Raw genomic sequence first — 72,089 nt, 5'->3', positions numbered from 1 at the left:
TTTGAACTGCTATATGGACACCCAGTGCGAGGGCCGCTCAGTCTCGTCAAAGAAGGCTGGGAGATGCCTCCGTTAAAGAACCCTCCAGATGTCTTCCGGTACCTCCTCACCCTCCGCAACCAGACCAGGCGGGTCAGAGAACTAGCGAAGGCCAACCTAGAGGCCAGTCAAGAGGACATGAAAAAATGGTATGACCAGAATGCCTCATCCATTGAATTCGAACCTGGCCAACAGGTATGGGTGATGTCCCCCACTGAGCCATGCGCCCTACAAGACAAATGGACGGGGCCCTTCAAAGTAATAGAGCGCAAGGGTCCTGCCACTTATCTCATCAACATGGAATCCTCCCGGAACCCTCTCCGGGTCCTCCACGCTAACAGACTAAAGCCCCACTTTGTGCGAACAGAGCTCAGCCTCCTGATGGCCACAGACACTGGGGTTGAAGAGGACTCCGAGCCTCTCCCTGACCTCCTACGGACTCAAGAGCAAGACGGCTCCGTGGATGGGGTCCGGCTCTCAGAGGCCCTCACCAGAGAACAACGCCAAGAGTGTCAAGCCCTCCTATCGCAGTTCGCCAGCCTGTTCTCCCTCACCCCGGGTGTCACTTCCTGGTGTGTGCACGATGTGGACACCGGGGACAGCCCCCCTATCCGCCACCGGGCCTACCGCGTGCCAGACCGGGTACGGGCCTGCATCCAGGAAGAAATAGCCAAGATGCTCACGCTCGGGGTCATCGAGCCCTCAGACAGTCCCTGGGCCAGCCCTGTCGTACTGGTCCCCAAAGCAGCTGCCCCCGGCACCACACCAGAACTCCGGTTCTGCGTCGACTACCGGGGCTTGAATGCGGTCACCAGAACAGACGCGCATCCCATCCCCCGGGCAGATGAACTAGTCGACCGAATGGGAGCTGCCCGCTACCTCAGCATCTTCGACCTGACAGCAGGCTATTGGCAGATCGGCCTCACACCCCGGGCGCAAGAACGTTCTGCCTTCTCCACCCCCGATGGCCATTACCATTTCACGGTCATGCCCTTCGGCATGAAGAATGCCCCAGCAACATTCCAACGGCTCGTCAATCAGGTCCTGGCGGGGCTCGAAGGATTCAGCGCCGCCTACCTAGACGACATCGCTGTATACAGCCACCATTGGACCGAGCACCTCCACCACCTCCGAGCAGTGCTGCAAGCCCTTCAGCGAGCTGGCCTCACGATCAAGGCCAGCAAGTGTCAAATTGGGCAAGGGTCTGTAACCTACCTCGGACACCAGGTGGGAAGCGGCCTAGTGGCCCCTCTACAGCTGAAAATTGCCGCCATCCAGGCCTGGCAGCCCCCCATCACCCAAACCGAGGTACGAGCCTTCCTGGGCCTCACGGGCTACTACCGAAGGTTCGTGAAAGACTATGGTACCATAGTGGGGCCCCTCACAGAACTCACGTCAAAGAACCAGCCCAAGAAAGTCACCTGGACCCCAGAGTGTCAAACTGCATTTGAACAATTGAAGGCCGCCATGTGTTCCGCCCCTGTGCTCCAGGCCCCAGACTACAGCCGGGAGTTCGTCGTCCAGACGGACGCCTCCGACCAGGGCATTGGGGCAGTCCTGTCTCAAGTGAACACCGAAGGCCTTGATCAACCGGTGGCCTTCATCAGCCGGAGACTCCTACCACGGGAGCAACGCTGGAGCACCATAGAGAGGGAAGCCTTCGCTGTGGTATGGGCCCTCAAGAAGCTCCGGCCCTACCTTTTCGGCACCCACTTTCGGGTGCAGACCGACCACCGACCCCTGCAATGGCTGATGCATATGCGGGGGGAGAACCCAAAGTTGCTACGCTGGTCCATCTCCTTGCAAGGTATGGACTTCACAGTCGAACACCGGCCTGGGCCAGATCACGCCAACGCGGATGGCCTGTCCCGGTTTTTCCGCCTCGACGAGGAGAGTCCCCAAGAGGATGGGTAACTCTCCCCGCCTTCAGCTGGGGGGGACGCATGTTGGACAGGCCACATGAAGGGCCGCTCTCCCCCGGCCCAACCAGGCCTGAGTCCAGTCCCGCAAGTACCACACACCACCATTGCACGTCCTCCGTCCCCTCAGGGACCCCTGCCCTCGAGCCTGTCGACCTCGTGGGTCCGATCCACTGCCGGCCCACGCGCCCAGCCTGGGGCGCCATCTTGGACACTCCACCACGAGGCCGCCTGGCCCCCGATCGACCTCAACCCTGGGCCTGGCCCGGCCTCAGACATTCCGGCACCACCCTCCACCCAGGAGGTGAGCGGGCTACTTGGCAAGTCAATGGGAGAAAGAGGTGCCGATGGCTCTCCCCCACCAAGTGCCGCTCGCCCATCGCCTCCCCGGGCGCTGGCTCCACCCCCCTGCTGGGTGTCTGGACTCCCTCATCCCGGACCTCCCGACCTCCAAGTGCGAGGGTCCGGACATCAAAGCACGCCAGCCCTATAACTGGGGCAGCTCCAGAGCAGGAAGGCAGTTGTATCTTGGAGTCGAGAGACGTAAAGAGGAACTCATCCTGGACGGACTACTGGCGCTGCCGTAGCTCTGTCTTGTGCACCATCGTCCTGCCTGTTGGCGCTGCCACAACCGTCGTAATCTTCATCACCTTCATCGTCGTCGGGACCTGCTGGCGTGGCCGCGGACCGTTGTAACCGTCATCTTCACCGGGACCTGCAGGCTCCGCCGCGGACCGTCGTTTTCCTTCGTCCATCTCGGGACCTGCCTGGCTCCGCCGCGGCCCGATCATCCAGAACGCCGAGCTCGAGGATTGAGAGCTATTTTCCACTAGTTGGTAACAAAGACTGTCCCGCTACCCCTTTCCTAAACCAGAGACTAGAACCGAGGGGACCCCTGAGTCCAGACCTCCTTGTAACCATCATCGTAACCTAAGAATTGCATATAAAGTCTCGTTAACCTTCAACCTTGTGTGGTGTCCGTCTGTGGGGGGGAAGTTACTTATCTGTACAGTCGTTGGAGACGGCTCTCCCTGGAGACCTCTCCCCGTAACCTCGGCCGACCCTCCCGGTCCCCTGCTCCTGGTCTGACCATTTTTTAATCTCCTTCTCCCTTGCCTTAGCCCCAGCGGCCAAACCTCCCCTTCCCAAGAACACCTGGGTTAGAAAATGGGGTAAGGCAGACATGCCATCCCTCTGCTCATCCCTAGCCAATTCCTGCCCGACCTTTCCGGCCTCGCCGCCCCGGTCCAAATGTCCACTATCGATGGCTGGCTGACCCAGGCAGGCGACGATTTTGCCCCCTTGAGGCGGATCGCGGTCAAGCGAGCCCATGCTGCTAACCGCTGGTTCACCCCTGTCCTCAAGGAGAAGAAACTGGCCGCACGCAGAGCAGAGCGCGCATGGAGAAGAGAATACTGCCCCGCCAAAAAAACCATTTACCTCTCCGTGCTCAAGGCATACAAGCAAGGCATCCTCGATGCCAAGACCTTGTTCTATTCAAACAGGATACTGGCAGCAGAATCCCAAACCAAGGAAATCTTTGCTACAGTACATGAGCTTGCCTCATCTAACAGATCCACGGCCTCGATCCCCCCCTCCCAACCGCTCTGCGACTCGCTCAACGATTTCTTCGTTGATAAGGTCGCAAAGATCAAGGCCAACATCCCCCTCCCTTCCCCCGCATTCACCAACCCCTCCCCTCCCGCTGTCACTTCCAAACTCACTTCCATCCCCCCCCTGACTAAGGCCACGCTCCTCCACCTGCTCCAAAAGGTAAAGTCAGGCTCCCCCCTAGACTTTGCCCCTGCTCACATCCTGAGAGAAATCTTCCTAAACTGCCCTACTCCTCCCCTCACACTTCTGAACGACTCACTCAGCAATGGAGTGGTCCCCACTGCTCATAAATTTGCGGCTGTTATCCCCATCTTAAAAAAGCCCAGTGCCGACCCTTCATCACCTTCTAATTACCGTCCCATCTCCCTTCTGCCTTACCTGGGCAAGGTTCTAGAAACCCATGTAACCAGCACCCTGAGCACCTATGTGGAAACTAATCACTGCCTCTCCCCCCGGCAGGCGGGCTTTCGCCCAGTCCACTCCACGGAGAAGGTGGTGACCTCAGTGATGGACAGCCTACGCGAGGGCATTGACACCAACCTCCCGCAGACCCTCATTCTTTTAGACCTGTCCGCCGCTTTTGACACGGTGGACCATTCCATCCTCCTCACCCGTGTCAGGGCGGCGGGCATAGAGGGCCTGGCCTTCGCCTGGCTTGAGTCCTTCCTGAGTGATAGGGCTCAGGCGGTCCACCTAGCTGGTTTCACTGCTGCCTCCCGTAAGGTTGTATGTGGAGTCCCCCAAAGTTCCTCACTTTCCCCTCTTTTGTTTAATTTATACATCGTCATCTACCCTCTTATTTTTATGTTACAGCAGCTTGAGGTCACGGTGTTCAACTACGCCGATGACCTCCAGCTAATTTGTAACCTTTCCCACTCTTCCTCATCTAACCCAGAACGTCCAATCCGTCATGTTGTTCATCCAGGATTGGATGAACTGCAATCACCTCAAACTCAACCCGGACAAGACGGAGTTAGTCCTGACCGGAGGTGGTTGCAATCCCTGGTCTTCTTCCCACTGGCCTCCTTCACTTGGTGTTCCCCCGCTTCCTGTCCCCAAGGTCAAAACCCTTGGTATCTTCCTCAATTCTTCACTTTCGTTCACTCACAAGTCAATTCGGTTGTTTCCTCCTGTTTTCTTCCCTCAGAACCATCAGGAAGATCTCTCGCTTTTTCTCTCTACCTGCCCTAAAGATCATAGTGATGGCTATGGTGCTCTCGCGCCTTGACTATGGTAACATCATTTACAATGGCGCCCCAGCCTACGCCATTCACCGTCTGCAACTAGTGCAGAACCAGGCCGCCCGCCTGATCCACGGCCTGCCCAAATTCCACCGTGCTACTCCCTTACTGCAGGCACTGCACTGGCTGCCGGTGAAAGAGCGAGCCTTGTTCAAACTTGGCTGTACCACCTTTCAGGCCAAAATGGGCACCGCCCCGGAGTTCATCTGCTCCGCCATCAAGCCCTATACTCCGGGCAGAGAGCTTCGATCCACCCACCAGGCACTGCTAACCACCCCCCGTTTCAGAAAGAAAAAGGCGGGCGGAACAAAGTTTGCAGTTCTCGCTCCTGCGTTCTGGAACTCCCTTCCGACGGAACTCCGCATGATATCTTCTTACATCGAGTTCCGGAAAGGTCTTAAAACTCTGCTCTTCTCCCGTGCCTACAATGCCTAGATTCCCTCCACTCCTGCTGTCTCCTCGCAATCCAAAAGCGCCAAGAAACCGCGTGGTAGAAGCGCGCTATACAAATGTTTTTAAATTCAAATTATGCTGGTCGTGGCATAATGTGGTAATTCTTGGCATACTAGGGGGAATCCATGGCAGGATGGTGCCTCTCCTTATATAATGAAGGCACAGGCAAATTGGGTGGTAATTTCTGGAGTACTGTGGGCACCCATGGCATGATGATGCAAGCCCTTGACTCAAAGCAGCGGCTGGCCCTGCATAATGGGGTTCGTTTTTGTCATTTCATGGGCACCCATTGTAGATGATTTCAGCTTCTGCTTTAATGCTGGCCCTGAATAAATATTAGATTCGTTTGGTATATGGTCGTCATTCACATAGGTCAATACGCGAAAGTCGTCCCGAATGAGGCAACCAGTGGAAAACCATGAGACTTTCTTAAAAAATTTCACTACTGCAAGAGCACATGGCTTGACATTAGATACAGTGCTAGGTGTTGACTCCCAAGTTAAGGCAGTGCTGTGTTCCAGCTAAGACACTGACACAAAATCCAACCTTTTTAGGTCTCGCCTGTCAATGCGCATGCACATTGAGCTTGCGAGACTATGGGGGCTTAAACAGACTTTAACCAACTTGCGATTCCATGGCGCATTGACATTAAAAGCGCGTGCACATGAAAGCGACAAGGCTCCCTCCCACGGCAATCTCCACCCCCAGCCGCCAGCACCTCCCCTCTCTCTCCCCGCACACAGCCAGGCTCGCATTTCTCCTCCCCCTCCCCAGCCGCCAGCACCTCCCCTCTCTCTCCCAGCACACAGCCAGGCTGGCATTTCTCCACAGCCAGGCTGGCATTTCTCCTCCCCCTCCCCTCCTCCACTCTCTCTCCCTGCAGTTTCACGGCCGTGTCTCGTCTTAAACCCTTAAACATGCACAACTCATTTTTTACACACTGAAACAGACTATTTTTTAAACAAAATTCGGCAGCCTTCGACATCTGTTCCCCAGCCCCCAGCCGCCAGCACCTCCCCTCTCTCTCCCCGGACACAGCCAGACTCGCAATTCTCCTCCCCCTCCCCAGATGCCAGCACCTCCCCTCTCTCTCCCTGCACACAGCAGCCTTCGACATCTGTTCCCCAGCCGCCAGCACCTCCCCTCTCTCTCCCCGGACACAGCCAGGCTCGCAATTCTCCTCCCCCTCCCCAGACGCCAGCACCGCCCCTCTCTCTCCCTGCACACAGCAGCCTTCGACATCTGTTCCCCAGCCGCCAGCACCTCCCCTCTCTCTCCCCGGACACAGCGAGTCTCGCAATTCTCCTCCTCCTCCCCAGACGCCAGCACCGCCCCTCTCTCTCCCTGCACACAGCCAGGCTCACATTTCTCCTTCACCCTCCCCATCCGCCAGCACCTCCCCTCTCTCTCCCTGCAGTATCACGGCCGTGTCTCGTCTTAAACCCGCATTTGACATCTTCGCATTGAATACTACAACATGTTGGAAGAATCATGTTCTTAAAATAGTTTGTATTAACTAACACACATTAATTAGCCTTGTACTGAAAACAAAAAAGACACTATCTAGATGTGTGGTAGTGAACGGCAGCGTTCAAATGCTGGTTGCAAGTTGCAGCCCGTTCCTTTCTGCTGCTACTCCATTTGTATCGAGTGCCTAGGCTGCGCACTTAAGACCAGGGCTTCAAACTGAGCCTGCAAAGGGAAGCCGCATTGAAAGCACCCTCAGCCCCCCACCCCATCAAGGCACACGAAACAGATATTGTGCTGCCATTGTATTTTGATTTTGTTGGGCTCACCAGCATTTCAACGCTAGCTATTGGCATTGTAATTACTTGTTAATTATCTAAATAGATATGTTACCCTCATCCCCTCACCCTCAATCACCCACTCACACACCCTCACACCCCCTAACTCACCTTCACAGACCCTCACCCTCACACCGTAACACACCCACACACACACACTCCCTCAATCACCATCAAACACACTCACTCACGCTCACACACCCTCACACACCGTCACACACCCTCAGCTTCACACACGCTCACACACCCTCACACACACACACTCACACCCACTCACCCTCAAAACACCTCACACACCCTCGCTCCCCACACACCCTCACATCCCTCACAAGACTCTCACACGCAATATACCGCACACCCTCACCCTCACACACTCACCCCCCTCACCCTCTCTCACCATCAACACCCCTCAGACTCACACACCCGTACCCTCATCCACTCACCCTCACACACCCACAGTCACCCTCACACACTCACGCTCAAACACCCTAACTCTCACCCTCACCCACTCACACGCCCTCACCCTCACACACCCTCGCTCCACTCACATCCCTCACAACACTCTCACACTCACTACACCTCACACACTCTCAGCCGCACACCCCCTCACTACACCTCACTCACTCACCCTCAAACACACTCAGCCACACTCAGCCTCGCTACCTCTCACCATCAACACCCCTCACCCTCACACACCCTTACCCTCATCACCTCACCCTCATTCACCCTCACTCAGCCTCACACCCCCTAACTCTCAGACTCACCCACTCACACACCCTCACACTCCCTAACTCACCCTCACACATCCTCACCCTCACAACATCACACCCCCACACACTCACACTCCCTCACTCAACATCAAACACCCTCACTCACCCTCACACACCCTCACCATCACACACCATCACACACACTCAACTTCACAACACCTCACTCAACCTCACCATCACACACACTCACACCCCATGACCCTCACATCCACTCACAATCACACCGTCCAACTCCACCCTCCAACTCCACCCTCCAACTCCACCCTCCAATATGACTGCGCATCACAACAACTCACACTCACACCCACTCACACCCTCACCCACCCTCTCCCTCACCCTCACACACCCTCACTCATCCTCAGCCTCCCTCATACACCATCACTCACCAACACACCCTCACCCACAACCTCAACACCCTCACACACACTCAATCACCCTCACCCACTCACCATCACACACCATCACTCAACAACACCCCCTCACCCTCCCACCCCCTCACACCCCCTCACCCTCACACACCCTCACCCTCACCCACAGTCACACACTCAACCTTCAAACTCGCACACCCTCACTCACCTTCACATCCTCACAACACTCACCCTCACTCACCCTCAAACTCTCACCTTCACTCACCCACACCTATCATCACACACTCTCACATCCCATTACCCTCATCTTCACACACCCTCACACCATCACCCTCACACCCACCCTCATACTCACACCATCACCCTCACTCACCCTCACACACCATCACACACCCTCACACCCCCTGAACCTCACATCCAATCACCCTCACACCGCCCAAGTCCACCCTCACAACCCTCACTCATACTCACACCGTCACCCTCACTCACCCTCACACACCATCACACACCCTCACACCCCCTGACCCTCACATCCACTCACCCTCACACTCACACCGTCCAAGTCCACCCTCCAAATCCACCCTACAACACCACCCTACAACTCCACCCTCCAAAATGACTGCGCATCTATGTTAATGCAAGCAAAGCTTTTGCAGTGAGGCTTGATGTGTACCTTACAAAAAAAATGAAAACATTTTGCATGTATAATATAAAAAAAAATACTGATGTCTTTGTTTTTGGATTCAGCGCTAACAACAGCATCAATCAACATTACATAGGTCTCTTAGCTTCAGAAACAACGCTTCACAACATTAATACATTTGAAGTGTACAATATTCACGGAGAAAAAATAAACACTTATAGCCATCATCACAACAACTCTCACTCACACCCACTCACACTCTCACCCACCCTCACCCTCAGCCTCACACACCCTCAGCCTCACACACCCTCACTCATCCTCAAACTCACTCACACACCATCACTCACCAACACACCCTTACCCTCAACACCCTCACCCTCACACACCCTCACTCACCCTCACCCACCCACCCTCACACACCATCACTCAACATCACCCCCTCACCCTCACACCCCCTCACACACCCTCACCCACCCTCACCCACAGTCACACACTCAACCTTAAAACTCGCACACCCTCACTCACCTTCACACACTCACACCCTCACAACACTCGCCCTCACTCACCCACACCTAGCATCACACACACTCACACCCCATTACCCTCACCCCCTCATCTTCAGACACCCTCACCCCCTCACCCTCACAACCCTCACACCCTCACTCATACTCACACAGTCACCCTCACTCGCCCTTACACACCATCACACACCGTCACACCCCCTGACCATCACATCCACTCACCCTCACACTCACACCGTCCAAGTCCACCCTCCAACTCAACCCTACAACACCACCCTACAACTCCACCCTACAACTCCACCCTACAACTACTACTCCACCCTCCAACTACTAATCCACCCTCCAACTCCAAACGTAAATAGCATTAGGCAACATTTAATTCAATAACAAAACATCGGATTACACACTTGTAGGTATTCAAAAATGAAAACTTAATGCATCGCGAGGACAGTGCACCAATTAATACATAAAAACGCAGAAAAGGGTTGTTAAATATAACATTTTTAACGAAAATAAATAAATCCAAAGAAAAAAGGGAAACATCTGAATACACAGCGAGTAATACATCAATTTAAAAGGGGAAAAAGACATCTAAAGGACACAAATTCACAACATAAAGCAGTTACTAAAGTAAGGGGAAATAAATAAACCATTAAACAATGGTGGAAAGAATCCACAAAACAAAGAGAGTGCGTAATCACAAGAGCACGAGACCTCACATCCTAATTGCAATTCTTCCATAAGTACAATAAAGTATTCCACTCAAACTACACAATAAAAACAATACAATTTTTAAAGGTGGCTTCATACTTATACTTTGCCACAATTGATGCGCATCTGTAGTCGGAAATTTAAAAAGAGGTAAACATTGTCTCTAATGAGCAAACACAGACAAAATCACTGCGCATCTATGTTAATGCAAGCCAAGCTTTTGCAGTGCGAATTGATGTGTACCTTACAAAAAAATGATAACTTTTTACATGCATTATATAAAAAACGTTACTGATGTGTTTGTTTTTTGATTCAGCGTTAACAGCATCAATCAGCATTACATAGGTCTTGATTAGCTTCTAAAACAACGCTTCACAACATTAATACATATGAAGTGTACAATATTCACGGAGAAAAAATGATCACTTATAGGCATCATCACAACCACTCACACCCTCACCCTCAGCCTCACACACCCTCACTCATCCTCACCCTACATCACAGACTCACACTCTCACACTCTCACAACCTCACACCCTCAATCACACTCATACCCTCACACACCATCACTCACCAACACACGCTCAGCCTCACTCACAACCTCAAACCCCAGACACTCACATCCACTCACCCTCACACTCACACCGTCCAAGTCCACCCTCCAACTACACCCTAAAACTACAATACCACACTACAACTCTACCCTCCAACTACAACTCCACCCTGCAACTCCACACATAAATAGCGTTAGGCAACATTTACCCTCACCCCCTCATCCTCACACACACACTCACAACACTCACACCCTCACTCATACTAAAACAGTCACCCTCAATCACCCTCACACACCTTCACACACCCTCAAACACCCAAACACTCACATCCACTCACCTTCACACTCACACCGTCCAAGTCCACCCTCCAACTCAACCCTACAACACCACCCTACAACTCCACCCTACAACTCCACCCTACAACTCCACCCTACAAATACTACTCCACCCTCCAACTACTAATCCACCCTCCAACTCCAAACATAAATAGCATTAGGCAACATTTAATTCAATAACAAAAGTACAATAAAGTATTCCACTCAAACTACACAATAAAAACAATACAATTTTTAAAGGTGGCTTCATACTTATACTTTGCAACAATTGATGCGCATCTGTAGTCGTAAATTTAAAAGGAGGTAAACATTGTCTCTAATGAGCAAACACAGACAAAATCACTGCGCATCTATGTTAATGCAAGCCAAGCTTTTGCAGTGCGAATTGATGTGTACCTTACAAAAAAATGATAACTTTTTACATGCATTATATAAAAAACGTTACTGATGTGTTTGTTTTTTGATTCAGCGGTAACAGCATCAATCAGCATTACATAGGTCTTGATTAGCTTCTAAAACAACGCTTCACAACATTAATACATATGAAGTGTACAATATTCACGGAGAAAAAATGATCACTTATAGGCATCATCACAACCACTCACACCCTCACCCACCCTCACCCTCAGTCTCACACACCCTCACTCATCCTCACCCTACATCACAGACTCACACTCTCACACTCTCACAACCTCACACCCTCAATCACACTCATACCCTCACACACCATCACTCACCAACACACGCTCAGCCTCACTCACAACCTCACACCCCAGACACTCACATCCACTCACCCTCACACTCACACCGTCCAAGTCCACCCTCCAACTACACCCTAAAACTGCAATACCACACTACAACTCTACCCTCCAACTACAACTCCACCCTGCAACTCCACGCATAAATAGCGTTAGGCAACATTTACCCTTACCCCCTCATCCTCACACACACACTCACAACACTCACACCCTCACTCATACTAAAACAGTCACCCTCAATCACTCTCACACACCTTCACACACCCTCAAACACCCACTCACATCCACTCACCTTCACACTCACACCGTCCAAGTCCACCCTCCAACTACACCCTATAACTACTATACCACCCTACAACTCTACCCTCCAACTACAACTCCACCCTCCAACTCCACACATAAACGTTACGTTAGGCAAGATTTATTTTAATACGTAAAAATCGGATTACACACTTGTAGCTATTCAAAAATTAAAACTTAATGCAACGCAAGGAAAGTGCAGCAATTAATACACAAAAATGAAAAAAGGGATTGTAAAATAAAACATTTCTTTCACAAAGATCATAAATGCACACAAAATAGGCAAACATCTGAATACACAGCAAATAATACAACAATTTACAAGTGGACAAAGCGAGCTAAAGGAAACAAATTCACAACATAAAGCACTTACTAAAGTAAGGGAAAATAAACCATTAAACAATGCCAGAAAAAATAAAAAATGCAAACAAAGTGCGTAATCACAAAAGCACGAGACTCTGGTGTTGCTCTGACTCATGCTGCTGTTGCATGAAGTGTTTTGGTGGTGCTAAGTGCACAACCGCAGGAACACCGTACACCAAAACAGCATCAAACAGCATCAAAAGAGCACAACTCAACAACACAACAGCACTACTAACCACCACCCCAACACCACGAATCAACACAACATTATCACTCAGCAACAACACATTAACACAATGCACCTACACAACAACACTCAGCACATTAACATTGTCACACTGCAACACTACAACATCGCTCAGCAACACCAGAACAACACCCAATAACACCACAACATCACTCTCAAGGACCACATCATCACTCGCAAACACCACATTAACACTACACAGCACCACACCAACACTCCAAAATACAACAGTACTCAGCACCATCACAACACCACTCTGCATCACCACATGGACAAAAGAACAACACCACAATGATACTATTGTTTAATAATTAATGCGGCTGTGTTGGTAAGTGTTGCTAGGCTGCTGGAAAGTGATGCTGCATGTGTTGTTAGCTATCGCCCTCAATATACCTATCTAACTATCTATATAGATCACAAATTAACAACAACATCTATACAATAGAGATTTCGTTCCCATATTCATGTATTGAGTATTAAAAAATAAACTTGCCTGTCAAACGACGCGTCAACAAGACAAGGAGAACAACGCCCCTTGCCCACGCAGCTGTTCACAAACATCTAGGGAAGTACAGAAAATACAAAAACATCCAAAGACGTCTCCCCTTATGCCCATAAATTGGAAGCAACACCCTTATTCTCACTGTTGCATACATCAAAGATAGTTCACATACACATTCTGATCTAACACATAGAAAGCTAAAAAACACAAAACACGTTTGGGAAAGAAAATAGACTGCATACACTACTACAAAGTCACACATACTGTGGCAAACTCCAAAATGCTCACATGCACTCACCCTCACACTGTCAAAGTCCAGCCTCCAACTACACCCTATAACTACAATACCACTCTACAACTCTACCCTCCAAATACAACTCCAGCCTCCAACTGTACACATAAATAGCGTTAAGCAACTATTTGATATTTACGTAAAACGCGGATTACACACTTGCAGCTATTCCAAAATGCAAACTTAAAGCAACGCAAGGAGAGTGCAGCTATTAATACACAAATATGCAAACAGGGATTGGAAAATAAAACATTTCTTTCACAAAACGCATAAAATACACACATTACATCACTGTGCATCCTCTTAATACATTGATAGCGAAAATAAATTCAGCAAATACAAAAAGTTTCCTTTAATACATCGATTAGCTCAATAACATATAATCCGGTTACTTCAGCATCACAGGAAAAAAACCATGCAAACACAACATACATAAATATAATAGAAACTAAATAGCACTTCAAAGTTCAAACAACAGCTCTTGTACGTCAAATAACAAACACCAGCTAAAAATACATTACATTACAGTTTTAGAAAACATATACATTACATATCGACGATTTAAAACAAGACTTTAATTTACATTACATAATAAACATTTACAAATATTACGAACGAAAACAAACAATGTCAACAGTTATAAAAATACACTCCTATTCATTTGTTAAGTTAAACATACTATAGATACTACATTACATAAAAAAACACTTTGGAATAAATTCTTACCTGTCAAACGACGCAGCAACAACACAGGAACAAGAACACGCCTTCCGCGCACCAACATTCTCGATGTTCTGGGGAATTCCACCGTTGACGTAAGCAAATCGGAACGCAACGTCAAAAACGTCGCGCTCCGATTGGCTACAAATAAACATCAAGGAAACGTAAACACTCACAACACAAAAAAAAACTAGAACGCTAACGTAGGGAACGTCAAGGTGACACATTGCGTCGGCCATTTTGAAAATTAATACAATTAATACGGGACTCCACAGACACCAAAAACACACATAACACCACACATTAATTAAAACACACACACAGTTGCATTACATAAAAAAATACACATAAGGCAGGACAATTACAAAGGGAAGCTCTGTCACATTTTTTTTACACGACACATATAATAAAAAAAATTATTAACATACACACACTTATAACATCACCCTCACACCCCAAAACTCTCACACTTTCACACACCCTCAATCACCCTCACACAACATCACCCTCACACACCATCACACACCTTCAGCCTCACACCCACTCACTCACCCTCACACACACTCACACTCACACCCCCTCACACTCACACACACTCACACACCCTCACTCCCCTCAAAAACTCACCCCCTCACAACAATCTCACACTCACTACACCAGACAGCCTCACCCTCACACACTCACCCCCTCACACTCTATCACCATCAACACCCCTCAGCCTCACACACCCTTACCCTCATCCCCTCACCCTCACATACCCTCAATCACCCTCACACCATCACCCTCACACACCCTAACTCTCACCCTCAACCGCTCACACACACTCACACTCCCTCGCTCACCCTCACCCTCACACACACTCACACCCCCTCACCCTCACAACCCATCACCCTCACACACCCTCACTCCCCTCACCACCTCACACCCCTCACAACACTCTCACACTCACTACACCTCACACACTCACCCTCAAACACCCTCACACACACTCACCCACCCTCAGCCTTGCAAAATCTCAACATCAACACCCCTCACCCTCACACACCCTTACCCTCATCCCCTCAACCACATTCACCCTCAGTCACCCTCAAACACCCTAACTCTCAAACTCACCCACTCACACACCCTCACACTCCATAACTCACCCTCGCACACCCTCACCCTCACACCATCACACACCCACACACTCACACTCAATCATTCACCATCAAACACACACACTCACCCTCACACACCGTCACACAACCTCATCCTCACACCACCTCACTCACCCTCACCCACACTCACACCCCCTCACCCTCACACCCCCTCACACATCCTCGCTACACTCACAACCTCACACCCCTCACAACACTCTCACACTCACTACACCGCACACCCTCACCCTCACAGAATCACCCCACTCACCCTCTCTCAACATCAACCCCCTCAGACTCACACACCCTTACACTCATTCTGTCACCCTCACACACCCTCAGTCACCCTCACACCCTCACCCTCACACACCCTCACTCCCACCGTCGCCCACTCACACAACCTCACACTCCCTCACTGACCCTCAGACACACTCACACTCACACAACGTCACACAACCACACCCTCTCACCCCCTCACTCACACTCACTCACAATGACTCACACTTACCCTCACACACCCTCACCCTCACACACCCTCTGACTAACAACACCTCTCGCACCCTTACTCACCCTCACACACACTCACACACCGTCACACACCCGAAGCCTCACACCCCCTCACTCACCCTCACACTCACACACACACACCCTCACCCTCAAACACCTTACACTCACACACCCATGCTCCCCTCACACCCATCACAACACTCTCACACTCACTACACCTCACACACTCTCAGCCACAAACAACCTCACTCACCCTCACCCTCACACACACTCACACCCCCTCACCCTCACACCCCATCACCCTCACACCCCATCACCCTCACACACGCTCACTCCCCTCACACCCTCACACGCCTCACAACACTCTCACACTCAATACACCTCACACCCTCACCATCAAACACCCTCCCACACACTCACCCACCCTCAGCCTTGCAACTTGTCACAATCAACACGCCTCACCCTCATACACCCTTACCATCATCCCCTCACCCTCATTCACACTCAATCAACATCATAACACCTAACTCTCAGACTCACCCACTCACACACAATCACACTCCCTAACTCACCCTCACACACCCTCACCCCGTCACACACCCACACACTCACACTCCCTCAATCAACATCAAACACCATCACTCACCCTCACACACCCTCACCAACACACACCGTCACACACACTCAGCCTCACAAACACTCACTCAACTTCACCATCACACACACTCACACCCCCTCACACTCACACTCCCTCACACTCACAACCCTCACGCTCACACCCCTCACCCTCACATCCCTTACTCTCACACCCCTCACACTCACACCACTCAAGCCACATATGGGTATGCGATGGGAGGACGCTCAGCTTGCAGGCCTGTGCTTCTATCCCCTGCTGCACTCTCCTGCTCTCTAGAAACGTGGCATAACAACAAAAGCTGCCATCAAAGTCACGTCAATACAGGTGGCATTCCAAATGCTATAGGTGTCACATTCACAAAAATTTAAACTATTGGCATTGTAAATGACAAATCTATCAATGTAGCTATTTGGAAAAACTACACACAAAAAAAAATCATTTACAAGACCAATAGCTCCTACTTTTCTAATGCGAGACCTATTGCATTTCCAATGCTTGTTTTGAATGTGGATATTGAACTAACAGTAGAAGCCACGCTTGCCACAGTGAATTGAATATGAAACGTCCTTACTCACCGGTGTACCAGAAAATGCAACTAGCAACACTTAAAATGGTATTAAATTCCGCCGCCTGCCTTGTCTCAAGTTTGATCACATCACCTTTGTCCTGGAATTGCTCAAACGGTTGTCCCTTGCAAAACAAAGCACTTGAATGAATGAATGAATGAATGAATGAATGAATGAATGAATGAATAAGGTATTTATAGAGCGCACGGTGGCCAAGCGGCTTCCTGGCGCTGAGCTCTACTGGACAGAACAAACAGGGCCAAGGAAGTTAAGCGGGGTAGGCCTGGGCAAACAAGAATGTTTTAAGCGCTTTACGGAAGTGTGAAAAGATGGGGATAGAACGCAAGGAGAGAGGGAGGGAATTCCAGAAGCGGGGGGCAAGAACAGAGAATCTGGTTCCACCAGTGCGGGATTTGCGGAAACGGGGAACAGTGAGGAGGGCCAAAGAAGAAGAGCGGAGGGTACGAACAGGGGTGTGAAAGGAAATCAGGGAAGTGATGAACGCCGGGGCAGAGCGATCAACAGCCCGGAAGACTAGGCAACCTAGTTTAAACAAAGAGCGTTGCAAAACGGGGAGCCAGTGAAGGGATTTGAGAACAGGGGTGATATGGTGAGTTTTGGGAAGGTGAAAGATGAGTCGAGCAGCCTGATTTTGGATTGCTTGAAGGCGACGGGTTTCATAGGCAGGGATACCCACGAACAAGCTGTTTCCATAATCAAGGCGGGAAGTGATGAGGGCCAAAATAATAATTTTAAGAGAATCAAGGGAAAAGAAACGGGAAATTTTCCAAATGAGACGGAGGGAAAGAAAACAAGAGGACACAACAGAACTGACCTGGCCATGCATTGACAGGTCATGGCTGACCTTAATGCCCAGCGTTTTGACAGAGGGGACAGGGGTGGGAGGGGGACCAAAGATAGGGGGCCAAAAAGCAGAGGACCAAGGGCTGGACGAGCCGCCGGTCAAGACAAGCTCAGTCTTGTCTGGATTGAGCTTGAGGTGATTGGCGCCCATCCACCCCGAGATGAAAACCAGAGTAGAACGAAAAAAAGATAGAGAATGAGAAGAAGAGGAGAGATCGAAAACGAGCTGGAGGTCATCTGCGTAGTTGTACACAGAGACCCCCAGATCGAGAAGAGAAACAATAAGAGGACGAATGTAAAGATTAAAAAGAAGAGGGGAAAGGGAGGAACCTTGGGGAACCCCACAGGACACCGGAAGGGGGGGGCAGAAAATCCAGGGAGGTGGACAGCTTGTGAGCGTCCTGTGAGAAAGGACGTAATCCAAGAGAGAGCGGGCCCCCGAATGCCCGCTGCGCTGACACGGTCAAGAAGGATGGTATGATCGACCGTGTCAAACGCAGCGGACTTACAAAAGAATCTGTATTCTTTGTTATGCACAAATACCTTCAACTATCAGCCACAAAAACTAAGCATCTCTGGAGGAAGTAGAGTTCTAAGAAGCAAATCACTTCTGCATCCAAGTACCACATTTTCAGAAAGAAAATCCCTCCAGACCTCCATTAGTCTGGAATGCCCGTGCAGCAAGAATTCGTTATCCTGCTAGAATAAGTAAATGTAAGTAATAAAGAAACTTAGTAACTACACATAGTACCAATGCGCATCTGTCCATTCTATAAGTCCCATGATGAGAAAACTTATATTAGTGCTGTGTCCATCTTAAGGGGCCCGTTGGGCTTTGCAATGCCAGCCCACCGATGAAGCATGCCACCTTTGGGTGGGTGAGGGCAATTGCTCCTACAAGCTAATGCCTCTGGTGATCGCAAACATTTAGAGCCTGGTTAATTGATTTCTGAATAGTATATCCTATTGTTATTTTCATGGTCTAACTTCCTCCTACAAACCTTTGCTATCATTGTCACCAAATAGCCTGCAAGTAGCAAAATAATTAAATGCACTTATGGCTAAAATGGGTAGATACGGAGTGGTGGCTGGGAAAATGCTAACCTCTGCACATAAAGCATTTTGTTAGTCTATTGCAAGAACACACCGGTGCAGCTGGAACTTCAGGGCCCAATTTGCAAAACCATTTATGTGTGTAAGAATTAGTTCTACAGCAACATTCTTTTACATACTCTTACATGCTTTTGTGATTTATTTATTTTTTGCATGTTTACATAGCGCAAACTCGACCCAACGGTATTGGAGCGTTTTACATGAGCACCGGTTACCTTACACAAGGACACATCCATTGTTGATAGCCACAGGGAGATTAAGTAATTTGCCCCGAATAACAGGATGTTGAGCTGACGCTGAGACTCGAAGCTGCCTCCCCAGCTCCAAAGTCGGCAGCTCTGGCCGTTAGGCAACATCCTCTTCCTCATCGGTTTCAAAACTTCCAACTCCCTATTAGTAAAAGTGCAGAGCATAGTCCTTTCCATTTGTACTAGATGTTTTAAGATTTTCCTGAATACTATTATTTTCTTCCCATTTTAGATGTTTTGGGCCTAATTCAAAGAAGAATGTACAGGTACATAGGAGATTACTGCAGGAGTACTCCACTTTGTGAATAGACCCTATCTGTTTCAGCAATCAAATCCATAAGATAAGAACGTTATCCTATACTGTCCTCTTGTGGCCACTTTGAGGAATGGGCCGGTCAAATGACTGCTAATGCATTTGCATATCCTTTTAATAGAACATACATGTATAAAAGTGAGAAAGAACCTATTGATTGGTTTATTGGTTAATTAATCAATTGAATGATCGCAAAATCTCAAAAAGGTAAAAACATGGAGAAGTACCCTGTCTGCCAAACTCCTGGTCTGCCCACTATATTTAAAGGAGGAGTAACGGAAAGGGGAACCACAGTATACATTTTTTTTTTTAATATCTCACATCTGTTCTGACTTGAAATAATTGACTCTCGTGTGACGTTTTCATTGGCATATCCTTACTGTGAAAGCACTCCCAACCCTCCCTCTTCCTCTACTTACTCAGAGGAAAGGTCTTTCAATCCCGCTTTCAAGTTTTTGGCTTTTTTTTCCAAAATATTGAAAAATGTACATAATAATTGTGAGAAAGTATGATTATATTGCTTTGTGGGATAACTAAATTGTTTTAGTCAAGGTGGGGCAGTTCATCGTGAATAAAATTGAAGACTTCTGAAGGAATAAATAATAATAATAATAAATAATTATACAGTTCCAGTTTCACAAAGCGACCACAGAAGGGGCAAAGGAGAGGCCTCAGATGCCATGTTGGTAGTTAATGTTCTTGCCTGTCATAACCAAGAAAGAGAGCCAGTGTTAAATACTTACATTTGAGATTTTAAAAGAATGCTGCCTCTATTTGCAAAGTGATCCACTGGAATCAGTGACTCGCCATTAACATTGTACAATTAAATTGCCATCTTTTTAAAGAGGAAGGGTCCAATTCACAAAGGTGTGGGTCCCGTACTCATGGTGGGACATCTGTACTGCAATTACCCATCGGGGAGGTCCTACAATGAGTACCCCCCATAGCATCCCAGTTACCCATCTATAAATCACTAGTGGGGGTGAGGAAGTCTTCTGGGATTTGATGATGAAGGGGGAGCCACATGGTATGCTCAGGCAGCCGAAGGGGCAACAGAAAGCAAATTTGAGGGCAAATCCCTACCAAGATCAGCGCATAGCTCAGAACAAAGGAGACAACTTAGGTGGGAGTTAGAGGAGAGGCGTGAATTAAGGACAGAGAAAGAGCTCTCACTCTGGAAGCACAACGAGAGAGCAGCACTCTGTCCACCTGAGGAGAGCAGGGGTAAGTACAGAGCACTGCTCGGGGAAGAGTCCAAAATGGAACTAGACGGGAGGCTCTTGTCTGGGAACTGAGCCTCACCAGATCGTCAGCATAGGAGAGGGGCCGATCAGGTAATAGGAGTAGGCTTGTGTAAACTCATTGAAGATGCACGAGAAACAACATGGCACCTTTGCATGTGACAAGGAGAGCAGCAACGAAGACATCCACTACTCCCTCTGAACGCGCAGGATTGACAAACTCTCCCCAAAAGGAGATAGTGACCAGAGAGTAAGGTGAGATCTTCACAAGACCATTTAGTCACCTGCGAGTCCGATAGACCAAAAGGGAGGGCCGAAACGAGAGACCCTAGCCGGGAGAGGGAGCCTTTGATCCAGAAGACACGGTCGTTGTGGAAGACTGTATCCGGCAAGTAAAAGGAGATCCTAAGTGAAACTTCCCTTACATGTGGGATTGCCTAAGAAGATGGGAGCACTATGTTGGAGAGAAACCAGCGGAGCTACCTCAAACCAAAATGTGCCCGCTGTTACAGAAGGGCACATCAGGGACCATCTATGTGCCATGGGCCCAGATGATTAAAGAAGGGCTCAGGACCAGATTGCTGCCATTGTTGGATGGGGCGGGGAAATGGATCTCATGTTTACAGACTAGCACCGCAGGAATAAACCTAACAATAGGTGATGTCAAAAGTCTGCTAAGCAGTCTCATTGGGGAGCAGACCAACACCGAGCATGACGGGCCGCAAGCAATTAGTGCAGGCACCAGATATGGATGTAACACACGAAAAAGGAGACCAGGTCAATTTATGGTGTGCTGTCCTAAATGGTGTGTAGGAATCACAAGGATACCCATGTGGATAGATGTGTTGGGTTTCACTGGGCTGAAAAAGTCCCATCAGACCACCCTCTTGGCGGTATATCATCATTTGGGGATGGCAGTTATTCCATAACCCGCCTATGTAACAGTGCGGGGAAGGAAATCAACCGTATTCTGCCACCGTAGTGCCCAAAATGAGAGTGTGTAACAAAGGAAAGCAGTGCTGTGAAATAAGTGATGCTTAAAAATGACTACCTAGACTGCGGGGATAGCTTGACAGCAAAAGTGTAGGTGTCATAATTAAAAACACGCGTAGTAGCGAAAGAGTAGAGCTACATTATGGCGCTGCGTGGAATGGTCGACTAGTTTCAGCTGTATAGAGTAGTGCTCCAGCTTTCATCAGGACCTTTAGTAAAGTGCGCTACTGCCAGATTAACTAAAGGGTGTACAAGTATAAGGAAGCACAGGATGCATCAAAATACTATATAAATGGAAAAGTATCACCCGGACTTGGAAACTCTGTGTCCTCTGCAGACAGGAAAGAAATGTTCCACCCAGCTTTGTGTGGGTGATAACCTCACCTTACCCGGCAACCGCTCGGGAAATTGAGGCCCGCTCTATCCGTCGGTGCCTCGGCTCGAAGTCGAGCGGAAGTGATGACCCTGAGGGAAATATTCCCTGGCTGCCCAGATGTAGGAGGATTGATGGCAGAAAGCATGAAACCTGGGGAGACCATAGCTGATATCTTGGACAGAATGAAGGAACAATGGGGGCAAGATAAAGGACAACCATGGACTGATACGGACCAGCAGCTTGCATTTTTCTATAACATCCTCAACAAGCATTTACAATGCAATGGTTTTGCCTTTGTTAAAGTTAGAGCTATTGGCATTGCTCTTGACACTCTGCACTCTGAAGCTCCACTCTGAAGCTCCACTCTGAAGCTCCACTCTGAAGCTCCACTCTGAAGCTCCACTCTGCTATAGAACATAGAATGAGTGCATTTGTTGTATTTTTGTTAAACTAAATTTGCATAGTAACATTTATGTTGTTTGTAAATAATAATGCAAAGACAAGATAAGGTTTAACTTTTTTATTTAAGTAAATATATTTATTATTGTAGGTAAGCAAATTAAACTGTACTGAAAATACTTTTACATTTTGTATGAAACGTAATTTAGTTATGTTTTTTTAGTTCCATTTACAGTAAAGTTTTGTGTACTTTTTTTCAACTTATGGAAATATATTTTGTACAAGCCACTTTTAGATGGATGCAGGCAGCTGCTTCGAAACTTCTTTAAACAACATATACAATGATGTGAAGGTCTTAGAATGCTATTGCATGTATTGTTGGAAAACATCAATAAGGCACTTGAGGATGTCACACCGAACCATGCATAAGTACAATATTGCACAGTGACTTTACTAGTTTGAAAAAACCATAACTTCTGAAGAATCTGAAGATTGATGTATAAAATGTTGCATGGATGAATGATGGATGTGTGAAAAGGTGTGTGGATGTGTAAAGGATGGATGGATGTATGGAAGGATGAAAGTGTGGATGGATGCAGGATGGATTGTTGAAAGTGTGAATGGATGAAATGTTGGACGGAAGGACGGATAAAAGAAAATGTAGTTGTATGGATGTATAAAATGTTGCATGGATGAATGATGTATGGATGTGTGAAAAGGTGGTGTGATGAATGATGGGTGGATGGATGAAAGTGTGGGTGAATTGATGTATAGATGAAATGATGGATGTATGAAGGATGTATGAAGGATGGGTGGAAGAATGAAAGGATGGATAGTTAAAGTTGCATGGATGTATGATGCATGTGTGAAAAGCTAGGTGGATAAATAATGTATGGCTGGATGGATGTGTTGATGTGTGTATAGATTGTGGAATGAAATTTTAAGATGAATGTAGAAAATAAAGCATGGATGAATTATTGATGGATAGTTGTGAAAGTTGTTGGACAAATGATGAGTGAATGGATAGAAGGGTGGATGTGTAAATGATGTATGGATGGAAAGCTGAAAGTGTGGATGGATGTATTGTTAGTAGAATGAAATGGTAGATGAATGTGATGGATGGATGTGTTGAAATTTATGTGGCTGTATGATGGGTGTATGGATTGAAGGGTGGATGAGTAAAGGATGGATGTATGGAAATGTGGAAGTGTGGCTGGATGAAGGATGGATGAATAAAAGTGTGTATGAAAGGATGCATGGAAGGATAAAAGGGTGGTCGGAAGGACGGATGTAAGAAAAGGTGGATGTATGGATGTATAAAATGTTGCATGGATGAATGATGTATTGATGTATGAAAATGTGTTGTGATGAATGATGGGTGGGTGGATGAAAGTGTGGGTGGATGGATGTATAGATGAAATGTAGGATGGATGGTAGAGTGAAAGTATGAATAGTTAAAATGTTGCATGGATGTATGATGTATGTGTGAAAATGTAGGATGCTAAATGATGTGTTGCTGGATGGATGTGTTGATGTGTATATACATTGGAGATTGAAATTTCCAGATGGATGTTGAATCTGTTGCATGGATGAATGATGTATTGTTGAAAAGGTGGGTGGCCGAATGATGAGTGGATGGATGGGAGGGTGGATGTTTCAAGGATGGATGTATGGATGTAAAGCTGAAAGTGTGTGAATCTATTGTTATTAGAATGAAATGTTAGATAGATGTATTAATAAAAATGTTGCATGAATGATGAATGGATGTGTGAAATTGTAGGTGGCTGTATGATGGTTGGATGTATTGAAGTGTCGCTGAGAAAGTATGGATGGAAAGATGCAAGTGTGGATGGATGAATGAAAGTGTGGATGAAAGGATGTCTTGTAGGATAATAGGGTGGATGAATGGAATAAAACGTGGCTGGATGTATGGTTGGATAAAATATTGCATGGATGAATGATGTATGAAAAGGTGGTGGGATGAATGATGGGTGGCTGGATGTAAGTGTGGGCGTATGAGCATTATCATGTGAGTAGCAGTTCTAATGAATGTGGGATATGTTTTTATTTTCCCATTCTTTAAAAAGGAATAAGACAGATGAATTTGCTACAGAACATAGAATGATTGCATGTTCCAGCTTCTTTAAAAAAAAGAATATTGTGCACAGTAACATTTTGTGCATTTTCCTCAATTTGCTATAGAACATAGAATGAGTGCATTTGTTATCGTTTCTTTCAACTAAATTTGCACAGTAACATATTTTATGAGTTTTGTAACTAATAATGCATAGACAAGAAAAGAAAATGTTATTTAAGTAAATATATTTACTATTATTGTATGAAAGCCAAATAAAATTTAATAAATACTGTTTCATTTTTTATGAACCCTAATTTGAATATTTTTTGTTTTTACTTCCATTTACAGTAAAGTATTGTGTCCTTTTTTTCAACTTATGAAAATATATTTTGGACAAGGCACTGTTAGATGGATGCAGGCAGTTGCTTAGAAACTTCTTTAAACAACATATACAATGAAGTCAAGGTCTTAGAAAGTGATTTCACGTTTTGTTGTAAAACATCAATAAGGCATTTTAGGATGCCACAGAACTATGCATAGGAACTATATTGCATAGTGACTTTACTAGTTTGAACAATCCCATAACTTTCGAATAATTTGAAGATTGATGTATAAAATGTTGCATGGATGAATGATGGATGTGTGAAAAGGTGTGTGGATGTGTAAAGGATGGATGTATGGATGGAAGGATGAAAGTGTGGTTGGATGCAGGATGTATTGTTGAAAGTGTGAATGGATGAAAGGATGCGTGGAATGATGAAAGGGTGGACGGAAGAAGGACGGATGTAATAAAAGGTGGATGTATGGATGTATAAAATGTTGAATGGATGAATGATGTATGGAGGTGTGAAAAGGTGGTGTGATGAATGATGGGTGGATGGATGAAAGTGTGTGTGTATTGATGTATAGATGAAACATTGAATGGATGAAGCATGTAGGATGGATGGATGGAAAAATGAAAGGATGGATAGTTAAAATGTTGCATGGATGTATGATGTATGAGTGAAAATGTAGGTGGATAAGTATTGTGTGGCTGGATGGATGCGTTGATGTGTGTATAGATTGGGGAATTAATTTTTAAGATAGATGTGAAAAATGTTGCATGGACGAATGATTGATGGATCGGTGAAAATGCTGTTGGACAAATGATGAGTGGATGGATAGAAGTGTGTATGTGTAAAGATGGATGTATGGATGGGAAACTGAAAGTGTGGATGGATGTATTGTTAGTATAATAAATGGTAGATGGATGTATTAATAAAAATGTTGCATGAATGATGGATGTGTGCAAATGTAGGTGGGTGTATGAATTGAAGGGTGGATGTGAAAAGGATGGATGTATGGATAGAAAGATGCAAGTGTGGATGGATGAATAAAAGTGTGGATGAAAGGATGCATGAAAGGATAAAAGGGTGGACGGATGAAGTATGGATGGAAGAAAACATGGCTGGATGTATGGATGGCTAAAACTTGCATGTATGAATGATGTATGTATGTGTGAAAAGGTGCTGTGGTGAATGATGGGTGGATGCGATGAATGATGTGTGGATGGAGAAAGGGTGGGCGTATGGATGTATAGATGATAGCGTGGATGGATGAAGGATGTATGGATAGGAGGATGAAAGGCTAAATAAAAAGTTGCATGGATGGATGTGTGAAAAGGTAAGTGGATGAATGATAGTTGATGAAAGGGTGTGTGGATGGATGTATATTTGGGAGAATGAAATGTTAGATGGATGTATGGATGGAGAAAATGTTGCATGTCTGAATGATGTATGAAAAGGTGGTGGGATGAATGATGGGTGGATGGATGAAAATGTGGGCGTATGAGCATTATCATGGGAGTAGCATTTCCAATGAACGTTGGATATGTTTTTATGTTACCATTTTTTCACAAGGTATAAGACAGATGAATTTGCTACATAACATCGAATGAGTGCATGTGGTGTAGCTTCTGTAAAAAAAAAGTGTGCACAGTAACATTTTTGCATTTTCCTCAATTTGCTATAGAATAATTGCATTTGTTGTAGTCTTTTTAAAGTAAAATTGTCCATTAACATATCTTATGTACTCTGTAAATAATAATGCAAAGACAAGATAAAAAGCTTTAAAAATTGTATTTAAGTAAATATATTTAGTATTATTGTTTGAAAGCAAATGAAACTTTAATTAAAATACTGTATTTTTAGCCTTTTTATAGAAACATATTTTGAATATCTTCTTTTTGTTCTTTTATTTACAGTAAAGTATTGTGTTGTTTTTTACAATTCATGTATTTTTAGTATGTATCCGTTTTGAAATATTACATTTACATTTTTTGGCAAGATTGGCATTAGAGCTTCTTGAATGTCGTCAATGTCCGGTGGTATATTGAAGAAGTCCAGTAGAATATTGTTATTTATTTCTACAGATTGTAAATTTTCTGCATTATCAATATGTACATTTAGTGTACTGTGTTCCTGATTCGCAGTTTCTAGCCCATATATAGTCATATTTATTTCTTCTTCTGGTGGTTGTATTTTCTGTGAAGGAAAAAGAATTTAGTTAATTTCATATTTATGAAGTTCTTTTATTTCTTTTCTTGTGTTGACCTACGGAAAAATTTCTTGTTATATGCAGTCTTAAATAATGTTAATAAGTAGTGAAGATAGTTTAAGAAAGGATAGATGTGAGTACATATAGTGAAAAGGTATAATATAGTGTGTATAATAGAGGATTAGAGACTGTTTTGTAATGTTATAGCTACTTTAGTAAAAATACGTTTTAATAAATAGTGAGTAGTAGGTACTAGTTTTGTGTTTTAGAATAGTATTGTAAATAGTGATTATAGTTAATAGTGCAGTGTGAGTAGACTGAGTTATTAGTAGAGTGTGTATGATTTTGAGTGCATTGTTAAGTATTTTTGGAGTATTGAAGTTATTGGCGTAGTAGTATAAAGGTAATTTGAAAACTACCAAAAATTGTGTACTTAAGTGTTAGTATTAAAGTTATATTTGTAAGTGATAGTTGGGCATTATTAGTAAGTTATTTTGAAATAGTGAATGTTATTTTTCTGTAATAGTGTTTTTTTATGGTGTGAGTAATAAAGAGAGAGTAGTTAAGATTGAGTAGTAGATTTATTAGTGGAGAGTATTAGTGAGTTTTATAGTAGTTATTAGTAGAATACATAGTATAGCTTAATCGATTTAGATAGAGAGTATTAGAAGAGAGAGTTTGAGTGAATTGTAATTAGTGAATATAGAGTTTGATGGTGTTTTAAAAAGTAGATAGTATAGATTGAGTAGTAGACCAAGTTATTAATATTTTCATAAATTGTACTTACTTGAAATTGTGTATTTCTTGTTGTGTTTAACATTTTATTGTTGTTAAATTCATGCACTGTCAGGTGCGTCATCTTTATGTAGGATCCAATTTCTATGGGAAAGTCTGTGGCATCTCTCCAAAGAGTTATTTTTACTGAGTCCGTTGTATCTTTCACAGTTATTGATTTAAGTTTTGTATCTTGTCCAGCAATAACAATTGTTTTTGTTTCTTCTTCCTGTAAGACAAAATTGGTAATAGAAATTAGAGAGAGTCTGTCAAAGAGAGAGAGTCTGTCAAAGAGAGAGAGAGTCTGTCAAAGAGAGAGAGAGTCTGTCAAAGAGAGAGAGAGTCTGTCAAAGAGAGAGTCTGTCAAAGAGAGAGAGAGTCTGTCAAAGAGAGAGAGAGTCTGTCAAAGAGAGAGAGAGTCTGTCAAAGAGAGAGAGTCTGTCAAAGAGAGAGAGAGTCTGTCAAAGAGAGAGAGTTTGTCAAAGAGAGAGAGTTTGTCAAAGAGACAGTCTGTCAAAGAGAGACAGTCTGTCAAAGAGAGATAGTCTGTCAAAGAGAGACAGTCTGTCAAAGAGAGACAGTCTGTTAAAGAGAGACAGTCTGTCAAAGAGAGTCTGTCAAAGAGAGAGAGTCTGTCAAAGAGAGAGTCAAAGAGAGATAGTCAAAGAGAGAGAGTCTGTCAAAGAAAGAGAGTCTGTCAAAGAGAGAGAGAGTCTGTCAAAGAGAGAGAGAGTCTGTCAAAGAGAGAGAGTCTGTCAAAGAGAGAGAGAGTCTGTCAAAGAGAGAGAGAGTCTGTCAAAGAGAGAGTCTGTCAAAGAGACAGAGTCTGTCAAAGAGAGAGTCTGTCAAAGAGAGAGAGAGTCTGTCAAAGAGAGAGAGTCTGTCAAAGAGAGAGAGTCTGTCAAAGAGAGTCTGTGAAAGAGAGAGAGTGAGTCAAAGAGAGAGTCAAAGAGAGATAGTCAAAGAGAGTCTGTCAAAGAAAGAGAGAGTCTGTCAAAGAAAGAGAGAGTCTGTCAAAGAGAGAGAGAGTCTGTTAAAGAGAGAGAGAGTCTGTCAAAGAGAGAGAAAGTCTGTCAAAGAGAGAGAGAGTCTGTCAAAGAGAGGGAGTCAAAGAGAGAGTCAAAGAGAGAGTCAAAGAGAGAGTCAAAGAGAGAGTCAAAGAGAGAGTCAAAGAGAGAGTCTGCTCAAAGAGAGAGAGAGTCTGCTCAAAGAGAGAGAGTCTGTCAAAGAGAGAGAGAGTCTGTCAAAGAGAGAGAGAGTTGTTAAAGAGAGAGAGTCTGTGAAAGAGAGAGAGAGTCTGTCAAAGCGAGAGAGAGTCTGTCAAAGAGAGAGAGAGTCTGTCAAAGAGAGAGAGAGTTTGTCAAAGAGAGAGAGAGTCTGTCAAAGAGAGAGTCTGTCAAAGAGACAGAGTCTGTCAAAGAGAGAGAGAGTCTGTCAAAGAGAGAGAGAGTCTGTCAAAGAGAGAGAGAGTCTGTCAAAGAGAGAGAGAGTCTGTCAAAGAGAGAGAGTCTGTCAAAGAGTGAGAGAGTCTGTCTATGAGAGAGTCTGTCAAAGAGAGAGAGAGTCTGTCAAAGAGAGTCTGTCAAAGAGAGAGTCTGTCAAAGAGAGAGAGAGTCTGTCAAAGAGAGAGAGAGTCTGTCAAAGAGAGAGAGAGTCTGTCAAAGAGAGAGAGAGTCTGTCAAAGAGAGAGAGAGTCTGTCAAAGAGAGAGAGAGTCTGTCAAAGAGAGAGAGTCTGTCAAAGAGAGAGTCTGTCAAAGAGACAGAGTCTGTCAAAGAGAGAGAGAGTCTGTCAAAAAGAGAGAGAGTCTGTCAAAGAGAGAGAGAGTCTGTCAAAGAGAGAGAGAGTCTGTGAAAGAGAGAGAGAGTCTGTCAAAGAGAGAGAGTCTGTCAAAGAGTGAAAGAGTCTGTCAAAGAGAGAGTCTGTCAAAGAGAGAGAGAGTCTGTCAAAGAGAGTCTGTCAAAGAGAGAGTCTGTCAAAGAGAGAGTCTGTCAAAGAGAGTCTGTCAAAGAGAGTCTGTCAAAGAGTCTGTCAAAGAGAGAGAGAGTCTGTCAAAGAGAGAGAGAGTCTGTCAAAGAGTGAGAGAGTCTGTCAAAGAGAGAGAGAGTCTGTCAAAGAGAGAGAGAGTCTGTCAAAGAGAGATAGAGTCTGTCAAATAGAGAGAGAGTTAAAGAGAGAGTCAAAGAGAGAGTCAAAGAGAGAGTCAAAGAGAGAGTCAAGAGAGTCAAAGAGAGAGAGTTAGTAAGAGAGAGTCTGTCAAGAGAGAGAGTCTGTCAAAGAGAGAGAGAGTCTGTCAAAGAGAGAGAGAGTCTGTCAAAGAGCGAGAGAGTCTGTGAAAGAGAGAGAGTCTGTCAAAGAGGGAGAGTTTGTCATAGAGAGAGAGTCTGTCAAACAGTGAGAGTTTGTCAAAGGGGTAAGTATTGTGTGCAAGAGTTTTTGGTATATAGTGTGCGTGTAAAAGGGTGAGTGTGATAATTTTTTCTTTTTATAAGCTTACCTCAGCAATAGTCCCAGAAATGCTCATTAATGAGCGTAGTGAAGCTGCTTTAACTGTTTTTATCGGTGATATTGGTGGAGCAGGGGGTTGTAGGATATATTCTGCCTCTTGTATTATTTCTTGAGGTATAGATAAGGGCATCATGCGTGATAGTTTTGTTTGTTTCGTGATGATAATCACATTGTTTTTGGCTAAGAAATTGCGAATCATAATAGCTTGTCCTTCTTTAGTTTGCTGGTAAAATGGCTCATTGTAGCACGTTGCTTTAATGCAACTACTTTCATCAGCTAGAGCTAGATGATACATGACTTTGTTCTCTTGTTTAGCATTTGTATAGTTTGTTTTTGTCGAACATTTTATGACGTTGGCTCGGATTGTTTTTTGGTAAGGTTTGTTGTCTTCATGTTTCATTTTTTTGAGGTCTTGTATGGAAATCATCTGAAATGAGAGAAAATGTTAGTACACATTCTGATCATAAATTTTTCCCCTTTTGCTATTACCTGTAATAAAATAGCATGTTAATGAAGTGGTTGCATTTTAAACTGCCACCCATAATGCTTTGTGATCACTATAATATGATTCTAATGTACCGTAGTGCATGATGTTGTCATTAGTATAGATGTGATCTAGTGTAGAATTGTAGTCTGTTGTGTATTGTTGTATTTTTTGCTGGCATTGAAATTGCTGCAGCATATATTCTAATAGCAAAGTTCTGTTTGGTGACATTTGTGTTAAATCTATATTGAAGTCTCCCATGATGACATATTTCGAATTTGGATACAAGTTAATTATGCTACTTAAAACTTGTAATAATGTCTGCAAAAGTACATGTGGTGGTTTGTACAGTATAATAAATAAGTGTTGTGAATCATTAAGATGCTGAGTGAAAAATAAAAAGTCAATTTTGTGTTGTGTTTGATATATTGGCGATAAAAGCATGTTTTTTTTGTAGTAAATGGCAATACCATGCTTTGTGTGCTGGTTGTGAAATTTATCAAATAATACTAGGTGATATTGTTCTATTAAGAACGTATTCTTACTTGCTTTTCTAGTTGTGTTGATTTCAGTGAGGCATATAATATCACTGTTCATGATATTTTTGTCTGATTTAATAGCAGTGTAATTTCTTTGCAAGGACCGTATGTTATGGACAATTATATTACACTGTTGTCTATAGCTATCTAATTGTGGGAATGATATTTGTAATTGCATGTGTGTTCTTAAACGTGTCATTTCTTCATGCACTTTTGGATGTACAGCTATTTTGTCTTGCTGAAAGTTTCTAATGTATATGTTGTCTAAAGATTTAGCTCTGCTTAAAGCTACATAATGCAGATGATGTACTTTACTGTTGTTAAAGTGAATGTAAATGGGCTCAATTGTTTCTCCTTGTGTTCTATGTATAGTTCTTGCAGATGATTGTCGCAATGGGAATTGTTTGCGTATAATAGTTATAAATTTCTGTGTGTATTGGAAATGCCGTGTAATAGCATGAATGGGTGTCCAATGAGGCAAAATATTACTGTGATATATGTGTTTGTTTTCTTGTCTTGTTAATTTGCCTACTGTTTCTTTATCAAAATTAATCCAAATTACATTTGGGCTGTTATTGATAGTTTCTACAAATTCTACTATACCTGTTGCACCATTTGTTAAACCATCATTGACATTTATATTGTTAGTTAAATCATATCTTAATTGCAATGCAATATGTAATATTGATGGCAGGCTCATTGTTTTAGTAGAATCTGTGGGCAACTGTTTGAGTATTTTTTTTTTTACTGCTTCACTTAAGTCTGCTGCAACTGTATCTATTGCTGTAGCTGTGTAAACTGGGTAATGGGTTATATGTTCTAATAAAACTGCATTATTTATGCTATTGACTTCATTGTTAGTTCCCATAATGTAAGGGATCGTTTTGCTAATGTTTTCAGGTGGCTCTATTTCTCGTGTTTTTATCTGTATAATATCTTCATTTGTTTGTTTCCCTTCTCTTAATCTGTTTAGTAGTTGAGCAAATGGCAAGTCATTTTGTTGTCTCATTATTTTAGTCAACTCAAATAACTTGAAATGTGTCTGCCATAAATTAGTACTTACTGGCCTATATGAATGTTTTGGGTTGTCAAATATGTATGGGTCAAAAACTGGCTTCAATTGGTAAAAGTCTCCAATTGCTAAAATAGATATTCCGCCAAAAGGGAGATCAGACATTTTTATCTCTTGCAATCTATTATGTATAAAGTTGAATACATTAGCCCCTACCATTGATATTTCATCAATTATTAGCAATTTAAGATGCATTACCTGACCTTGTAGTGTGCTTCTATTCTCATGAGTTAGCTGTCTATGAGTTAGTGTTTGTGAAATAGGTATTTTAAAAGTACTATGTAGTGTTTGGCCTTGAATGTTATGTGCTGCTTTGCCAGTTGGAGCTGTAAGCAATACATATATGTTATCTGGGTTTTCTCCTGCTTTTGTATTGTAATAACGTACTAATGTTTGGTAAAGTGCTGTTATAAGGAAACTTTTGCCTACTCCTGCACCACCTGTACAAAATGTGTAGCATGGTGTTTCTTTTGTTTTAACCCAATGCAAATGATGATATATAAAGTTAAGTTGTTCTGCTGTTAGATTTTGCATTATACTATCATATTGTTCTTTTGGCATTATGTTATTGCTTAGTGATTCTTCTCTACTTGTACTTCTAATCCCTAAATCAAATGATAGGTCATACAATGGGTTTTCATTATTTTGCACTTCATGGAATATGGTGTTATCTTCTTCTGTATCTATTGGTGGTAGCAATGTATCTAATATACTAGTTTCATTGCTATTAGTTGTTAGTTGTTTATTATGTTTATTATATTTATTATGGTTCGAATCAACTGCATTTTTAAGTTCTAGATAGCGTTCATAATAAGTTTCCTTGTTATTAATTATATTATGTTCATTTCGCCATGGGTAAAAAAGCATGAGCAATTCTCTATAGTAATTTTCTGAGTCATTTTTGATGTTAAATCTGCAATAGCGAATTACTCTTGCTTTTTTTCTTTTTATGCAGTTTGTTTCGTCTACTAAATTTATCTCAAGTTCTTCGTCATCTGAGCTATGAAAGTTATTTTCAATAAGGAAATTGTCATGGCCTGTTTCTTCTTTTCCTTTACATTTTTTCTTTTCATTATACATAGATGCATAGTCAGCTAATGTACATGTTTCTAATTTTACAGGGCGTTTACTATACCTGACTATAATATTATCATATTGTATTTTACAAGACTCATCTGGTAAAGAATTGATAGTTTCGATGTCTTTTAATAAGTATGTACGCTTTTCATTAGGACTTGTATTGATAAATACAAAAGATCTTGAACTTTTCCGTAAAGGAATTTGTAGTATTAGATATGCTGCTTCTTGGGCACTTATTTCTGTACAGTTTAAGAATTTGTTCCCTATATGCTTAAGTTGTTCTTTAATACTTGGATTGGCATGTACTTCTTTAGCAGCTTGGGCAATTAGTTTGCTCATTCCTCGCTGTGATTTACTAATGTATGAAACAATATACACAGCACATGCATATGCATCTAAGATGTATTGTATATCTATGTTTGCTTGCCATGCTTTCAAAATAGTTGGATTGTAGTTATTTATAAAGCATTCAGCTGGTGTTCTTTTCAAGAAAATAGTATTTTTTTGTATAATAGATTGTATACATAAAGTATATTGTTTTAGATCTATGTTCATTGAATGTAAAAACTGTTCAAAAGTATAATTTGAAAATTCTTGGCTGTTTATAGTTAGATGTATTAGTTCAATTTGCTGTAAGAGCTCGTTATTTGTTTTGTCTAGCTCTATTGGTTCTAGTATAAAAGTTTCAGGCATTGGATATCTGGGATAATGATATTTGCATGTTCTTTTATGTTTGATACGGCAGTTTTTGGTATGGCTGTGTCTTTGTAGAGGTAGTAAAGACTCTATATCTGGTTCTTGTGTTTTTGCACATGTAACATACTTATTTATGAAAGTAGTGACTTCATTTCTATCAGAAGTTTCATATAGTGGAGCATTTTCTATCCATATTATAGCATGTATATGTGGTGATCCCCGTTGTTGGAATTCCACTCTATAAAAGTAATCAATAATTTTGCCAATCGGATTACTTTCATGCAATAAAATAGAATTAAATAATTTCCGAACTTGGAAGTCAAAATGTCTTGCACATGTAATGGGATTTTGCTGTATTAATTTGCATTTTGTTTCCCATGACATATTTTTAAATTCTTCTTTTGTGCATTCTGGTCTCTTTTCTGTACGTAATAATATGTTAATTAAGTGATACCATTTCGTTTCTGCAGCAGATAAAGTTAAAAAAAATGTTGGTAATCCTAATTGTCTAATCATAGCAAAGAGGTCTTTTTTGCATTGCTCCCAATATGGTGGTGAACTACGGATAGTTTTAAGTATTTTGTATCCTTCATTATACTGTAAAATTGTATCTAATTTATTCTTTATGTCTTTGGCAGTTATAATGTTTCCATTATTAAAGTATTTCCTAAGAGATATAAATATTTTGCTCTGTAATTGTTTAATGTGTAATGTTTTTAATTTAAAGAAAAGATTAGTAACACACTTTGCTACTCTTAGATCATTACTTCTTACTTCTGATTGACAGATTGTGCTGTAATGTATTGGGACATGCCTTTCTTCATTAGTCGGCCTTCGTTTTCCGCAAAATATAGTTGGGAATGCCAAATATTCAGAATCTTTGTCTTCATACAGGCCTCTTGGTGTGTTATATTCTGCAGGTGCTAAACTTAAAATATTATTTGTTTCTGTAGTAATAGTTTCATTATCTAACATAGTATCTAAATTTCCTGCTGGAATGTTGTCTGAGGAATCTGACGTATTACTTGTATTTGAAGTCTCATCACAAGAATGTATATCTTGTGTTGTATAATCCCAATCTTTATTAATAGTGATTCCATATTCTTGAAACAAAGTGCTTGTAGTGGCTAAATATAAAGCTGCACGTTTAACTTTGTTTGGTCTAACATTTTCATAATGGGTATAAGATTTATAACTTAATTTCCTTTTTAATTTTATTGGAATTGTCATGTTATCATTAATTTGCCTTGGTAAAACAGTTACTGTTGTCATAACGTCTGCAGGGACATTTACTACTGCCCCTGATAGAGATTTTTGGAATCCACGTGGTAATGTTCTAATTTGTAAAAAAGGTATTCTTGGTGATACTAATCTTTCTTCTAAGTTATGCAAGTGTAAGACTGCTGGGATATCAGGAAATGTCATCCCATTATATACTGAACATGGAGGTATTTTGTCTTTAGATATATATGTGTAACATGTTCTGCATATCTCATTTGTTCTGTATTTGCTAATATTACATTCTATGAATTTAGCTCTCTTACTAATACTGTGTGTATTTTGAAGACTTTGCTTATGCCATAGTTGATTGCAAATAGTGCAAGTGTACTCGGGTCCATATCGTATTTCTTCCTGAAATATCCTAATTATCTCATTTGTTGTTTGACCTGCTATATGTCTATGATTAGGTTCATTCTCTTTGTTTTGTGTCCGTTTTCTTTTTCTATTACTGTTTATTTCTAGAATTTCTATATTGGTTGGTTGAATTAGTGATTCAACATCAGCTGTTAATGTGTTTATTATCTCAGTATTGTTAAGAGCTATGTGTGAAGCTAAATAACTGTCTTCTGTTACATGCAGTCTATTGTCCTGACTATTGCTGTTTTGTGTGTTTATTATTGTATTTTCTACTTGTAAGTTATTTGAAGGAATTTCCCCTAATGCATTTATAGATATATGTGTCGTATGAACATATATGCTTTTTCTAGACTTTACATTTCCTTGTTTATGATTCCGTTGTGTTTGGTGTAATCCTTTTTTGCTAATTGTTGTTATGTTCACTTAGTTAAATCTAAAGTAATACTCTCAGAATTAGTAATTTGTTCTCTATTGCCTAACTTTAGGATGTATTCTATAATAAGATTAATAGAGTCAATTTGGATAGCAATACATGTTCCATTAGGATGTTGTATTGCATTTTCATTTTGGCTATGTGAATCAAATAGAGAGTATGTATGTATAGTTTTGAAGACTGAAATTATATATCTACCTATAGAGATCAATACACCAGTTTGTGAATTAATTGTAGAAGTTAATGCAGATATAAATTTACTATGTAAAGTTTGTGCTGATTTTGTTAGTTCTTCGCTAAAGCATTTTTTGAGCTTTGTAGAATAGATTATGTCATTGCTAACTATGTAATTTGGTAACTTTAGAGGTTGCATACAATCTTGTTCATCGACAGAGTGCATTTCAGTGTACAAAGCATCTCCAAGATTCATAATACAGTGCAAGTCTACACTATCCCAAATATATGCTGGTTTACAGTAGTTCTTTAGAATAGCAAATATACTATTTTGAAGACAATGTGTATAGTGAATACTTTTATCACTATGTGTATTTTTTTCCTGTGGATGTGTGTTATGTAAAAAGGGAATTTCTTGTGGTGTTTGTGTTAAAATATTTGAATCTATATTGGTATTATTTGTGCTACTTTCCTTGTTGTGCAATGTGCTATTGTGTATATTATCATGAAGTAAACTGTCATTACTTCCAGTAATAAGTTTATATGTATTATAGTAATCACTTGAATATGTGTTTGTATGTAAATTACTTGTGTTTATTGTTTGTTGTACATTTATGTGTGTGCTATTAATTACATTAGTAGAATATGTGTTGGTATTTAAATTACTTTCTGGTATTGTTTGTTGTACATTTATGTGTGTGCTATTAATATGTTGTCTTTCTGTGTTGCTCTTAAGTGTTTTCTTAAGTATACTTGCATATGTGTCAGTAGGAGTAGTCTCTTCTGGTGTATTAGTATATTGTGTTGTGCTGATCTGCTTGCTGTTGTTTTTAGATTGATTATTAGGCCCTGTTGTAGTGAGAATTGCACAGGAATACGTACTAGTACTAGGAGTATTATCTAAAAATGCTAATGGCTGTTCCTTATTCAAAGAAGTATTTTTTTTAGATTGACATCTCTGAATGATTTTTTTTGCATTTTCTATACGCATTTCAAATGCTTGTGTGAAAATTTTTTCACTACCTTTAGTAGAATACACATAAAAAAATTTCGGTGCTACTGCATTCTTATTTTTTTCATGACGCACCATTGCTTTTTGAAGTGATTCTTTTGTAATCGTACTTATTTGTATTGGAGTTAATTCATACGGCACACAATTCATGTTTGGTTTCTTAAGATAGTGTGCCAGATTTGTGATGTACTCTAGAAGTTTTTCAAATCTGAACTGTATAGTAATACATGTTCCATTTGGATGAGGCATTCCAGTGTTATCACGACTATGTGAGTCAAATACAAAGTACGAATCATTTTTCTTAAAAATGGAAATAACATAAATTTCCATGCAAAGTATAACACCGGAGTTGGAATCAAGTGCAGGTTTTAATATTTTGTTGAGATTTGGAAACGAAGGGTCACATTGTTGTAATATGTCTCCATAATAAGGTTCTTTAAGTTTAAGAGAATAGATAGTAGTATTGTGTTCAATAAAATTTGGTAACTCATCTGGATGCCTAAGTTGTTCGCTATTAAGTAAATGCATATCTATATATAAAGCATCACCTAATTTCATAATGTAATGCAAGTCTTCTTTAGTCCATGTATGTGCATCTTTGTAATAGTTGTGTATAATTGCAAAAGTACTATTTGGCAAGCATTGATAACCTCTAGAATTGCCTGTAAATTTGTCATGACCTTGATGATAATCTGCTGCTAGTATTTGCATCTTAGCTAAGCTAATTTATGAAATAATTTGATATCGCTACAGTATTGCTAGATTTTTTTGTTATACGTGAGTCTTTTTTCGTTCTCTCTCTCTTATTTAATCTATATATATATATATATATATATATATATATATATATATATATATATATATCTATTGCTAATTTATATTTGTTTTGTAGTTAACTATAATGCAAGGCAATTAATTTAACACAATTTTTTTGCTTTGTATTTTAGGTAGCAGCTTTAGATGTATCTTTTTTACAATTTTAGTGATGTACTAGCTATAAGTTATACTATTAGCATATATATATATATATATATATATATATATATATTTGGATATATTTATATGTATATATATAGTTATTTTACTGTTAAATATATTCCAAGTTACAGGTTGATAGCTTATTTAAAAAACATACTTCTAATTGTATATATTTCCAAACAATTAGCAATTGTTTTTATAAAAGAAATAATTTGCAATGGTAAGTATATAAATATATATATAATTTTTTTTTATAACTAATTATATATATGATTAGGTCTAGTTTTTTTTTCTCTAAATCCACTCTATTGTTGTTTTTGACTTGTTTTATAGTTGGAGCTGGTAGCAAAATAAAAAGCAATTAGTTTTACTTTTTTGTTAACTAATTTTTTTTCTTAAGATTAATGTTACCTATGGAAATCTTCTATATGATATTTCCTAATTATAAGTATATACTATATATATATATATATATATATATATATATATATATATATATATATATATATATATATATATATATATATATAAATATATATATAAATATATATATAAATATATATATATATATATATATATATATATATATATATATATATATATATATATGTGTGTTGATATATGTGTCTTATTTTTTTCCTTGCTATTTCTATACTTACAAGTCAATACAGAAGCAAAATAGATACTTTTACCGTGATGATGTTTTCACTGATGTTGTGTCAAACAATTATGAACGTCTGATGTTATTCAATCAATTGGCAATCTAAGGAAGAATGAAACAAGCATTAATATTGAGTTTACATATTAATATAATAAAAGCGGCTCGATACTCCTAATCATTGTTAGTATTTTAAAAATTTTAGCAAAAAGTTTTTTATTTGTAATTAATTAATAGTATTAAATTGTGTATACAGTAAGTTATATTTAATACTATATAGTGTATTGTATTGTATGTTGATATAGGTTTTTGAAACATTGTGACTAGAGTGCATGTGTAAAGAGTGCATGTGTAAAGAGTGCATGTGTAAAGAGTGCATGTGTAAAGAGTGCATGGCTAAAGAGTGCATGTGTAAAGAGTGCATGGCTAAAGAGTGCATGGCTAAAGAGTGCATGGCTAAAGAGTGCATGGCTAAAGAGTGCATGTGTAAAGAGTGCATGTGTAAAGAGTGCATGTGTAAAGAGTGCATGTGTAAAGAGTGCATGTGTAAATAGTGCATGTGTAAAGAGTGCATGTGTAATGAGTGCATGTGTAATGAGTGGCAAACGTATATGTACAAAGGCATATGTGTAGAAATTGTGTGTACAAAGTGTATATGTAGTACATACTTTAAGACTATGTGTAGAAGTTGTATGTGTAGTATGTGTGTGGACTGAGTGATGAAGCATATTAGTAGTCGTAAATCGAGTATTAGAAGTGTATGTAGTATAGAGTAACTAGTAAAGTATAGTAGTAAGGAGGATAAAGTGAGCAAGATAGAGAGAGATGGAGGGCAGGAAGAAGAGATGTTAATAAAGAGGGGTGGATAGGCAATATTGAGAGTAGTGGAAAGATGAAGAGAAAGATAAGGAAAAGAGAGAAGTATGATAAGGAAGAGAGAGGATATAGAGGTGTAGAAAGGAAGCTAAAAAAATATAGAAATGTAAATTACACGATGTGATTTTTATTAGAAGTTGTAAAGAGTGTATTAGATGCATTGTTTGTAATTTTAAGCAAGTACAAAGGAATAGGAGAGGTAGTGAGATTAAGGAACACTTAATCCCCTGTTAAATCTAAATAAACAAGAGAAGAGACGTTAAATAAATCTGAAATTGCCACAGAGACTGAGTGATGCAACTGGGGAATTGCACACTCACTTTAGGTGGAAAAGAAAGCCCTCACACACCGACCTAGTCAGTGTCATGCTTCATCATTGGGCCCCACCAAAGAGGCCGAATGCCTCTTTGGTGTGCTACGACGCCAGAAGACTGCGGAGCTGGTTTTGTGAAAAAGGCATGTTGTGAGTTTTATAATTAAAACTGCCTAATGTGTAAGTAAAAATCTATAATTCTTGATGCTTAGTACACAAATGAAAGAGTTATGTGTCTGAATTTAATGCCCAAGGTAATGGATTTGTTAATTTAAAATACTAATTAGTCAGTCAACATGTTTCATCTTTTACAGTTGTTTACATTTACTTAGGCATTTATAATGACAGAATTATACCCCGGCGGTATGGACTCTCTAATCGCCCACCCTGACCTGGGGGCGTGAAAGTGAAAATATCAAAAAAAGGATTTAGTGCATAAAAAAAGGGGGAAGAGCAATTGCTCATTCCAAAAATACTCCTAATTGCGGAGTGTTTGTGCACCTGTAAAAGAAATAACAGACAAACATATAAAACTTTCACACAATTAGTTGTAAATATAAGTCATTGCGTTTGTCCAGGGTGTTCCATAGTTGTTGCATAGTGTTCCTAAATAAACACTATAGTTAACATCATCTATATATCTATATAGCCTTATAGGGATGCTCACACTAACTTAGTAAAGTGAAGTGGAAAAATGTGTGTAAAGCACACAAAGTAGCTAGAAAGTGTTGATGAAGAGAGAAGACACATAAGAGAGATCAAGAGAGCTAGAAAGCAAGAAGAAAAGTAAGTGCAGAATGGAGTGAGAAGATAGCAAGTAAAAAGTGCAAGATAGAAAGTGAAGACAAGATGGAGACGTAGATAGAGAGTGAAGGCAGGAAGGAGAGAGGACATGAGAGAGAGAGAAAAAGGGAGGGTAGGATGTAGGGCATGAGCAAGAAGGAGGAATGGATGGAAGAAGGTGCAGGAGCAAGAGGGCCAGCTCAGTGGTGTAAAGACTTTCAGGTAAGCAATTTTGTGTTTTGTAAAGCTGATAATACTGTCACTTTGAATGCGCCGAATGTGACTAAATTTATTTTTCTTTTGTTGCAGTATTTGACAGCAGGGTTGGCCAAGTATTTCTTGTTGCCATTTTGTCTTGAGATCTTTGGCTCGCTGTCTCAGTGTCCATGGTGCAAGGACCCCCATAGAGATAGATGTAGATGGAGGGCAGTAAAGAAGAGAGCAGTTGGAAGAGTGGGCAAGAGGAAGAGTGATAGCAAAGGGGAAAAAAGCGGAGAGGGAGATAAAGAGAATAATGATAGATAAGGAAGGAGAGAAAGAGTGGATGCAGAGAGTGAGCAAGAGGAAAAAACAGATAAAAGATAGAAAAGAGAGAAAGTTAAAGGGATAAAACAGGGAGAATGTGCAAGAGAGAAGAATAGTAGATAGGGAGGAAGAGAGAGGGAAGACGAAAAGTAAGTGTACAATGGAGCGAGAAGATAGGAAACAAAGAGTGCAAGATAGTAACTATTTCCGGTCGGCATTTTGTCTTGGGATCCATGGCTCGCTGTCTCCATGGCACAAGGGATTTCAGGTCTGCGTTTTAAATTGTAATGTAATTAGTATTTCTCTTACAGGTGTTTAACTATTTTGTTTATATTCTTATAATATGTTTTTTTTTGGGCTGTTCTCTCTAGTGTTTCCGTGTTGGGTCTCCTCCTTGGCGTAACAACTTTCAGGTAAGCGATGTGTTTTGTAACAAATAAATGACTGTCTCTTTTGAATGACCGGATTTTTTTTTAAGTTTGAAAAGGATTTTTTGACTTCATTCTACCCTTACGTTTCTTTTTGTCTTTTTTTTCTCTTCCTCCCTATGTACTATTTTTCTCTTGCACTTGCTCCCTCTTTTATCCTTTTAACTTTCTCTTTTTTATCTGTTTTTTCTATTGCTCACTCTCTGCATACTCTCTCTCTTGCCTTATCTATCCTTATTCTTTATCTCCCTCTCCTTTCTGCTTTTTTTTCCCTTTGCCATCACTCTTCCTCTTGCCCCCTCTTCCAACTGCTCTCTTCTTACTGCCCTCCATCTACATCTCTCTCTATGGGGGTCCTTGCACCATGGAGACTGAGACAGTGAGCCAAAGAGTGCAAGATAGAAAGAGAAGACAAGATGAGGACAGAGATGGAGAGTGAAGGCAGGAAGGAGATAAAACGCAGGAGTAAGAAGAAAGACAGAAGGTTAAGGAAGAGTAAGAAGTAGGGCATGAGCAAGAGGGAGGGAGAGAGAGCAGATGGAAGAGGGTGCAGGAGAGAGGGATGGTAGAGAGAAAAGAAAGCATAAAGGAGATAGAGAGAAGAATGATAGATAGGGAGGAAGAGGAACACGGAGAGTATTAGAAAGAGGAAAAGAAAAGAAAAAGGAGAGTGCAGGACAGAGAAGCATGATAGATAGAAAAGGAGCTAGAAGAAAGGAGAGAGCAGATGGAATAGGGGGCAGGAAGAAGGAAGAGAGCATAAAGGAGAGATATATAGAGAAGAATGAATAAAGAAGTAATTAAAAAAAGGAAGAGAGAGTGCCAAGAAAGAACGGAGTATGCAGAGAGGAGGTGAAAAGAAGATAGAGAAAGATAAGTAAGAAAGAGGAAGAGAGTGCCGGAGATAGAAGTATGATAGATAAGGAAGTAGAGAGGATGCAAGATAAATGGAGATCATGAGAGAAAACGTAGAAAGGGGGAAAAGACTGCAGAATGGAGGCAGAGGGCAAAAAATATAAGGAGTGCAAGATGGAAAGGCAGAACAAGATAGGGAAGGAGATAGAGAGTGAAAGTCACAGAGTGTAAAAGGAAGAGCAAGAAAGAGAGAGAAAGCAGGAGTTAAAGGGAGGGTGTGCATGAGCAAGAAAGAATTAAGAAGGGAGCAGTTGGAAGAGGGGGCAAGAGGGAGAGTGATGGCAAAGGGAAAATAGCAGAAGGGAGATAAAAAAAGAATCATGATAGAGAGGGAGGAAGAAGGAAGGAGAGAGAGCAGATGGAATAGGGGTCAAGAGTAAGAAGAAAGAGAGCAAAAAGGAGAGAGAAAAGAGAAGAGAGTGCAGAATGGAGTCAGAGGGCAAGAAAGAGAAGGAGTGCAAGATGGAAATGTAGCACAAGATAGGGAAGGAGATAGAAAGTGAAAGTAAGAGAGAGGGCAAAAGGGAGAGCAAGGGAGAGAGAGAAAATGCATGATGTAAAGAGAGGGTGGGAAGGAGGGCATGAGCAAGAAATAAGTAAAGTAGCAGTTGGAAGAGGGGGCAAGAGGGAGATTGATGGCAAAGAGAAAAGAGCCGAAAGGAGGGAGATAAAAAGAGAAGCATGATCGAGTGGGAGCAAGAAGGAAAGAGAGTAGTTGGAATAGGGGGCAAGAGGGAGAAGGAGGAGAGAGCAGAAAGGAGAGAGATATATAGGAGAGCGATAAAGAGAACGGGAGGAAACAGATTGTGATGGAAGAAAGAAGTTGAGAGGGTAGATGAAGAAAAGCACAAGAGTGTGAATATAAGATGGAGTGGGCAAAATAAAGAGAAATAAAGAAGGAATACAAGATAGCGACATAAGGAGCAGAGAAAGAAAGGAGAGAGATGGAAAGGTTATGCAAGAAGAAGAGAGGGGCAAAAGGTAAGAGAGCAAGAGGGAGAGAGATAAAGATCGAAGGAATAGGAAGAGAGGGATGGAGAGATAAGCATGATAGAAAAGGATGGAGAGAGCAAGCAGAAAGGAGAAAGGACGCAGGGCGCAAAGGGAGCAGCTTTTTTGCGCAGGCCAAAACCTAATGAGAACTGTAGTGTGAGTTTGGGTCGGCCCTCGTCATTCATTGTCTGGCTCCATAAATTGAGCCTAGCCATTGGACGAGGGGCCTGTCCGTCAATTTAGAGCAGACTCAGGGGCGTTCAAGATTCTTTGGCTTTTGCCGACGTCACGCGACGCCGGGAACGCCCCCGATTCTGGCCCGGCATTGCCGGGACCTGCCTTTGATGACGTATCAGGTTTCTTTGTCTGTGGCGGAACAAATTGCAGGTAAGCGATGGTGTCTTTTGTAATATAAATGACTGTCTCTTTTGAATGCCCCAGCCGAAATGTTTAATGACGTATTTTTTTTTGTTGTTCTCTGCAGGTATTTGGCGATGGCACGGTGGGGGTAACAATTTCCGGTCTGTATCCTTGGCTCGCTGTCTGTCTCCGTCTCCATGGTACAAGGGATTTCTTGCAGGTAAGAGATGGTGTCTTTTAAGGACAGAGATGGAGAGTGAAGGCAGGAAGGAGATAATACGCAGGAGTAAGAAGAAAGGCAGAAGGTAAAGGAAGAGTAAGAAGTAGGGCATGAGCAAGGAGGGAGGGAGAGAGAGCAGATGGAAGAGGGTGCAGGAGAGAGGGATGGTAGAGAGAAAAGAAAGCATAAAAGAGATAGAGAGAAGAATGAAAGATAGGGAGAAAGAGGAACACGGAGAGTATTAGAAAAGAAGGAGAGTGCAGGACAGAGAAGCATGATAGATAGAAAAGGAGCAAGAAGAAAGGAGAGAGCAGATGGAATAGGGGGCAGGAAGAAGAAGGAAGAGAGCAGAAAGGAGAGATATATAGAGAAGAAAGAATAAAGAAGTAATTTAAAAAAAGAAGAGAGAGTGCAAAAAAAGAACGGAGTACGCAGAGAGGAGGTAAAAAGAAGATAGAGAAAGAGGAAGAGAGTGCAGGAGATAGAAGTATGATAGATAAGGAAGTAAAGAGGATGCAAGATAATGGAGATCATGAGAGAGAACGTAGAAAGGGGAAAAGACTGCAGAATGGAGGCATAGGGCAAAAAATAGAAGGAGTGCAAGATGGAAAGCCAGAACAAGATAGGGAAGGAGATAGAAAGTGAAAGTCACAGAGTGCAAAAGGAAGAGCAAGAAAGAGAGAAAGCAGGAGTTAAAGGGAGGGTATGCATGAGCAAGAAAGAATTAAGAAGGGAGCAGTTGGAAGAGGGGGCAAGAGGGAGAGTGATGGCAAAGGGAAAATAGCAGAAGGGAGATACAAAAATAATCATGATAGAGAGGGAGGAAGAAGGAAGGAGAGAGAGGAGATGGAATAGGGTGCAGGAGAGAGAAAAAAGAGCAAAAAGGAGAGAGAAGAGAGTGCAGAATGGAGTCAGAGGGCAAGAAAGAGAAGGAGTGAAAGATGAAAATGGAGAACAAGATAGGGAAGGAGATAGAAAGTGAAAGTAAGAGAGAGGGCAAAAGGGAGAGCAAGGGAGAGAGAGAAAATGCATGAGGTAAAGAGAGGGTGGGAAGGAGGGCATGAGCAAGAAATAAGTAAGAATGGAGCAGTTGGAAGAGGGTGCAAGAGGGAGATTGATGACAAAGAGAAAAGAGCAGAAAGGAGGGAGATAAAAAGAGAAGCATAATCGAGTGGGAGCAAGAAGGAAAGAGAGAGCAGTTGAAATAGGGGGTAGGAGGGAGAAGGAGAGAGCAGAAAGGAGAGAGATATATAGGAGAGCGATAAAGAGAGCAGGAGGAAACAGATTGTGATGGAAGAAAGATGGTGAGAGAGTGTAGATGAAGAAAAGCACAAGAGTGTGAATGTAAGATGGAGTGTGCAAAATAATGCGAAATAAAGAAGGAATACAAGATAGCGACATAAGGAGGAGAGAAAGAAAGGAGAGAGATGGAAAGGGTATGCAAGAAGAAGAGAGGGGCAAAAGGTAAGAGCATGCGGGAGAGAGATAAAGATAGAAGGAATAGGAAAAGAGATGGCAGGAGAGATAAGTAAAGAGAGGGTGGGAAGGAGGGCATGAGCAAGAAATAAGTAAGAATGGAGCAGTTGGAAGAGGGTGCAAGAGGGAGATTGATGGCAAAGAGAAAAGAGCAGAAAGGAGGGAGATAAAAAGAGAAGCATAATCGAGTGGGAGCAAGAAGGAAAGAGAGAGCAGTTGGAATAGGGGGTAGGAGGGAGAAGGAGAGAGCAGAAAGGAGAGAGATATATAGGAGAGCGATAAAGAGAGCAGGAGGAAACAGATTGTGATGGAAGAAAGAAGGTGAGAGAGTGTAGATGAAGAAAAGCACAAGAGTGTGAATGTAAGATGGAGTGGGCAAAATAAAGAGAAATAAAGAAGGAATACAAGATAGCGACATAAGGAGGAGAGAAAGAAAGGAGAGAGATGGAAAGGGTATGCAAGAAGAAGAGAGGGGCAAAAGGTAAGAGCATGCGGGAGAGAGATAAAGATAGAAGGAATAGGAAAAGAGATGGCAGGAGAGATAAGCATGATAGAAAAGGGAGAGAGGAAGCAGAAAGGAGAAAGGACGCAGGAAATAGAGATATAAAGAATGAATTCAAGAGACAGCTACATCTAGGAAGTAGAGAAAGAAAGGAGAGAGATGGAAAGGGTATGCAAGAAGAAGAGGGGCAAAAGGTAAGAGAGCAAGAGGGAGAAAGATAAAGATAGAAGGAATAGGAAAAGAGAGGGCATGAGAGATAAGCATGATAGAAAAGGAGGGAGAGAGCAAGCAGAAAGGAGAAAGGACGCAGGAAATAGAGAGATAAAGAATGAATTCAAGAGACAGCTAGATCTAGGAAGTAGAGAAAGAAAGGAGAGAGATGAAAGGGTATGCAAGAAGAAGAGAGGGGCAAAAGGTAAGAGAGCAAGAGGGAGAGAGATAAAGATAGAAGGAATAGGAAAAGAGAGCGAAGGAGAGATAAGCATAATAGATAAGTAGGGAGAGAGCAAGCATAAGTAAAGAGAGAGCAAGTCGAGACGCAAGATAGAAAGAGCATGAGAGAGAAGGTAAGGAGGAGTAAAAGTGAGAGCAGAATAGAGTGAGTAAAAGAAAGTGCATGATAGAAAGAAAGAGAAGAGGGGAATACAGGAGAGAGTGTAGAAGAGAAAGGATGCAAAAGAGGGAGAGGAAAAAAAAGAAGGAAAGTAGGAGAAAGTGAGGGAAGAATAGAGCAGGAGTAAATAAAATAGAAAGACTGCTGGCAAAATCATGAAGGAGATGCAGAGTAAATGCAAGAGAGAGGAAAGGCAAGAATGCAAAATTGAAAGGGAAGGCAAGAGAAGGAGATGTATGTATGTTGCATGTGCTGTCTCAGTATCTAAGCATTTGCTGCAGGATGTGGAAGAAGATATAGGGTGTGTGCAGAGACGTATGAACAAAGTCTTGGTTATAAGTTTTCCTTTAGGTTTGACCTCTCTCTTGATTACGACCTCACCAGTGCAGCTTTCATCTCCAAACTAAATTAAATGTTGTTTATGAGGCAAACTTTTGTGTATAACTATCCAGTAAAGAATGCCCAGTACAGACAGGAAGAACAAAGTCTTAGTTATAAGTTTTCCTTTAGCTTTGACCTCTCTCCTGATTACGACCTCACCAGTGCTGCTTTCATCTCCAAACTAAATTAAATGTTGTTTATGAGGCAAACTTTTGTGTATAACTATCTAGCAAAGAATGCCCAGTACAGACAGGAAGTACTACCCAAAAAAATGGCTAAAGTAAAATAAGTTTTAAGTATGAACGTACCGTGTTGAATGAACGAATTTGAAAGATGTGTCCTCGATGGGGCAGTTGCACCAAATGGCAAATTTTTTGTGCTGTAAAAGTAAAATATACTGTTAGCAAAAGATTGAAAAGAGTGAGGACATTTGTGTGAAGTATATTAGAAGTTGTAAATAGAGAATTAGAAGGACTATGTATTATAGAGTAACTAGTATAGTAGTAAAGACTATAAAGTAGCAAGGTAGAAAGAGATAGAGGTCAGGACGAAGAGAGAGAGATGGAAAGAAAGAGGGGAGGATAGGCAAAAAGAAAAGGAGTGAAAATAAAAAAGGAGAAGGATGATGAACAGTGCAAGTTAAAGAGAAGCTTGATAAGGAGAGAACGCAAAGAAGTGAAAAGACGACAAAGATAAAGAAGGAAGAGAGTGCAGGAAATAGAAGTATGATAGATAGATAAAGAGTGAAGCATAATAGAGAGGGAGCAAGAAGGAAGGAGAGAGCAGCTGGAATAGGGGTCAGGAGAGAGAGGGAAGAGAGAGAGCAGAAAGGAGAGAGATATAGAGGAGAGCGATAAAGTAATTGAAAAAAGGAAGAGAGTGCAAGAGAGAACGGGAGGAACTAGATTTTGACAGAAGAATGTGAAAAAGGGTAGATAAAGAAGAAAAGCACAAGAGTGTGAAAGTAAGATGGAAAGAGTGTGCAAAATTGAGAGAAATAAAGAAGGAATACAAAAGAGCGAGATATAAGGAGGAGAGAAAGAAGGAGTGGTGGAAAGTGTATGGAAGAAGAGAGGGGCAAAAGGTTAAGATATCAAGAGAGTGAGAGAAATAAAGATAGAAGGAATAGGAAAAGAGAAGGTAAAAGAGATAAGCATAATAGATAAGTCGGGAGATAGCAAGCAGAAGGGGGAGGACGCAAAAAATAGAGAGCAGGAGAGAGAAGGAAAGGATGGGTAAAAGTGAGAGCTGAATAGAGAGGGAGTAAAAGAAAGTGTGCATGATAGAAGGAAAGAAGATTAAAACAGGAGAGAGAAGGTATAAGAGAGGGCATGAAAAAAAGAGGGAGAAGAGAAGAAGAAAGAAAGTAGGTGTAATAGTGAGGGAAGAATAGAGCAGGAGTAAATAAAAGAGAAAGACTGATGGCAAAATGGGAAAGGAGATGCAGAGTAAATGCAAAAGAGATAAAGGCAAGAATGCAAAATTGAACTGGAAGTCAAGAGAGTGAGATGTATGTATGTTGCATGTGCTAGCTTAGTATGTAAAAAAAAAAAAAGATTTACAAAAGGGGGTGGTGATGAACAGAGTGTCTGAATTGAGCAGACCACTCTTACCCAGTCCAAAGATCAGGGCTTGATCCATCACCGTTATTTATCTCACTGCCCCATCCCAGCTCAGAACCTGGCTATATGCAAATCAGTCTGTCCCTGGCCCAGTGCATCATGGGAACAGGGCAGACTAAACTACCAAGCCAATTCTTTACCAGAAAGGAAACAAGCTACCGGGGACCGGTTTCTGGCATTTCAGCCTCTTCGGCCCGGCTTGCTTGAATCCTGATGGAGCAGTGAGAAAGGGACTCATGTCTGAGTATACCCTGCCACACCTATAGTGGCCAAAATCGATTTACAAAAGGGGGTGGTGATGAACAGAGTGTCTGAATTGAGCAGACCACTCTTACCCAGTCCAAAGATCAGGGCTTGATCCATCACCGTTATTTATCTCACTGCCCCATCCCAGCTCAGAACCTGGCTATATGCAAATCAGTCTGTCCCTGGCCCAGTCCCCGGGAGCTTGTTTCCTTCCCAGTGTAAGAATTGGCTTCTGTAGTTTGGTTTGTCCTGTTCCCATCATGCACTGGGACAGGAACAGACTAATTTGCATACAGCCAGGTTCTGAAACTGGGATGGTGCAGTGAGCTAAAAAACGGTGTTGGATCTAGCCCTGATCTTTTGACTGGGTGAGAGCTTTCTGCTTAATTCAGAGACTCTGTCCCTCACCACCCCTTTTTGTAAATATTTTTGTCCACCCTAAGCGTGGAAGGGTATTCTCAGATGTGAGACCCTTGCTCATTGCACCATCAGGATTCAAGCAAACCGGGCCGAAGACGGCTGTAATGCCAGAAACCGGTCCCCGGGAGCTTGTTTCCTTCCCAGTGTAAGAATTGGCTTCTGTAGTTTGGTTTGTCCTGTTCCCATCATGCACTGGGACAGGAACAGACTAATTTGCATACAGCCAGGTTCTGAAACTGGGATGGTGCAGTGAGCTAAAAAACGGTGTTGGATCTAGCCCTGATCTTTTGACTGGGTGAGAGCTTTCTGCTTAATTCAGAGACTCTGTCCCTCACCACCCCTTTTTGTAAATATTTTTGTCCACCCTAAGCGTGGAAGGGTATTCTCAGATGTGAGACCCTTGCTCATTGCACCATCAGGATTCAAGCAAACCGGGCCGAAGACGGCTGTAATGCCAGAAACCGGTCCCCGGGAGCTTGTTTCCTTCCCAGTGTAAGAATTGGCTTCTGTAGTTTGGTTTGTCCTGTTCCCATCATGCACTGGGACAGGAACAGACTAATTTGCATACAGCCAGGTTCTGAAACTGGGATGGTGCAGTGAGCTAAAAAACGGTGTTGGATCTAGCCCTGATCTTTTGACTGGGTGAGAGCTTTCTGCTTAATTCAGAGACTCTGTCCCTCACCACCCCTTTTTGTAAATATTTTTGTCCACCCTAAGCGTGGAAGGGTATTCTCAGATGTGAGACCCTTGCTCATTGCACCATCAGGATTCAAGCAAACCGGGCCGAAGACGGCTGTAATGCCAGAAACCGGTCCCCGGGAGCTTGTTTCCTTCCCAGTGTAAGAATTGGCTTCTGTAGTTTGGTTTGTCCTGTTCCCATCATGCACTGGGACAGGAACAGACTAATTTGCATACAGCCAGGTTCTGAAACTGGGATGGTGCAGTGAGCTAAAAAACGGTGTTGGATCTAGCCCTGATCTTTTGACTGGGTGAGAGCTTTCTGCTTAATTCAGAGACTCTGTCCCTCACCACCCCTTTTTGTAAATATTTTTGTCCACCCTAAGCGTGGAAGGGTATTCTCAGATGTGAGACCCTTGCTCATTGCACCATCAGGATTCAAGCAAACCGGGCCGAAGACGGCTGTAATGCCAGAAACCGGTCCCCGGGAGCTTGTTTCCTTCCCAGTGTAAGAATTGGCTTCTGTAGTTTGGTTTGTCCTGTTCCCATCATGCACTGGGACAGGAACAGACTAATTTGCATACAGCCAGGTTCTGAAACTGGGATGGTGCAGTGAGCTAAAAAACGGTGTTGGATCTAGCCCTGATCTTTTGACTGGGTGAGAGCTTTCTGCTTAATTCAGAGACTCTGTCCCTCACCACCCCTTTTTGTAAATATTTTTGTCCACCCTAAGCGTGGAAGGGTATTCTCAGATGTGAGACCCTTGCTCATTGCACCATCAGGATTCAAGCAAACCGGGCCGAAGACGGCTGTAATGCCAGAAACCGGTCCCCGGGAGCTTGTTTCCTTCCCAGTGTAAGAATTGGCTTCTGTAGTTTGGTTTGTCCTGTTCCCATCATGCACTGGGACAGGAACAGACTAATTTGCATACAGCCAGGTTCTGAAACTGGGATGGTGCAGTGAGCTAAAAAACGGTGTTGGATCTAGCCCTGATCTTTTGACTGGGTGAGAGCTTTCTGCTTAATTCAGAGACTCTGTCCCTCACCACCCCTTTTTGTAAATATTTTTGTCCACCCTAAGCGTGGAAGGGTATTCTCAGATGTGAGACCCTTGCTCATTGCACCATCAGGATTCAAGCAAACCGGGCCGAAGACGGCTGTAATGCCAGAAACCGGTCCCCGGGAGCTTGTTTCCTTCCCAGTGTAAGAATTGGCTTCTGTAGTTTGGTTTGTCCTGTTCCCATCATGCACTGGGACAGGAACAGACTAATTTGCATACAGCCAGGTTCTGAAACTGGGATGGTGCAGTGAGCTAAAAAACGGTGTTGGATCTAGCCCTGATCTTTTGACTGGGTGAGAGCTTTCTGCTTAATTCAGAGACTCTGTCCCTCACCACCCCTTTTTGTAAATATTTTTGTCCACCCTAAGCGTGGAAGGGTATTCTCAGATGTGAGACCCTTGCTCATTGCACCATCAGGATTCAAGCAAACCGGGCCGAAGACGGCTGTAATGCCAGAAACCGGTCCCCGGGAGCTTGTTTCCTTCCCAGTGTAAGAATTGGCTTCTGTAGTTTGGTTTGTCCTGTTCCCATCATGCACTGGGACAGGAACAGACTAATTTGCATACAGCCAGGTTCTGAAACTGGGATGGTGCAGTGAGCTAAAAAACGGTGTTGGATCTAGCCCTGATCTTTTGACTGGGTGAGAGCTTTCTGCTTAATTCAGAGACTCTGTCCCTCACCACCCCTTTTTGTAAATATTTTTGTCCACCCTAAGCGTGGAAGGGTATTCTCAGATGTGAGACCCTTGCTCATTGCACCATCAGGATTCAAGCAAACCGGGCCGAAGACGGCTGTAATGCCAGAAACCGGTCCCCGGGAGCTTGTTTCCTTCCCAGTGTAAGAATTGGCTTCTGTAGTTTGGTTTGTCCTGTTCCCATCATGCACTGGGACAGGAACAGACTAATTTGCATACAGCCAGGTTCTGAAACTGGGATGGTGCAGTGAGCTAAAAAACGGTGTTGGATCTAGCCCTGATCTTTTGACTGGGTGAGAGCTTTCTGCTTAATTCAGAGACTCTGTCCCTCACCACCCCTTTTTGTAAATAGCTTAGTATGTAAGCATTTGCTGCCGGGACCTGTAAAGAAGGTGGGGATGAATATATAGGGTGAGGGCAGAAGAGTGAGGATGCAGGAGAGAGAAGGAGAGCAAAAGAAAGAGAAAGTAGGAGAAAAGGAGAGAAGAATAATGCGAGAGTGAAAGAAAGGACAGTGAATGTAAAATTGTGAAGGAGATGCAGAGTAAATGCAGAAGAGAGACATAAGGAAAGGCAAGAAAGAAATTGAAAGGGAAGGCAGGAAAGAAAGAGATCTATGTATATTGCGTGTGGTAAATGAGTCAAAGCATTTCCTACAGGGACCTGTAAAAAAAGTGTTTGTTATAAGTTTTCCTTCTCTGCTGACTACAACTTCACCAGTGCAGCGCTTGTACAAAAGCATAAGATGTGCTTTATGAGCGAAATTTTGTGTATAACTATACAGCAAAGAATGCTCAGTACAAACAGCAATTATTAAAAAAAGAAATGTATTAAGTAAAATAAATAAAGTATTAACATACCGTGTTTATATAACGAATTTCAAATTGTGTAGTCGATGGGTCAGTTGCAACAAACGTCTACTTTTTTACCCTATAAAACAAAAATAGCATTAGCAAAATATTATGAGTGCAGGCAAAAAAAGCAGTGATTTTCTCATGCAAACTGTGCAAATTGAATCTTAGCTAAAGCTTTGCGTATTAGCGATTAATGCGTTCTAATGTAATAGTATGGCAATTATTTGCGTCACGTTACTGGTTTGTATGTGCCTTTAAAAATATAGAAATCCGCGCATGCACGTAGTGAAAATAAAACAAGGAATGTTGTCAGTGTTTTATTTAATTTCTCGCATCGTGCAAAGCAGTTTGTGAACTAAAGTTGTAACTGAACATATATATATATATATATGTGTGTGTGAAAGATTAGTCTTACCTAAAGAACTGAAATGGATTAACCAAAAACATGGTGAAATTGGCCAAATGTATATGCAACACAATTTAATTGTAAAGTGATACGTATTCTTACTGCAAATTAGTTTCACAGAAAGGCATACTTACATGCGCAAACATTTTCATCCTAAATGCACAGTTTGCAAACATTTATATCGTAAATGTACCTATTGGCGATGTATGAAAAAGAACTCAAAGGCATTAAACAAAAACATGGGGAAATTGTCCAAATGTATATGCAAGACAATTTAAATCTAAAGTGATACGTATTATTACTGATTTGTTTGCGCGTATAAAAACAGAAAAATGTGCTCGTAATACCGCTGCTCAAAAGAACAGATTACTTTCACAGAAAGGCCTGAACTTACATGCGCAAACATTTTCATCCTAAATGCACAGTTTGCCCATGTATAACTTTGCACTGAAAGTCGTCGTGTCTCACCTTATCCTAACTGTTCTTTATGCTCTCAGTAAATGTAACGGGCCTTCATGCTCTGACTAAATCTAGTGTTGCGACAAACACATGCTTGTGCTCAGCTAACTCTCAGCCCTACGATTGGAGCATATTAAATAAAATCTGGGACAAATGACTTTCACAGAAAGGGCGAAACTTACATGCGCAAACATTTTCCTCCTAAATGCTCAGTTTGCCGATGTATAACTTTGCACTGAAAGTCGTCGTGTCTCACCTTATCCTAACTGTTCTTTATGCTCTCAGTAAATGTAACGGGCCTTCATGCAATGACTAAATCTAGTGTTGCGACAAACACATGCTTGTGCTCATCTAACTCTCAGCCCTACGATTTGAGCATATTAAATAAAAAAGGGGACAAATTACTTTCACAGAAAGGGCTAAACTTACATGCGCAAACATTTTCCTCCTTTATGCAGTTTGCCGATGTATAACTTTGCACTGAAAGTCGTCGTGTCTCACCTTATCCTAACTGTTCTTTATGCTCTCAGTAAATGTAACGGGCCTTCATGCTCTGACTAAATCTAGTGTTGCGACAAACACATGCTTGTGCTCAGCTAACTCTCAGCCCTACGATTGGAGCATATTAAATAAAATCTGGCATCGCACAAACAAGGCATCCAAAATGTACATAATGACGAATTGGATTAAACAGCAAGGCCTTACAAAGTAAGCATGTGTTCGAATTTTCAAAGGCCATGAATAAAGTAGACATGCGCAAACATTTATATCGTAAATCTACCTACATTTTTCTCCTAAATGCACAGTTTGCCGATGTATAACTTTGCACTGAAACTCGTCGGTCTCACCTTATCCTAACTGTTCTTTATGCTCTCAGTATAAAATCTGGGACAAATGACTTTCACAGAAAGGGCGAAACTTACATGCGCAAACATTTTCCTCCTAAATGCTCAGTTTGCCGATGTATAACTTTGCACTGAAAGTCGTCGTGTCTCACCTTATCCTAACTGTTCTTTATGCTCTCAGTAAATGTAACGGGCCTTCATGCAATGACTAAATCTAGTGTTGCGACAAACACATGCTTGTGCTCATCTAACTCTCAGCCCTACGATTTGAGCATATTAAATAAAAAAGGGGACAAATTACTTTCACAGAAAGGGCTAAACTTACATGCGCAAACATTTTCCTCCTAAATGCAGTTTGCCGATGTATAACTTTGCACTGAAAGTCGTCGTGTCTCACCTTATCCTAACTGTTCTTTATGCTCTCAGTAAATGTAACGGGCCTTCATGCTCTGACTAAATCGAGTGTTGCGACAAACACATGCTTGTGCTCAGTTAACTCTCAGCCCTACGATTTGAGCATATGAAATAAAATCTGGCATCGCACAAACAAGGCATCCAAAATGTACATAATGACGAATTGGATTAAACAGCAAGGCCTTACAAAGTAAGCATGTGTTCGAATTTTCAAAGGCCATGAATAAAGTAGACATGCGCAAACATTTATATCGTAAATCTACCTACATTTTCCTCCTAAATGCACAGTTTGCCGATGTATAACTTTGCACTGAAACTCGTCGGTCTCACCTTATCCTAACTGTTCTTTATGCTCTCAGTATAAAATGTGGGACAAATGACTTTCACAGAAAGGGCGAAACTTACATGCGCAAACATTTTCCTCCTAAATGCTCAGTTTGCCGATGTATAACTTTGCACTGAAAGTCGTCGTGTCTCACCTTATCCTAACTGTTCTTTATGCTCTCAGTAAATGTAACGGGCCTTCATGCAATGACTAAATCTAGTGTTGCGACAAACACATGCTTGTGCTCATCTAACTCTCAGCCCTACGATTTGAGCATATTAAATAAAAAAGGGGACAAATTACTTTCACAGAAAGGGCTAAACTTACATGCGCAAACATTTTCCTCCTAAATGCAGTTTGCCGATGTATAACTTTGCACTGAAAGTCGTCGTGTCTCACCTTATCCTAACTGTTCTTTATGCTCTCAGTAAATGTAACGGGCCTTCATGCTCTGACTAAATCGAGTGTTGCGACAAACACATGCTTGTGCTCAGTTAACTCTCAGCCCTACGATTTGAGCATATGAAATAAAATCTGGCATCGCACAAACAAGGCATCCAAAATGTACATAATGACGAATTGGATTAAACAGCAAGGCCTTACAAAGTAAGCATGTGTTCGAATTTTCAAAGGCCATGAATAAAGTAGACATGCGCAAACATTTATATCGTAAATCTACCTACATTTTCCTCCTAAATGCACAGTTTGCCGATGTATAACTTTGCACTGAAACTCGTCGGTCTCACCTTATCCTAACTGTTCTTTATGCTCTCAGTAAATGTAACAGGCCTTCATGCTTTGACTAAATCTAGTGTTGCGACAAATACATGCTTGTGGTCAGCTAACTCAGCCCCACGATTTCAGCATATTAAATAAAATGTGGCATCGCACAAACAAGGCATCCAAAATGTACATAATGGCGAATTTGAATAAACAGAGGTCCTTACAATGTAAGCATTTGTTTGAATTTGAAAAGTTCATGAATAAAGGAGACATGCGACAAAATTTATATCGTAAATGTACCTATTGGCGATGTACCAAAAAGAACTCAAACGGATTAAACAAAAACATGGTGAAATTGGACAAACGTATAGGCAACACAATTTAATTCTAAAGTGATTCATATTATTACTGCTTTGTTTGCGCGTGTAAAACTGAAAATTGTGGTCGTAATACCGCTGCTCAAAAGGACAAATTACTTTCACAGACAGGCAAGTAACTTACAGTTTATGTCGAAAGGCTCCAGTCCGCTGTCTCGAAGTATACCTCCTGAGATCGGTCGAAAAATCGAGAGAGGCTCCAGTCCACTGACTCGAAGTATACCTTCTGAGCTCGCTCGAAGAAATGTTTCTTTCCGTGGCTGTAGTCCTTTACATACTGTGGAAGACAAAAAACGCAGTTAGTTCATTAAATAACAAAAGACTTGCAAAGTTTGTTGTTAAGAACATGTAGGTGAGATGTTGTTTAGGATGTTGCTGTCTCGACATATGTAAATTGCCGATAGGAGGCTGTCTGGCCGAATGAAAAGGTTGTGGATGCTGTGACTCGTTAGAGTACTTAGTGGCTATGTGCGACTTTTGCCGATCTTGAATATCAAAGCTTAGTGGTAGACGAGTTGGCGCCACGCTGCCTGCAAATACAAAAAGAAGTGCTGGTGAATATCATTTTGTTAAAGTAGAAAAACACGATAGCTCTTTGCAATAATTCCCTACACAGAAAGCACACGATATAAAATAACTATTAAAGTAAGCATAATAGAATTACGAGTGCCACCCATCCGTCTAATACCTGCAAGGAAAAGAAAATAGATGTATTAAAAAATATAGAGCATTCAAAGAAACAAAACAGTTTTATTTTACAAAAGACAAAATCTATTCAATCTCTTACATGAAAAGCCTTGCACCATGAAGACAGCGAGCCAAAGATCACAAAAGACACCAGCAAAGGCACCAAGCAGCTGAGGCGATACGAAAGTACGTACCTAAAAAAGAAGCCGAAAAGAGAGATTAATATCGAACATGTTAAATAGCTTACTTGCACCACGAACAAAGCGCACGTAGGCAACGTCCGAACATATAAAGGAAACACGAGAGAGCTGCAAAACAAAAATATATTCCAAGATTATAAGCAAAGGAGCATGAAGTTACCTGTAACAAAACAGTAATTACATAACAAAGTATGTACTACGAGTCGCACTTACCTGAATAGTCAGGGCAAGATCACCAGACAAAATGGCGAACAAAAACACATGAGCTACACTTATTACTTTGGAAAAAAAACAAAATCACCTACCTGAAAGTCCTTGCACCACGAAGACAGCGAGTCAAAGATGACAAAACAAAATGGCTAACGGAAATAGTTACCCCCACCACGCCGCCGACAGATTCCTGCAAATAAAGGAAAAGAAATGAAGTCAGAAATTACTTTTGAAACGTAAAAAAACACTCCGGGTATTCGAAAGTGACAGTAATTGTTTAGTTACAAAACACATCGCTTACCTGCAAGTCGTCACGCCACGGATGAGACCCGACACGGAAACACTAGAGAGAACAGGCCAAAAAAGAAACATTAGAAGAACATAAACCAAATAGCCCGAACACCTGTTACGTTACAATCTACAACACCTGTAAGAAAATACAAATTACATTCGAATCTATCTACACCGAGTCGCACTAATACATGACCACAGCGCTTACCTTAAAGTCGTTCGTCCACGGGGAAGGAAACCGGACACGTCACGGCAGGCTACACGGAAACACTAGAGAGAACAGCCCAAAAAAGAAACATTAAAAGAATATAAACAAAAAAGGCTGAACACCTGTAAAAGAAATACTAATTACATTACAATTTAAATCGCGTACCTGAAATCCCTTGGACCAAGGAGACGGAGACAGACAGCCAAAGATCCCATGACAAAATGGCGACCGGAAATCGTTACCACGCCGCCGCCGTTCAATTCCTGCAAAGAAAGGAAGATACATAAACTCAAAAATACCTTTTCCAAGTTAAAAAACTCCCGGGCATTGAAAAGGGCCAGTCATTTGTTACAAAACACAACATGGCTTACCTGCAAGTCGTCACGCCACGAATGAGACCCTACACAAAAACACAAAAGAGAACAGGCCCAAAAAATAAATACATTACAGTATAAACAAAACAGGCTGAACACATAAAAGAAATTACAATGACATAAAAATGTAAATTACAAAACACACCATCGCTTACCTGCAAGTCGTCACGCAACGGAGGAGACCCGACACAAAAACACTAGAGAGAACAGGCCCAAAAAATAAATACATTACAATATAAACAAAATAGACTGAACACATATAAAAGAAATTACAATGACATACAAATGCCAATCGCATACCTGAAATCCATCGTACCACGGAGACAGACACCGAGCGAGCCAAGAATCCAAAGACAAAATGGCGACCGGAAACCGTGACCACGCCGCGACGCCGAAAAATACCTGCAAAGAAAGTTAGAAAAATTAATTCTAAAAAACGCTTTTCAGAGTTACAAAAACTCACAGTCATTGAAAAGAGACAGTCATTTATTAATTACAAAACACACCATCGCTTACCTGTAAGTCGTCACGCCACGAAGGAGACCCGTCACAAAAACACTAGAGAGAACAGGCCCCAAAAATAAATACATTACAATATAAACAAAATAGAGTGAATACATATAAAAGAAATTACAATGACATAAAAATGTAAATCGCATACCTGAAATCCATCGTACCACGGAGACAGACACCGAGCGAGCCAAGAATCCAAAGACAAAATGGCGACCGGAAACCGTGACCACGCCCAGAAACCGGGACCACGCCGCGCCGCCGAAAAATACCTGCAAAGAAAGTTATATATATTAATTTCTAAAACACTTTCCAAAGTTATAAAAAGTAGAACACATAAAACAAATTACAATTACATACAAATGTAAATCGCGTACCTGAAATCCATCGTACCACGGAGACAAACACCGAGCAAGCCAAGAATCCAAAGACAAAATGGCGACCGGAAACCGTGACCACGCCCAGAAACCGGGACCACGCAGCGACGCCGAAAAATACCTGCAAAGAAAGTTATATATATTAATTCTAAAAAAAGCTTTACAAAGTTACAAAAACTCACAGTCATTGAAAAGAGACAGTCATTTATTAATTACAAAACACACCATCGCTTACCTGTAAGTCGTCACGCCACGAAGGAGACCCGACACGGAAACATTAGAGAGAACAGGCCCAAAAAATAACTAGATTACAATATAAACACAAGAGGCTGAACACATATAAAAAATTACAATGACATAAAAATGTAAATTACAAAAACACACCATCGCTTACCTGCAAGTCGTCACGCCACGAAGGAGACCCGACACAAAAACACTAGAGAGAACAGGCCCCAAAAATAAATACATAACAATATAAACAAAATAGACTGAATACATATAAAATAAATTACAATGACATAAAAATGTACATCGCATACCTGAAATCCATCGTACCACGGAGACAGACACCGAGCGAGCCAAGAATCCAAAGACAAAATGGCGACCGGAAACCGTGACCACGCCCAGAAACCGGGACCACGCCGCGACGCCGAAAAATACCTGCAAAGAAAGTGAGATAAATTAATTTCTAAAACACTTTCCAAAGTTATAAAAAGTAGAACACATAAAACAAATTACAATTACATACAAATTTAAATCGCGTACCTGAAATCCATCGTACCACGAAGACAGACACCGAGCGCAAAATGGCGACCGGAAACCGTGACCACGCCCAGAAACCGGGACCACGCCGCGACGCCGAAAAATACCTGCAAAAGAAGTGAGATAAATTAATTCTAAAAAAAGCTTTACAAAGTTACAAAAACTCACAGTCATTGAAAAGAGACAGTCATTTATTAATTACAACACACACCATCGCTTACCTGCAAGTCGTCACGCCACGAAGGAGACCCGACACGGAAACATTAGAGAGAACAGGCCCAAAAAATAAATACATTACAATAAAAACAGAATAGGCTGAACACATAAAAGAAATTACAGCGACATAAAAATGTAAATTAAAAAACACACCATCGCTTACCTGCAAGTCGTCACGCCACGAAGGAGACCCGACACAAAAACACTAGAGAGAACAGGCCCCAAAAATAAATACATTACAATATAAACAAAATAGACTGAATACATATAAAATAAATTACAATGACATAAAAATGTAAATCGCATACCTGAAATCCATCGTACCACGGAGACAGACACCGAGCGAGCCAAGAATCCAAAGACAAAATGGCGACCGGAAACCGTGACCACGCCCAGAAACCGGGACCACGCCGCGACGCCGAAAAATACCTGCAAAGAAAGTTATATATATTAATTCTAAAAAAAGCTTTACAAAGTTACAAAAACTTACAGTCATTGAAAAGAGACAGTCATTTATTAATTACAAAACACACCATCGCTTACCTGTAAGTCGTCACGCCACGAAGGAGACCCGACACGGAAACATTAGAGAGACTAGGCCCAAAAAATAACTACATTACAATATAAACACAAGAGGCTGAACACATATAAAAAATTACAATGACATAAAAATGTAAATTACAAAAACACACCATCGCTTACCTGCAAGTCGTCACGCCACGAAGGAGACCCGACACAAAAACACTAGAGAGAACAGGCCCCAAAAATAAATACATAACAATATAAACAAAATAGACTGAATACATATAAAATAAATTACAATGACATAAAAATGTACATCGCATACCTGAAATCCATCGTACCACGGAGACAGACACCGAGCGTGCCAAGAATCCAAAGACAAAATGGCGACCGGAAACCGTGACCACGCCCAGAAACCGGGACCACGCCGCGACGCCGAAAAATACCTGCAAAGAAAGTGAGATAAATTAATTTCTAAAACACTTTCCAAAGTTATAAAAAGTAGAACACATAAAACAAATTACAATTACATACAAATTTAAATCGCGTACCTGAAATCCATCGTACCACGAAGACAGACACCGAGCGCAAAATGGCGACCGGAAACCGTGACCACGCCCAGAAACCGGGACCACGCCGCGACGCCGAAAAATACCTGCAAAAGAAGTGAGATAAATTAATTCTAAAAAAAGCTTTACAAAGTTACAAAAACTCACAGTCATTGAAAAGAGACAGTCATTCATTAATTACAACACACACCATCGCTTACCTGCAAGTCGTCACGCCACGAAGGAGACCCGACACGGAAACATTAGAGAGAACAGGCCCAAAAAATAAATACATTACAATAAAAACAGAATAGGCTGAACACATAAAAGAAATTACAGCGACATAAAAATGTAAATTAAAAAACACACCATCGCTTACCTGCAAGTCGTCACGCCACGGAGGAGACCCGACACGGAAACATTAGAGAGAACAGGCGCAAAATATATAAAACAAATAGGCTAAAGACTTGTAAACAAAATAAGTATGACATGAAAATGTAAATTGGGTACCCGACACGAAAACACTATTAGAAAACACACCACCGCTTACCTGCAAGTCGTCACGCCACGGAGGAGACCAGGAGACAGACAGCGAGCCAAGGATCCCGACCGGAAATTGTTCCCCCCACCGGGCCGTCGCAAAATACCTGCAGAGAACAACAACAAAAAAGACGTGATTAAACATTTCGGCTGAGGCATTCAAAAAAGACAGTCATTTATATTACAAAAGACCCCATCGCTTACCTGCAAGAAATCCCTTGGACCACGGAGACGGAGACAGACAGCGAGCCAAGGATCCCGACCGGAAATTGTTCCCCCCACCGGGCCGTCGCAAAATACCTGCAGAGAACAACAACAAAAAATACGTGATTAAACATTTCGGATGGGGCATTCAAAAAAGACAGTCATTTATATTACAAAAGTCATTTATATTACAAAAGACCCCATCGCTTACCTGCAAGAAATCCCTTGGACCACGGAGACGGAGACAGACAGCGAGCCAAGGATCCCGACCGGAAATTGTTCCCCCCACCGGGCCGTCGCAAAATACCTGCAGAGAACAACAACAAAAAATACGTGATTAAACATTTCGGATGGGGCATTCAAAAAAGACAGTCATTTATATTACAAAAGACCCCATCGCTTACCTGCAAGAAATCCCTTGGAGCACGGAGACGGAGACAGACAGCGAGCCAAGGATCCCGACCGGAAATTGTTCCCCCCACCGGGCCGTCGCAAAATACCTGCAGAGAACAACAACAAAAAATACGTGATTAAACATTTCGGCTGGGGCATTCAAAAAAGACAGTCATTTATATTACAAAAGACCCCATCGCTTACCTGCAAGAAATCCCTTGGACCACGGAGACGGAGACAGACAGCGAGCCAAGGATCCCGACCGGAAATTGTTCCCCCCACCGGGCCGTCGCAAAATACCTGCAGAGAACAACAACAAAAAATACGTGATTAAACATTTCGGATGGGGCATTCAAAAAAGACAGTCATTTATATTACAAAAGTCATTTATATTACAAAAGACCCCATCGCTTACCTGCAAGAAATCCCTTGGACCACGGAGACGGAGACAGACAGCGAGCCAAGGATCCCGACCGGAAATTGTTCCCCCCACCGGGCCGTCGCAAAATACCTGCAGAGAACAACAACAAAAAATACGTGATTAAACATTTCGGATGGGGCATTCAAAAAAGACAGTCATTTATATTACAAAAGACCCCATCGCTTACCTGCAAGAAATCCCTTGGAGCACGGAGACAGACAGCGAGCCAAGGATCCCGACCGGAAATTGTTCCCCCCACCGGGCCGTCGCAAAATACCTGCAGAGAACAACAACAAAAAATACGTGATTAAACATTTCGGCTGGGGCATTCAAAAAAGACAGTCATTTATATTACAAAAGACCCCATCGCTTACCTGCAAGAAATCCCTTGGAGCACGGAGACGGAGACATACAGCGAGCCAAGGATCCCGACCGGAAATTGTTACCCCCACCGGGCCGTCGCAAAATACCTGCAGAGAACAACAACAAAAAATACGTGATTAAACATTTCGGCTGGGGCATTCAAAAGAGACAGTCATTTATATTACAAAAGACACCATCGCTTACCTGCAATTTGTTCCGCCACAGACAAAGAAACCCGACACGTCAGCAAAGGCAGGTCCCGGCAACCTGCAGAGAACAACAAAAAAAAATACGTCATTAAACATTTCGGCTGGGGCATTCAAAAGAGACAGTCATTTATATTACAAAAGACACCATCGCTTACCTGCAATTTGTTCCGCCACAGACAAAGAAACCCGACACGTCAGCAAAGGCAGGTCCCGGCAATGCCGGACCAGACTCGGGGGCGTTCCCGGCGTCGCGTGATGTCGGCAAAAGCCAAAGAATGTCAGGAACGCCCCCGTGTCTGGTCCGGCATTGACGGACAGGCCCCTCGTCCAATGGCTAGGCTCCATTTATGGAGCCAGCCAATTAATGACGAGGGCCGACCCAAAGCACACTACAGTTCTCATCAGGTTTTCGCCTGCGCGAAAAAGCTGCGCAGAGCGCAGCTTTCGCCAGGCAAAACCTAAAAAGTGGCTGATGACCGAAACACAAAGTGGATTGGACAGCGTAGTGAGGTTAGACACCAAACCTGGTGGGAGATAGAGCCCCACATATACATTATTACACAAAGGAACAGTAAAAGGACAGGGAAAAACAAGAACAAGCCCAGAGAGAATCCACCAAGCTGGTCCAACACAAATTGAAAAAGACCATCCTTGAGGGAGCCGTGTCGGCCAAAGCGTGCTAATGGCACCAGTCTTGAAGGGGTATCTACCACAGAACCCCAGAGGGTTTCAACCCAGTTATAATGGCAGAGGTCAGGGACGTTGGCAGCAGCCAGACCTCAGAATGCTACTATTGCCATAGAATGGGCTTATAGCTGACTGATGCCGCCTAAAAGTATATCAAGAACAAATATCGGTGAGCCTGGCCAGTACGAGCAAAATCCCCATCCTCAAAACCAAACCTAGGGTAACCCGAATGAACCTTATACTCAGCCATAGGCATATCAGACAGCTACTGCACCACCGCAACAGGGATCAGGGGATTGGTCAAACACGTGGTAACAGCCGCAACAGACAGGGAACCCAGCCCAATAAGGATCGGGGCCCCAAGCATGGCACAGAGGAGTAACTGTCTGAGGAGGTAATGCCTTTACGCAAACACAAAATGCAAATCCACAGTAAGTTAAAACCCCCTATGCGAAACATCCACTTCATGCACACTACAACATTCATTTAAAAAATAAAGACTAGTAAGACAACATTAGGAATTCAAGCCTTTACTTGCGTTCTGGAAACTCAGGGCTGCTGTACGTTTTGTCGATTGGGAATCTGCACTAGAGTTCACTATTTCAAATGCCTGCACGAGTCTAGGCCCCACTCTGCTGCTGAGCCCCCAGGGTGGGGCTGGCTGACCACTCCCCAAGGGGAGGGCAGTCTGACGGGGGCAAGGTGGCTCCCGTCCAAGTCCTAAAAAGACAGGCACCCAGGTCCTCTCACCCAAGACCAATTAGGATGGGTTCCAATTACCAAATCGAAAGGACTCTATACTCTAGCCTTGGGCCCAGGGTGAAAATTCCTTCTTGCTGTGTGGTTCCAACTGCAGCACCTCCCAAATGCCAGAAGTCTCTAGCCAACGGCGGCCACCTTTCAGTTCCAAAACGAAGTTGTTCTCCAGTGTCGGGAGCCAGGTTTCCCTATGCTCAGGATAGCGAAGAACCCATAACCTCCACCACAGAAGAGCCAACAGGTGGCAGAGCACTGCATGGCACCTAGTCAGTAGAGAGGGGAGGTTTGCCCAAACAACCAACTGTTTCAGTCCGGCTACCCCCGGTCCAACGAATTTCGACGAGTTCTGGTCTCTGACCTAACTACCATTTTACCAATATTCTGCCTCCTCCTTTCCCTCAAAGTTTTTCAAACATCTAGGAACCTGCTCGCCGGTCACTCATGTCCCTCCAAAACAACAAAAGTAGTGTGTCGCCGGTTAGACACCCCTGGCTGCAGCCAGGGACAGCAGGCCCAAATATTCTGAACAAGAGGTAGCTTGAGGGAGAGAGGTGCCAGGAAAAAGAGTCTGTCAAAATCCATCACAGTTCCGTGCGAGATACACCAGAATAGGTTCACCGCCTTATCCGGCCTAGTGATCAACTAAAACACAGGGCCTTGTACACATCATCTGGGGTAGCAATAAGCCTAATCTCACATGAAAAATTACGACTTTGGCGCAGTTGCGCCAGCTCTCCGCTGACACAGCTGCGCCAGACGCACAAGGACTGCCCGCCTGATTATGAGTCGAAAGTCGTGTAAGGCGGATGGTCATTCGCCTTTTCGACGGCGGTGCCTGGAAAACAGGCACCGCAATGGGAACTTGTAGTGCTATATGCACTCATATGTATTGGGAACATGTGATGACCTTTGACTACCAGTGTTTTAATTGACTCTATGTGTTTAACTTACTCTATCCTGAATGTACGACATACTTTTTTGTGCACTTTGCCTTTTGATTTGTGATTTCAATTTGTGTCTCCTTATAGCTTCACGGTAGGAGTGTTTACTTTCTCCTCAGCACAGAGCAAAACAGCCTTGCCTGTAAAAGAACGTGTCTGATGTGCGTTTGAAAGCATGAAAGAGAAATGTGTGGAATGTACTTCTCTGTCTCGGTGTAGTGCTGTTGTACATTGAGAAATGAAGTTTTAATTATTAACTTTAACTTGCCCTAACTACATCTCGAAATCTGACTCTGTCTGGCCTGAGTTCTGCACACACAAGCAGGCCCCAGGTTACCCGTGGTTATTCAGGTTATTTGCGTTCAATATTGTTTTACTCCTTGAAGGGTGTTTTGTACTCTTTTGAGATGCTTTCTACTTTCTCGAGCTTCACAATGATTAGGGGCTCAAATATATAGCATGGGATGCGCAAGAAGAATGCGTGAGGAATCCTTTGCCTTGGAATGCTTGCAGGAGCCTGGCCACCTCTGATGAGTTTTCTTGACATAGAGGAAAACTTCTAGTGCATTGAGAATATTATAAAATATGGGGTTTCTTACCTCTTAGACAGAATCTCTCCTGAGAGATGGACGCATTTGCTCAGTGCTGCATTTCCGGGCTTGAGAATTATTTTGACCCTAGGACTGTTATTTGGGTACCCCCAGTCTTGGTTAGGACAAGATGAAGATATTGCAGCCGGTGAGGTATTTTCTCTGATCATTGGTATTGAGATATATATGTATAGATATATAATTATCTTTATATGTGTTTTTGGTCTGTGTGCACATTCATTTACTATTTGCATGTGTTTCACTATTACTATCTGCTTGTGTTTTATTCCCTTGAATTTGACTTGTGAAAGTTCCTTTATTATTATTTGCTTGTGTTATATTTTCTTGCCTTTTATTTGTGAATGTTACATTTTTATTACCTGCTCAGGTTTTCCTCACTTGCATTTCACTTGTGGATTTTTCATTACTATCTGACTTGTAAGTGTTTAGTAAATGTAAATATGGCTGAGATACCCGCCACCCCCTCTCAACACAATCCCCAAGGATGGGAAACTGGAAACGGTTCTGAACTTTTGGAAGACGGGAGGGAGTGACCCTCCCGGCCGTATTTATTAAAATATGAAACAAAAATTAACACATTAAAATAACAGTTTCATATTATGTACAATTTCATTACCACATTGCGATGTTTGGCTAACCTTAACATATTCTCTAATACAAAGGTTCTCCTAGCCGAACTAACATCCTACAAAACATTTAACTTGAAATTTTGAAATTGTACATCCTAACGTTTAAGGGCCAACGGCAAGGTCGTAACCGGTGTCAAGATCCCTAACCTTAAATATCCCCCTCACTTGTGAGGGGCGACCGCACAGAGGCGTACCTCGAGTGCAACTACCAATTTCCCTTGACTTGACGGGGGCCCCAATAAACTCGACGCCACTTAGAGGTCGTCCGAGGACTCGTGTGAGGAATCTAGAAGGTAGCGTAGACCCCCCCCCAAACCCCACACAACTTACCGCATCTGCCGTCGCAGATGTCCTGGCCCCGGGAAATTCTCCGGGAGGGGCTGTAGCCCCTCCTACCCAGGAAGGGGCCTTGACCGCCTTTCCTTTCCTTTCGGCGGCCCATCCTTAGAAGGGACCGCCTTCCCCGTTGAGGGGCCAATGGCCACCTCTCTCGAGCGCTCCCAACCGTAATGGGTGACGCCCACTCATAGGGATCTTCCAATTAGTGCTCACCGATCATGACCTTACCGCCCGACCAAAATAAATACGACAGTTTCTAAACTAAAATGACTAATTTACCTAAAACAGTTAAACAACAACTTTATTAAACAGCATGCTATTGATCAACACTAGAGCAGGAATACTTTATTTGCAAAAGATACCAAAAATTGACCATTTCTTTATTGCATATTCAAAAATTATCACGATAATAATCCGAACCTGTAAACAAAAAAGGGATTACCACATCAAAACTTTATTCAAGACCACTTGCTGTCCTCAGGGGCTGGTGGGTGGGTCAAAATTGGCTCTTCGTTCCGTCTCGAGCTCACGTGCAGCGAGGTGGTGCAGCTTCAGAGCACTGGAACAAGAGGATGCTTTCTTGGCTTGTTGCTCCTTTTATCCGTCTTCAGGGCGGGCGTAAACCCGCCCCGGCCTGCCCCGAGGGCGTGGCCCGGCCGCGTCAGTGTCTAGGCCAGCCCACTCCAGGGCGGGAAAAAGGCGCGCCCCGGCTACGCCGCTTCGGGCATACCAGCCGAGACTCGCCTCCCGCCCAAGATGGCTTCCCGGGGGGATCGTGGTACTCCGCCATACGTTCGGGGGGACCGAATGGTCGCCCCTTTCCATATGGCTGAGATACCCGCCACCCCCTCTCAACACAATCCCCAAGGATGGGAAACTGGAAACGGTTCTGAACTTTTGGAAGACGGGAGGGAGTGACCCTCCCGGCCGTATTTATTAAAATATGAAACAAAAATTAACACATTAAAATAACAGTTTCATATTATGTACAATTTCATTACCACATTGCGATGTTTGGCTAACCTTAACATATTCTCTAATACAAAGGTTCTCCTAGCCGAACTAACATCCTACAAAACATTTAACTTGAAATTTTGAAATTGTACATCCTAACGTTTAAGGGCCAACGGCAAGGTCGTAACCGGTGTCAAGATCCCTAACCTTAAATATCCCCCTCACTTGTGAGGGGCGACCGCACAGAGGCGTACCTCGAGTGCAACTACCAATTTCCCTTGACTTGACGGGGGCCCCAATAAACTCGACGCCACTTAGAGGTCGTCCGAGGACTCGTGTGAGGAATCTAGAAGGTAGCGTAGACCCCCCCCCCAAACCCCACACAACTTACCGCATCTGCCGTCGCAGATGTCCTGGCCCCGGGAAATTCTCCGGGAGGGGCTGTAGCCCCTCCTACCCAGGAAGGGGCCTTGACCGCCTTTCCTTTCCTTTCGGCGGCCCATCCTTAGAAGGGACCGCCTTCCCCGTTGAGGGGCCAATGGCCACCTCTCTCGAGCGCTCCCAACCGTAATGGGTGACGCCCACTCATAGGGATCTTCCAATTAGTGCTCACCGATCATGACCTTACCGCCACAGGCCGGATAGTTGACCGGCTATCCGGACCCCCCACAACACTCCTACCTAAAGGTCATGTCTTAAAGTCTTCAGCCAAGCTATAAAGTCTCCTATGAGTAACTCGTTCCCCACCCGGGACAAATGAACACCATCCCCCAAATACATGCTGTCACCAGTAATACAACCATGCGAAATAGAATGCAGTGTATTGGAACGGAACAATCTACTCACTTTGTTATTAATCTTTCTTACTGAATGATTCAGAGCAGACACAGATATCGCCCCCCGCCATACTTTCCGTGGGATCATATGGGACCATGCAATCGTGCACCCTGGAACTCTCCTCGCTAACCAACTTACAGTGGAAAGCATCGCCTCAAGAAGAAGTCGTCTACCAGTGGTGACCAAATCATTGCCCCCAAGATGTACTATGACTATACACGGCGGTGACCTCGTCCACCCTAGCAAACCCTCAAAAAATGATTGAAACTGGTCAATACAGAGTCCGCCCCTTCCGTAGAAGGACACACTGTACCCGTATTCCCCAGCCACGTGAATCATGTCACCTGCTTTGAATACGTCCGCGGCACGCCTCACGTATGAGTGGCCCACGACCCACACCTCCTTTTTCACAGCCGGTGATGTCTGACCGCTGGCCCGGTGTAGGGTCGACTGCATAGTCCGCCCCGCCTCGTAGGCTTGCGCAACTGAAACCAAACAAAAACAAGAAGCGTGAGTACATCATTACAGCTTCACAACATGTGCAACCGCACATACCTTTTATAACAATTGGAGGACCAACGCCCCACACGTTTAACTTGTTCTACATTCAGACCCCTGGCTGTAGCCTCTGTAGCAGCCCCTATCCGAAAGGAATGGGTCCCAAACTCGCCCGGGTTCAAGCCTGCAGCGGCAATCGACATCGCAAGCACCCGCTGAAACTGAAACCTCGTCAGTGGGGTGGCGTCAGCGTGTCTCAACAAGGTCCCCCCCCATGATGCCACCCTTTGTGCTAAATATTCTTCTACACAACTCACCGGGCACATGGAGGACCCAGGAATCCTTTGTATGATTATACAATCACCCATCGCAGCCTGATCGGTCTTGGACCTGACAAACGAGACAGTCATTGTCCCCCCTCTGACCTGAACGTGCTCTCGGCACAGTCCCCCCATCACATCCCGCTTGTTCCTTGCCACTAGTTCGCTTACCCGCATAGCCCCATGGAATGCCAGCGTAAAAGCGGCTCGGAATAACACTGTTTCATACTGGGATGAACATGTTGCAGGGAGTATGGATAATAACAGGGCCAACCTATCCAAACCTATCGGGCGCCTTTCATCTACTCTGCGACCCTCAAGGCGTTGCCACCCACGTAGCGCTTTTTGCACAACGAAAGATGCTGTCGGGTCCTGGATCCCATGAGCCCTAGCCACAAAGGAAATGGCGGCCCGATGCCTCTGGGCCGTAGCCACCGACTTGCCTGCCTGATGTAAAGACAGCAGAAATCCTACTACAGACTCTTCCTGACCCCAAAGCTCCCCCCTAGCAGCCCCCAAAAAGGCCCAATAGGAACGGAACGCCCCTTCATATGCCTTCCTCGTCCTGGGTGCTAAACTCTCTCCCACGAGGTTTTGTAGTTCGGGGCACCGAGAGACCAGAGAGCTTGGGGGAAGGGTGCCCCCACCGGGTCCGCTGTGGGCAGGAAACCCCAGAAGGCCTGCATACGAAAACGAGAAAGTGCATCAGCCGCATGGTTCAGCACCCCCGGCACATGTCTTGCCTTAAATAACACATTCAATTGCATACACAGTAATACAATTTCCTTGAGCAATCTCAGAATCCATTTGCATCGTGCTGCCTGGCTATTGATGCATTCAACCACGGTCATGTTATCAGACCAGAATACCACAGAGTGGTCTCTGAACCCGTCAGGCCAAGTTCTCAGGGCCACCAGAATGGGGAAGAGTTCCAGAAAGGCAATGTTACTTGTCAGTCCACTATCATGCCACCAAGACGGCCATTTTTGTGCCGACCACTGAGTGCCGAATATGGCACCAAAACCAACGCTCCCTGCCGAATCTGTCCACAGCCCCAGCTCCTCAGAGGACACCGCCGGTTTATTCCAGACGATTCGACCATTGAAATCCGCCAGAAATGCCAACCAAATGCGCATGTCCTGGCGAACCTCTGCCGAAAGCCTTGTGCGATGATGACCCTCCTTCAGGCCGACCATGGCTTGAGCGATCGAGCGGGAAAACGGGCGGGCCATTGGTATAACTCTTAGGGCAAAATTCAACTGTCCCACCAATTGCTGCAATTGATGTAGCTTAACCTTAGACTCCCTTATACACATTTGCAGGGATGCCCTGAATGTTAACACTTTGTCCCCTGGTAACCGAAAACAACCTTCCTTGGAGTCGAGCTCGATCCCCAGAAACTCGAGGCAAGTCGATGGACCCACAGTCTTACCTGGTGCCAATGGCACGCCAAACTGATTCATCAAGACACAAAATTCAGTCAAAGCCTGTCCACATTCCGGATCCCCGGCTGCCCCCAGAAACAAAAAATCATCGAGATAATGCATAACATGTTGAAACCCCGTCTTCCTTGTGAAGACCCATTGCAGGAAGCAACTGAACTTTTCGAAATAGGCACAAGATATAGAGCACCCCATCGGCATACACCTATCCATGTAATAGTGACCCTGAAACATGAAACCAAGGAGACGCTGATCGTCTGGGTGTACCGGGAGCAACCGGAACGCTGACTCGATATCGGATTTTGCCATCAGCGCACCGGGCCCC

This window comes from Lissotriton vulgaris, chromosome 11 (assembly GCF_964263255.1).
Source record: "Lissotriton vulgaris chromosome 11, aLisVul1.2, whole genome shotgun sequence".
Classification (NCBI taxonomy): domain Eukaryota; kingdom Metazoa; phylum Chordata; class Amphibia; order Caudata; family Salamandridae; genus Lissotriton; species Lissotriton vulgaris.
Note: the sequence above shows the minus strand (reverse complement) of the source record.